Here is a 72089-nt window from a genome sequence, read left to right as displayed (position 1 = left end):
AGAGCTTGGGAATGCTATATATCTGGACAACAACTCCCTGAATTTCTCAATCATTATGGCCAAAGGGGAATTTGGGTAGCTATAGTCCAATTGAATAATCTTTCCAAGCTCTGCTCTTGATGCTGTGAGATGCCTTTATACTCTAATATGCCCTCATTTTTGACTGGGACTGAGAAACCCCAGATTCAAATCCTTGGATACAAAGCTCACTAGATAAATTTGGGTGAATCACTGTTTCTCAGCTCAGCCTACCTTTGAAGAATAAAATGTAAAGTTAAAATGAAGTAAGGGAGAACTATGCAAGTTGCTCTGAGCCCGAAAGAGGATGGGTGGGATACAAATGCAATACGTAATTGGTGGGAATAAACGTAATTGGTGATATCAATGTCTAAATGGTGGCTCTATTTTACAATGCAGGCATTTACTTTTCAGAATTCCTGTATTTTGATTCTGTTTCACTGCAACAGGAATGGAAAAGAAAAGATTAAAGATTCACAATTCCTTCTAAAGAAAACAGAAGTTTGTTTGTTAATGTGTAGTTTCTTGTTGTTCTTAACTGCCATTAAGTGGGCCTTGATTTATGGCAACCTTAGGATTCAGAGATGTCCAAGTCACCTTGGCATCAAGAGTCCCGCTCAGGTCTTGCAAACTCAGGGCTGTGGTTTCCTTGATTTAGTCAATCCATCTGAAATACAGCCTTATTCTTGTTCTGCTGTCTTCTACCTTGCCAAGTATTATTGTCTTTTTTAGGAAGTCATGTCTTCTCATGACCAAATTACAACAGTCCGAATTTAGGCCTGAATTGCACTAGGGCCTATTGGCCTTTTTGGCAATCCACAGTATCTGCAAAATTCTCTCAGCACCACATTGCAAATGAGATATTCTTTTATCAGGTTTTTTTTCATTATCCAGCTTTCACAACTGTACTTAGAAATCATAAATACAACATTATGAACAATCCAAATTTCAGTATTCAATGACGTATCTTTATATTTGAGGATCTTGTCTAGCTCCTTAATAGCTGCCCTTCCAAGTCCTAGTCTTCTTCTGATTTCTTGACAGTAGACTCCATTCTGATTGAAGACTGAGGCAAGGTATAGGAAATCTTTGACTATTTCAATGTCTTCATTGTCTGCCTTAAAGTTACATAAATAATCTGCGGTTATTATTTTTGTTTTCTCAGTGTTTATCTGTAACTCTGCCTTTGCACTTTATTCCTTGACTTTCTTCAATAGTCATTCTAAGTCTTTGCTGTTTTATGTTCATAACTTGCACTTTTCACTTTTAAAAATGCCTTTATTAAATCTTTGGCGACAGGCCCATTGATTTAAATTTAACAGATTTAATCAGAGAAAAGGCAGCAAGTAAACAAACAATCACTTTTCAATCATCATCAATAAGCTTCTCAACAGTTTCCTTTATCAGCTGAACAAACAGTTTACATTGTTAATTGTCTCGGAAAAGAAAAGAGAAACCAGACTATTTTGCCTTCTGCAAAAGAGAAAATAAACCCATCCCTCCATAAGACCCAGGCAGCTGGCTTTCTTTAGCAGGAACATAATGAAACCATCAAGAGTTTTCATTCAATTAGACTTCTTTTCCCTCTGGCTAAGGATGATGACACATTTGTTGTGTAATGGGCCAATTAGTTGATACTCCTTGTCTACTGGCATCCTATTAAATCTACATTTCCCAGCTTTAAAAACAAAATTTAGATAATTAGGAACTGTGACAAGTGTATCTTTCTCTTGCTCCAGATTAAGGTGAAAGACAATAAATGCGAGGATCTTTTTAAATTTATTCTTTATTGTAGGGAGCACATTATTGCAAAAGTATTCTATCCTCTTAGTGTTTGTCTGCCAAAAGTTGAGATTTCTACACTACTGTCACCTGTAAAGCTTTATTACTCAAGGGAGAGTAATATCTTCTGAAAATAGTGTGGAATCTCACATCTCCGTTCCCACTTCTCCCTCACTGCATGTTGGCCATAGGTTTGTTCTTGTGCAGCAGTACAGGTTGAAAATGGGCACTAAATAGACAGTAGGATCCACTGATGTAGCAGAACCAGAGTTGGGGCTTTTTTATTAGATTGGGGCTTCTCTACATTACTAACAAACCCTCAATTCTCTCCAAGCTCACTACATGCTGTTGTTTCCGACTGAGGGTGACCCTAAGGCAAACCGATCATGGGGTTTTCTTGGCAAGTTTCTTCGGAGGGGGTTTGCCATTGCCATCCTCTGAGGCTGAGAGAGTGCAATTTGCCTAAGGTCACCCAGTAGGTTTACATGACCAAGCTGGGCCTTGTCATGTTGTTTCCATTATGCAGGCCCCAAACACCAAATCAGATCTGGGCTCTTTTCAGAACTCAAGAAAACAGGACTTGATGGAATAGACAATGATGCTGACTGGGGTGTAATGGTTTGAGTGTTGGACTGTGATTCTGGAGACTAGGGTTCGATTCCCAACTCAACCATGAAACCCACTGGGTGACCTTAGGCAATTCACATGCTCTCAGTCTCAGGGGAAGGCAATGGCAAACTTCCTCTGAACAAATCTTGGCAACAAAACCCCATGATAGGGTTGCCTTAGGGTCACCATAGGTCGAAAATGACTTGAAGGCACACAACGCACACAACACAAAGCAGAACACAGTAGAATGAGAGGAAGATCACATTACAGGTGGATTCATAGAATCATAGAAGTTGGAAGAGACCACAAGGGCCATCCAGTCCAACTCCCCCTGCCATGCAGGAACTCTCAGCCAAAGCATCCCCGACAGATGGTCATCCAGCCTCTGTTTAAAGACCTCCAAAGAAGGAGACTCCACCACACTCCGATTGACTCAGCCAAGGAAGCGACAGGCCTGAGTTTGCAAGAGCTGAGTAGGTTGGGTAGTCACAGGATCATTTGGAGATCTCTCATTCATAAGTTGAAGTCAACTTGACAAGACATGCAAATAGCACCAGCAGCAACAACAACAGCAACAATCCTGGGTTCTATTGAACTCAGTGATGCCAGTAGCAGTGCAAACTCTTCAGTCCTCTACTCCATGCTTGCTTTCACTTAGTGCTCTCTCTCCCATCCTTCTTTGGAGGACCACTCAGGGCAACACAGTGGGAACCTAGTTCGCTCTAAAGAGCAAAGCATCAGCAATTTCTTTGTTCAGAAAAGTGACTGATGTAACTGCTCCTCACCACAATGTTCTGCTCTAGAAAGCCAGCCCAACATTTTTGAAGGAGGATGTGGCATTAGCTTCAGCTGCAGCATGGCCAGAGGATCTCTGGAGTTGCTTGCAGCTGCCAGCAATATGGGGGTGCATTCTTTGAAGCAGGTGCATCACACTGCCTAATGGAAAACCCAACCCATCTTGGCCTGAACCAACACTTGTTGGGTTAACATTTGAGTAGACATACATAGCAATAGCAATAGGATTTGCATTTCTATACTGCTCATCAGTGAACTCAGCACTCTCTAAGTAGTTTATAATCTGTAAGCCAATTGCCCCCAACAAGCTGGGTATTCATTTCGACATGTAATTGTTAATAGATTGTTGTTTTGGTGCTAGGAGAGAGTTGGGGGTTGTTGTTTAGATTATTACGCTATATTATGCTTGATTATTACGCTATATCATGTATTTTGGATTTTTTGGTACTTTGTACTTTTCTATGTATTTTTGACTTCTTGTATAATTAGGGTTGCCATAAGTCAGGACCTCCAAACCAGGAGAAATGTAGGACAAATGTAGGACAAAATTTTCAAATGTAGGACACATTTTTTTTGAAGGGAGGACACACAAAAAATTGATGATTTTTAATTTTTTCCCCCATATAAATGCATGTTTCTTAGGCATGATAAAAATGGAGGACATTTGGCATTATTCCTAGACAGATGGCAGAAATGTGCTTCCCTTACTGGCCAAAAACCAGAAGAAGAGGAGGAAGAGTGGAAGAAGCAGAGAAGGAGGAAGAGCAGAAGAAGAAAAGGAGGAAGAAGAGGAGGAGGAAGAGGGAAAAAGGAGGAGGAGGAAGAAGAGGAAGTAGAGAGGAAGAAAAAGGGGAGGAAGATTGGAAGAAGAGGATGAGGTGGAGAAGAAGAGGTGAAGAAGAAGAGGAGGAGGAAGAAGATGAAGAAGAAGGGGAGGAAGAGGAGGAGGAAGAGGAGAGGAGGAAGAAGAAAAGGAGAAGGAAGAAGAGGAGGAGGAGGAGGAGAGTAAGAAGAAGAGGAAGAGGAAGAAGATGAAGAAGAAGAGGAAGAAGAGGAGGAGGAGAGGAGGCAGAAGAAGAGGAGGAGGAGAAAGAAGATGAAAGGCTCTTTCCCCTGTCAGGCCGCCTCCGTCGCCGGCGGAGGAAGCGGCAAGGCAGGAGAAAGGGGCCTCGCTGAGGCGAGGCCTTTTGGCCCTGCCTGGGCACCTCCATCGCCAGCGGAGGAGGCCAAGCAGGGAACGGGCCTCGCTGAGGTGAGGCTCCTTTCCCTGCCTGGCGTCCGTCGCTGGGGGGAGGGAATCCAGGGGGCGGGGCAAACCAGGGCGGGACCATGCGGACCCGCCCCAAACCGGGAAAGTCCTGCCTCCCAGGCGGGATATGGCAACCCTATGTATAATTAATCTATTGTATTATGTTTGCTGTGATGTAATTGGTGGGGGATGTACTTTGTATTTTGTATTTTGCTCCCTTTGCTTTGTAATCTGCCTTGATTCCGCTAGGAAAAGGTGAAATATAAATAAATCATATTACTACTACTACTACTACTACTACTATTTTACCAACCCAGAAAAGGATGGAAGGCTGAGTCAAACTAGGAGCCCAGGGATCAAACTCACAACCTTGTGGCTGCAGTAACCACTGCACCACCAGGATTCCTAAGCTTGCATTGTTAAAAGTATATACATTTACAAGACGCCAGCCACAGATGCTGGCAAAACGTCAGGAATAAAGTCTTCTAGAATATGGCCACATAGCCCAAAAAACCACAAAAAACTATGGATGCCGGCCATGAAAGCCTTAGACTTCACATAAACTTACATTGTTAAAAGTTCCATAGCCATTGAAAACTAAAATGCCTGGATGTGTATTCTACCTACAGGATTGTGGGAGAAGTCTTGTTAACTGGGAGGAAGGTCCTGCAGCTATATGTGGAGAGGTGTGTTGCTGTTGTTGTTGTTGTGTGCCTTTGAACTGATTTTGACTAGAGTTGCTCACAATTGCCTTTCTCTAAACGTATGAGAGAACTGTACTTGTGCTATACCAAACATGCTATAACTTGTGTATATTTTTTTGTGATTTTATAGTATATTTTATATTGTGTATATTTTATGTGATTTTTATATATAGGCACTTTAATTGTTTGAATGTTATAACGATTTTAAAGGTTTTATCCGTGAGCTGCCTTGGATCCCTCCAGGGAGAAAGGTGGGATATAAATGAAATAAATAAATAAATAAAATCATTTTTTGTCAAGCAAAATTATGCAATTGGATCATATTATACAGACATGATACAATATATATTCCTAAAGAAACAGATCTGTAAAGGATGCTAGTGTTGCATTTTCCCTCAATTTTTCAAAAAATGTTCTATTTTTTCTGGGGGGGGGGGGGGAGAACAAAAGAAAAAACTCAACATAACTTCAAAATTTCTGAAAACTGTATATTTCTTGTAGCAATCGCCCAATGTCTTCTACTATCACACCTCCTCTCCCACAGCAAGTGTCAAATGACTCAGATATCCCACTCTTACTTATGTAGGTACTGGTAAGATGATTTGTTCCATTTCCCTTTTGAGACCACAGGTCAAATCTGTTGTTTCTTCTAGGTTCCTTGGATCCAAATCCATGGTGACTACAGCAGTCCACCCATTCTGGAACAAAAACTCATTGCCTGAGCCATTTCAGATGATCTTCTTGAGACCAAAGTCCCTTTGTAGACTTTGAGCTGCAGGTGCTACTGAAGGGTCAACTTACTGTGGAACAATATATGGCCCATGGACTAAATGGAGCAGAAGATACTTTTAGTTTGTCAAAAAGTTATTTGCTGGTACTGCATACTCTCTTAACATTTCATAAATGAAAACCGGGACACATGTGGCCAAGTAACATCAGAGTATGGCCAAGATGGCAAAAGGTATTAATGAGGAAGAACACACAAGCTAAAAGTTTGCTTTTGGCTAGGCATACTGGGAAGGGCAAGATCTCACTCCTTCCCCTCCTTCCTTCCTGCTGTGTTCATTGGGCTTAAGGTACTTTTTGCATTTTGAAGACAGTTTACAGCAACCGAAGTAAGCCAAAAACAAAGGGCAACAATGGGAGGATGAGAGAGAAACTGGGATGTTTAAAAAGCAACTGAAAAAGTGGGACAACACAAGATAAATTGCAATATTCAATGCCAAATCAGTACAGTTGGAGGGTATTCTACTATTATTTCTGTACCAGCAGCAAGAATCAAGCATAACACCATGGCAAAGGGGAGTCTTCAAAATTTCTGGAATTTTATGCCTCTGCTCCTGATGTACCCAAATCAGACTGGTGCAGCTTCTTATTCAGTTATGTGTTCGGCATCAGTGGCTGCATCTGCACTGCAGAAATAATCTGTTTCGACACTACTTTAACTGCCATGGCTCAGTGCTGTGGAATTCTGGGAATGGTAGTCTGTTGCAGCACCAGAGTGGAGATCACTAGCAGGTCAGAGAGAAAAGGCCTACTGTAACTTTCTCTCTGACATGACTCTAAGACTTAGAATGTATGGTCTTAGGTTCTGCCTTCTGAATCAAGCAAGTATGGACTCAGCAAAGGCCCTCAGGAGGAGATCAAGTCCCAGGAAGTCCATGAATGGAGTGCTAACATAAAGATGTACAAATGCCTCCAGTTTTCAAACTGCAATAAAAGAGAAATGTATAGCTCCCACTCAAGTGGCAAATACCACGGGTGGTTTAGTGACCGACTGCTAACCTTCCACCCTAGTTTTCTTTGTAATCTTTATTTTTCTTCATCAGAGTAATTATTGATTAGCTTTAGGCAAAGCTGGTGAGCAACCATATGGGGATGTCTGTTATCCGAGTGGATTAGCATTTGAAACTAACTGCCTTCCATCTGAGGAGTCTTTGAGATCAATAGAAGATGAAGAGGAGATCAGAGTGATTAGCCTTGTAGCCTTGCCCTTTGCAAATCCTGCAGTGTGTCTTTGGGGAAGGAGAGGTGGAGGGGAGGTGATGATCTAATGAGAACGCTTTGTTAAACATGAGAGATTTTCAATACGTCCTTCCCCTTCCCCACCCTTTATTTCCCCAAAAGAAAGATGAAGGGTTCCAGCAGCAAGAAAAGTGGAAAAGAACAGATCTAGTTGTTTATTCTGTTAGCATATTGAAGGTGAAAATGTTCAAATGTGGCAATGGCTGCAGAGGCCTAAATTGGCTACAGCTGGAGTCCAGAGCAGCAGCCGGATGCTCAAGGTCAACTGAACAGGACTAAATGTAACCATGCTATGTCTTCAGTCTCAAGATGGATTGGTGTCTGTGATGCACAGCAACTTGTATAGAAAGAAACTGGGCTTAGTGGTCGCCTCATGGTAATATTGTATATAAAGAAAACGCTGTTCTGGTGAATTTTGGGAGTTTGAGATAGTGTGGTGTGTCGGTAAGAGTTTTTGTATAGTAGTGACTAGCTCATGTTTATTTGAAACAAAGTAATAAAGCCCTCTAAGGAGTGAACTACTGGAGAGTGATTCTTTGATTTAGCAGCTGTTTCTCCAGGCATTGTTCCAAGCAAGCCGAAAGCCTGTTTTGGAGTTTCGCTCTGTTCCTGTGTTGGAGAGATAGCCGGCATCTTCATCCATTTGGCACCGGACCGGAATCACGGGCAAGATTCATCACCTACTCTCCCTTCTAAATATAAGCTGTCTTAAGTTGAGCAGTGATGTATACAAGTATTTTACTACAAGTCTCAAGTCTCTACCTTCAAGTCAATTCTCAAGGCCTTGCAAAATACTTTCAAGTCAAGTCAAGTTTCAAGTCTGGGAGCCAACTTTAACAGAAAAAAGAGAGATGGTGGTAGCATCTCTCTCTTTCTGTGTGTGTGTGTGTGTGTGGGGATGCTTTCAAAGAATCCTCCTGCTTCAAGCTTGTTGCCTAATGCATTTGCTGTTCCCTTGCAAAAGAACATATTACTGAACCAAGGCCAACAAGTCAGTTGGTAAAAATATCCAAGTTGTGAGTTGAGTTAGTGCATCATTTATTGCTGAGTCAAGTCCAAGCAGTCACTGAAGTGACTTGAGTCCAAGTCAATCGACTTGAGTCTACATTACTGAAGTTGACATAAAAACCAGAATGTTGACTTCATAAACTTCATTGCATCCAAAAATGAGTCTTGTGGAACTTGAAAGGCTAACAAATTTGTCAGAGCATGTGCTTTTGTGGACTACAACCCACTTCAACAAAGGCAGAGTGTGATCCAAATTTTCAGGCAGGGGTGCACACGCAGTCAGTTAAATGTTTGGGACTGGTTTTGTAGACATTGAGCTCAGTGGGAAATTAAATGTTAAAAGAACTGGCGGTGGAAATAACCCTATTGATGCTGGCCATTCATAGAACTGTCACTGATATAACAAAAACATATCAGTACTAGGTATGCCAATTAATGTATGGAGGACAGGGATGATGGGAGTTGTTGCTCTTCACCTCTGGCTCGAACTCACCACCTTGTTACGCACCGGCGCTGACCAGTTTTGGTCAGTGGTTAAAGCTTTGCTCTAAAGCAGCAGAGTTACAGAGAATAGGCTGAAGACCCTGACAAACTCTCCAAGCCTTCTCACTCTTGCTTCCACAGAAGTCTTCCCACTTCTTCAGGATCCAGCTGGCTCTTGTATCTTCACCCAAGACACCAGACAACTCAGTAGTCTTATATAAAAGATCTACTTTATTCTACTATATACAGCTCCAACACAACTCCAGTAATACTCCTCACTACTACTACCCACAAAATACATTGGGATTCATAGCCATTATTATAGTCATTGCAAAATACCACCCACTCTTGTCAGTATCCACCCAGTGGGCGTGTACATCCACTCTCATTGGTTCTCTTGGTTCAACCCACAATTAATGATTTCATCATCTCAGCCTTGACCACTTAACAATTCTCAGGTGTGTTCAATTATCCACTTTGCATTTCTGTCCTTGGCATTTAGGACTTGTTAATTACATTACCTTATACACCTGTGTGGCTTCTAATTGCTTTTGCTGAGTCATCCTGACTCTCACATACATGTTTTATTTCATTCACTGTATATCCCATGTTGCTTTTTCCTTAACATCCTTAGTCATATCTTAGAGTCAACATACTCATATAGGTGGATAGACTCAAGCCATACACATACCTGCTCAGGTCCAGCCTATGTAAGGACTATGGCTCCCTATATGAGCCTATCCACTTATGACAACCCCATGAATTTCAAAGGGTTTTCTTAGGCAAGGAATATTCAGAGGTGGTTTGGCCAATTCCTTCCGCTGAAATATAGCATACAACACCTGATATTCACTGATACTCTCCCATCCAAGTACTAACTAGGGCTGACCCTGCTTAGATCAGACAGGATCTGGTCCCTTTTGGATATTTAAACATTGTGAAGAAGCAACCAAACCAACTTTATATAGAATTCTTACAAAAATATGCAATGGCACTAAGTGAGAACGAAAAGCTATGAGAGTTACACAGACTCACCAATAATAAGCAATCACTATTTCCAAACTACGTACTTGTTCTTTGTATCTTATTTCAATGTTCTAGGTGCTGTCATGTTAGCAGAACATGCCTAGATCTTTTGGAACATGGCTGAGAGTGTTTGGTAATATTTAACTTGAAGTGACTAGGAACTTAAAACAATTTCAGCGTCTAAACAAACTTGGGACTCAACTACGTAGATGCTTAGCAGAGCTGGATCTACGAGTCTAGCTTGGTGATGGCTGATGGCTTCCACGCTAATAGCATGGTGATTCTGTTATCATTTTTAGGTTGAAATTAAAAGGAGCTGTCCAAGATGATGAATGCTAACCTGGATAGCTCCTTGTAGGACTTTTGGAGTTTCCAGAAGAATTGGAGAGGAGTGATAACTTGGAATCAAAGGATCATAGAGTTGGAAGAGACCCCAAGGGTGATTCAGTCCAACTCCCTGCCATACAAGAATACACAATCAAAGCATTCTTAACAGATGGCCATCCAGTTTCTGTTTAGAAACCTCCACAAAAAGAGACTTCACCAAGCTCTGAGGCAGCATATTCCAGTGCTGAAAGCTCTCATCATAAGAAGGTTCTTCCTAATGTTTAGGCGGAATCCCTTTTCCTGTACTTTGAATCCATTTCTCTGTGTCTTAGTCTCTGGAGCAGCAGAAAACAAGCTCTCTTCATTATCAATATGTTGTTGCTGTGTGCCTTCAAATTGTTTCTGACTTATGACAACCCTAAGCTACTCTGAGAGCATTTCAGAAGAACAGGGTATAAATATAACAAACAAACAAACAGGGCTTCCTTGGCAAGATTTGTTCAGAGGAGAGTTTGCCCTTGCCTTTCTCTGAGGCCGAGTGCGTGTGACTTGTCCAAGGTCACCCAGAGGGTTTCCATGAATAAGCAGGGTCTCTAGTCTCAAACCACTGCACCACGCTGGCTCCCAATATGACATCCCTTCAAATATTTAAACATGGTCATTATGTCACCTCTTATCCTTCTCTTACCCAGGCTAAACATACCCAGTTTCCTAAGCCGCTGTTCATAGGGCATGTCTTTCAGATCTTTCACCATTTTGGTCACCCTCCTGTGGAGACATTCATCCTTAAGGGATGTGTTATATGTTTAAGGGATGGCAGAATGGAATAAAAGGCATAAAATATAGGAACAGCTACTGGGCTGCAGCAGTAGTGGTGGGTGACAGTGGCCGGTTACAAACCGGCACTTGGGACGTCCGTAGGACGTCCCATTTTAAAAAAGGGGTGTCTCTTCTAGACGCCCCTGGGTCTAATACAGACTCTGTCCGTACAATATGGTGCCGGCCATTCCACACGGCCGGCGCCATCTTTACGTATCGGACGCTGTGCGTCCAAACGTGTCGCGACGCCTGTGATGTCGTCACAGAGGCGCCGCAGAAAGAAGCTCCATTTTGGAGCTTCTTTTTTGTTCCGTAAGGGAGCCGCGCGGTGTGGCTGCAACGGCTCCCTTACGGAGCAAATGGCGGCGGTGGCAGACCGCCTCAAAGCGGCGGTCTATAACCCGCCAGTGAAGTCAACTCTCACAGGGAGAATAGTAATGTCGCCATAGCTGACACTTCTCAGCACTGCGCAAAAGAGGGCAAAAGGCGTCCCTCCTTGTGAGACCATTTCACCAAGAAAACCCTTTAGCTGAGACAGCTCAAAAACTAGAGAGGGGGAGGCCAGACGGAAAACATGTCTAATATAGACTCAATCAGGGGGGTTATGGCCATGGGCTTGCAGGATCTGGGCAAGGCAGTGCAGGATAGGGATTCTTGGAGATGTCTCATCCACAGGGTTGCCATGAGTCGGAACTGACTAGGGCAGCTACCAACAACAACAACATAGCAACTGGGCATTTGTACATTCATTATTTATTTATTTTTTTTAAATTTACTTCATTTGTATGCTGCCTTTCTCCCGGAAAGAACCCAATTAATTATGGAAGTCTGTAACAAAAAATAATAATAATGCAGCTTTTAGTACCTGCAGCTTCTCTAGCAGGTTGAGCAAGGTAAGTTTACGCTGAAGGGATACAGAAGAATGCTTCCATCTTGCCTGTGAAACTGTTCCTTTATTAGTTAGGATGGGGTGGTCTTCTCTCCCCACTGATGTATTATTCCCTTCTAGAACAGTGGTTCCCAACCTTTCTAATGCCGCTACCCTTTAATACAGTTCCCCATGTTGTGGCGACCCCCAACTATACAATTATTTTCATTGTTACATGCAAATATGTGTTTTCCGATGGTCTTAGGCGACCCCTGTGAAAGGGTAATTCAACCCCCAAAGGGGTTCTGACCCACAGCTTGGGAACAATTGTTCTAGAACAGGGGGGGTAATGGTATTTAAAGACCAGGGAAGATCATATTCCAGATAAACACAATTTGGCCATGATCTAAGGTGCAACTTGGTCATTATCTAGCATGGAAAGCCAGTCCTTTGAGGTGATTTACGTTCATTGTGGGGATCTCAGTGGACAGCAGCTTTGAACAGATAAGAGATGTGAACTAACTTTGCTTTGCCCTCCTTCCTTCCCCCCCTCTCTCTCAGACATGCACACACACAAAATCCCCTTGAATTATTTTTCAGCAATGTAATTTTAGGGAAGTTTTGCTATTGTTAGGCAACTGGGAGGCAAAAATCTTTCAGGTGTGTGTCTATGTGCCTTCAAGCCACCAGTCGCCTAATGCTGACCTCGTGAATTTCATAAGGTTTTCTTAGGCAAAGAATACTCAGAGGAGTTTTCATCATTTTCTTCCTCTGAAATATAGCTTACAGAACCTGGTATTCATTCGTGGTCTCCCATCTAAATACTAACCAAGAGGTTTTCTTGGAAGCTTTTGGAAATTTTCCCAATTTTCTATGTCTTAATTTTCTAATTGGTTGAGCCCTGGTGGTGCAGTGGGTAAATGCCTGTACTGCAGCCATTCACTCAAAACCACAAGGTTGCGAGTTCAAGACCAGCAAAAGGGCCCAAGCTCGACTCAGGCTTGCATCCTTCCGAGGAGGGAGCTAAAATGAGTACCCAGACTGTTGGGGGCAAATTAGCTTACTTGCTAATTAGCTTACTTGCTGTTCACCGCTATGATCTTTGGAATAGCGGTATATAAATAAAACAAATTATTATTATTATTATTAATCTGGAGATGGTGCATGGAAAGATTCTGAGAAGCCTTTCCAGTTCCTTGTCTCACCGTATATTTAAGAAGCTTTTCTGTTATTATTTGCCATCAAGTCACTTTCAACCTAGGGCAATCTATGGGCCCAAACAGAAAAGCCAAAATATAGCTGCTTCGAGTCACTTTGAAAGTATGCTGTTTAAATGGTGCATGCATCCTAAGAGACCGGAAGCCACGCCAAAGCCATGCTCCAGTCCTAAGGACCAGAGCGCAGCTTTGGCGCAGCTTCCAGCCTCTTAGGACACATGCATAATTTAAATAGCATACCTCCAAAGTGATCTGAAGCAGCTTTATTTTGGCCTGTCTGTTTGGGCCCTAAGCGAGACAACTGCTCAGGTCTTGTACACTCAAGGCCCAGGCTTCTATGACTGAATCAATTACCTGTCTTCTTCTTTGTCTTCATATTCAATCTACCTACTACCTTCTACTTTCCTCAGCATTAGAATCTTTTTCAATGAATAATCTCATCTCATGATATGTCCAAAGTATAACCAGTTTGAAGTCGAAGGCTTTCATGGCCAGCATCCATAGATTTTTGGTGGGTTTTTCGGGCTATGTAGCCATGTTCTAGAAGAGTTTATTCCTGTTGTTTCTCTAGCATCTGTGGCATCTTCTCTGAAGATGCCCACAACAGATGCTGGAGAAATGCCAGGAATAAACTCTTCTAGAACATGGCTACATAGCCGGAAAAACCGACAAAAATCTCCATAACCAGTTTCATCATATTGACAACAGAAAATCTGCCTTTTCCAATTAGTGATGAGACTGCATTGAACAAATCCTTCCATCAAATAAAAACAATCAAAAGTAAGGAGAGGTCTTGAGGTTACTAATCCTTTGTTTCGGGAGCAGATGTTGAGTGTCTTGTTAAGCAAAGCAGATAGGCAGGCAGGCGTTAATTACGCTTAGTAGCAGAATAATTGCTTGGCTTACCTAAACTGTTATAGGATAATACGAATGAAGTATGTGTGGTGGGGTGTCCTTTTTCTTTCCTGAGCAGGATAAGATTGTTTAAATTAGGTTGTGTATATGGATTGAAAACTTGAGAGCAATCCATCAACACCCAAGCAAATCTCATTCCAATTAACTCAGGGCTTCCTTTTCATGCTGTTTTTTCACCCCTTGTACTGAACGCTAGATACAATCTGATCGCACAGGTTTCTCCATTCACTTTAGTGGCAGAGGCAGCTCTACACACATGCACATTCCCTGATATATACTGAGTTTCACAGGTGACAAGGAGCTGAATAGGGAAGACCTCGTGCTCAGGGAGATTCTGGAGATCCTTCTTAGAAACATATTGGCCTCCACTCACTTTGAGTAAACCCACTGAATCCATTAGATGTATCGATGTGTTGACACACCATTCTACAAATGTTGGAGCGATTCTGCTCTAGTTGGGATTAAGAAACATAATGAGAAGTCTGAAAACAGGATGACATGGACATGCTTGCTGACTGGTGGAGTTCGACTGTATGGTCTTTGACAGGATAAATGACTTCCAGTGAACACTTGACTACAAAACAAACAGAGGAGTCAGTAGCTAGGATCAAGGTTGAGGTGGACTTAGACTTATGTAATGCTCTCCGTTTTGAAAGATGCACTGCACAGCTACAGAATATCCCATGCGTGTGAGACACAGAGACCACAAAGAATATACAGATTAATATATGGATGAATTCATTTGTTAACCAATTAACATATATACTTGACTATAATTTGACCTCCTGTATAAGTTAAGGGCAAGTTTTGGGGCCAAAATTATGGATTTTGATACGACTCATGGATAGTTGAGGGTAAAATTTAGGGGCATGTAGGAAAGGATCTAAAGGATGAAGCAAAGCAAAACAATGTCAAAGAACTTGCAAAATTCCAGCAGACATAGCTCAATCCTAAGGCTGGATAGATGAAAGAGTAGAGGGGATCAGTGCTTTCAGAACAGATTATACTCTTCCCTTTCACCAGGGGATGGTTCCTTCTTTTAAATAAGAGTTAATATACAATACTTACATTGACCCATGGATAAGTAAACTCAGGTCTTTTGGGTCAATTGTTTGTCCTAAATTTCTAGACTTATACATGAGTATACACAGTAATTGTTTGCAGTCTGTGCCATTTTGGTGCTGGTAAGAAAGAGGTGGATTTTGGTAGTTTTGATGATTTCGGGTGGAGAAGTTGCCAAACAGAGAAAACCTGAGAAGGGAAAGCATGGATTGGGTCAACTGACACAGCCAACAAGACCCTCCAAGTGTACCACTTGTGCAATTCTGATTCCACAACCTTGAACTGAATGTGGACATTCTGCATTAGAGGACCTTATGCTGGTATAAATACCAACAGGATTCCAGTCTCTGTTTCTGAAATACTTAGTAAATCCAACTTACAGTGACCCAGATATTAAGAGGTTAATGAATAGGGACCAGCAAGTAATCAATATTTTTGCAGATGGCACTGCTTTGATCTTTTCTACTCCTTTTTCATTCGCCTCAAATAGAAAATACAGTGAATGAAGACAGCAAAGTAGCTGTCTTCCAAACTGATTATTCCAAATAAATATAACACCAAACAGTTAAGAGTTCTGGTTCTCTGCAAATTAAGCAGCTTATAGAAAATTGATTTATTCCTGGTAATTAAAAAACTCAAAAGAGATCTTCTTGTAGCAGATTATTACTTTAATGGTGCCAAGGGACATCTAAATGAACATTACTAACCAGGGCCCGATAGAGAAGGGCAGAAAGGAGCGCTAAGACCTTTGTGCCCCACAGGGAGGCTGCAGCAACCAAACACTGCATCCTCCGGGAGCCCTAAAAAGAATCTGTTCCCAGTGGGTTCTTATTAGGGTGCGCACATGGTGTCATTAGTGCCCTCTCACGTCTGCATGGCATGGCACCATTTGGCTGCTGTGCCATGTGTACGTCATCATGGCAGCCCCCGTGTAGATGGGGGTGCACCATTATGGTGCGGTAAGGCTCTGGAGTGTGCAGTCGCTCCATGCTCCTGTACCCTAATTTTGACCCCAGGACGGCGCTTGTTGCTCATTTGTATCAGGGTTAAGTTTCACTTCCACATCTTTCCATTCACATGACTTACCAACATATCAATAGTAGGATATGGCCAAGAGCTAACTTCATTCTTGTGTTTTGTATATCTACACTCATGTAGTTACATAGTGGTTGCTCTGAACCAGTCTTCTGCTGAACACTGATACTATTCAACCCACTGTGTGTCTGTCAGTGTGCTTGCTTGTTGTCCCTTTGTGCAATGGGGAATGTGCAGTGGCTGTTTCCTCAGCCCCTGTGAAGCAAGGAATGTGTTGAAGGCAATAATGAATAGTTAATGCACCAGCCAAGAATGAGAAATTGCATGTGAAATACCGTAGTTATACTGGTGTAATTCCACTTACACAGCTGTGAACTAAATATGTCTGTTGCATTGTAGTCCCCAAAATACAACTGCATGTGTAAGGAAACGTACACAAGTGTATGTCATCAGCAGAAATCCAGTGTAGATATTCACATTTGATATCAAATGTGAAGGCGTATTATGAAGTTTTCCAATTAAGGCAATTAATTGCCATTATTTAGAGTCCAAAGGACAAATAGTGGGCATTTATGCTGCCCACTGTATTTGCTAATGTACACACCCTACATTTTCTTCCAACAGAGCTTTTTAAAATGCATCCAATTAAATGTTATTTCATAAGACCAATGCTGCTGGTTTGGGATGGAGGGTAGGACTGGCTCTGGCTCTGGCTCTGCAAATTGGATCCTTAAGTTTCTCTCTCAGTCCCTGGCCCAAAACATTCATCATTCTATGAACTCAGTAAGATTTTGGAGTTTAAACGCTGGGTGGCAAGCAATGATGCATTCAAACCTATTAAGATATTTGTAAAGGTAACCCAAAAGGTATGCAGGTCTGTGAGAAGCTTCAGGAATCCCTGGCTACAAATTAACCAAATAGCTCATTTTCTATCAGCTGCAGGACTCAGCAACTGTCCGATAAGCAGTCAACCAAAATGTTAACAAAGCTCCAACTATTTTTTAAAAGCAACTCTTCAGCTCCAACACCCACCTTCAACCATTTATGCTATTTTAATCTCAAAAATGTACAGCTCTACTACATTTGTGGTACTACAAAATGTTCAGAGGAAGATCTGTACTGTGTTTACAACAACAACAACAACAACAATCTTTAATGGCTGCATAGAAGATTGCTATTCCCACTTCTACACAACTGTTAAAGGTACAGGAGCCCTGTCCCTTATTTTATCTGGCAGCTCTAGTTACAAATATGATGCAGCTTGAATTATGATACAGTACTAACAAAAAACTTAATCACCATTATTTTGGATGATCTTGATTGTCTTGAAAAGGTACCTATGTATTATAAAACTGATTGTAACAATACTAGAGGGCCTCCAAGGCACAACAGATAAAAACACTCATTAAAAAATAAGCCATCAAAATAAATAAATAAATACAGGCCAAGATTCTAAATCACAGTCTATGTTGTGTAACTTTATGAATCCATAGCTGTAAAACAGAAACAGAACTAAGCTGTCATTGTGAATTGTGAAAATGTGTTTTAGAATGCCAGCAAGAGTGCTTCGATGTGTATTGTGTACTTCTGATGCACACTGGGCTGTTTTGATGCGCTTTGGGATTTTCTGATGTGCATCAGGTACTTCCAGTACCAACTAGGCACTTCCAATGGGCATTGGGTACTTCTGATGTGCATCAGGCACACCTATTGTGCTCCAGCAGTTCCTAGCTGGTGTCTGGATGCACATTGGGGAGCACCCTGGGGTCCACTGGGGCCCATTGTTCATTGAGCCATGATGTATCAGTCTCTGTGTCATTGTGCAACAGATGACCATATATAATAAAGTTGCAGCAGCCCTAGATGAATACAGACATTGCCAAACTGCTCAGTTCTAAGTCTTAAGTCCCATGAAGAGTTAAGTCCCATGCTGCATCACAGCACCAGTTTTCAAAATCTCTGAGACCTTGAATCAGGAAATGTGTTGTAAATTTCTACACAGGCAGAACGAATAGCATCTCCTGTCACACACACCCCAACCCACCTTTTAGCTGTTTCAGCCCTTCCTCTAATGCCAATTTTCTGGCTGCTGAAATGGCAGAGAAACATCCAGCCATACTCCTATAGCATAGCAACACGGCATCTTCTGGGATCTCCAGGGCATCCTTTAGGTCTTCCTGACATCTGTGCTGTGCCACCAGCTATAGAGCATAGTTGAACACTTTTCTGCCTCTTGCCAGCTATTCACCAGCCAGAAAGTTGGGTTTTGTTGGAAGAGTTTTATTATTGCACAAGGCTGGTAGAAAATTTTAACCTCAATGGGGGCGGGGGGAAATGCTTTCACAAGTTTAGGTTAGACTTATGCTTATAGGATGTTAGCCATGCACAATTAAAATAATTCCTAATACATGATGAAACACCGACAATACGCTGCCTGCCTAACATATATACTGCATAAAGTTTGATGGCTTCTGCATTTGAGTGGAATCAGAACCCACTGGCTTCCTTCTTTTCCGTACTGTTATGTATATATTTATCCATTGATCATTTAGCTACTTCACTATGATTTTGTGTGTTGTTGTCTTTTTCTGCCTACCGTGATGATGTGGTATTGGTGGGATTCTCTGTATTTTGTGGAGATGCCAATAAAGTATAATTATTCAGAAAGAAAAGAAAAACAATGGGCATCATCTGTCACTCTCAATGTGAGACTCATAACAGAAACCGTAGCATTTCTGAAGCCTTGAAAAGAATCATGAAGCTGGAAGCAGTTCCTTGTCAAAAACATCACTACATCCAGAAATGCAAGCCACAAAAGATAGAAAACAGGAAGACAAACAGTAAGTTACCTTACTTTCTGCCAATATTTGCAAATGATCCAAGCGTTTGGCCCAGGCTTCAAACCAATCCACTTGATTCCAATGGTGTCATCTCTGATAAGCCTGGACATGAGGAATTAACATGACTTTAATGCCCTAAACAGCTTTCTTATGTGCCTTAAAAAGGAAAGAAAAAGAAGATGAAGAGATGCATCATAATTGAACATATTGATGCTGTAAGATCTGTCAATTGTTTTAAATCATGCTGAATTCCAAATACAGGCTGAAATCTTCTTGGTGTCTTATGAATGCATACGTTGTGTTCTCAACAGAAGCAGTTGGACATTTTTGTCAAGTGTGGAAAAAATGCATTCAGGCCAAGGCTGCAGAAACAGAGTTGCACTTGTGGCACTAGTAAACATAGATAAGCATTATGCATGCGGTTGAATATGGACATGCATTGTGCAGCCACATTGAGGATCTAAGCATGATGCAAGGGCCAGCATCTTATTGGTGGCATATGTATATGTAAGTTGCATTATGAAGGCAGGGTGAATTATTTCCCACTTGTATAATGGACATATTGTGTTAACTGTAGTGGAAACAGAGTTGTGAAGACTGACACAGCCATTGACAATGAATTGGACAATGGTATTATTCTGCACCATCTCCACAAGTGGATATGTATGCTACACTGAGGAAATGTTGGATTGTGGTCATTGTTGTACAGCATCTCAGTTCACTAACACCATTGCGTTGCACAACTGACACATATCTCCATGAGTATACAGTTATGCTCCATCTTCTCAGTGTAGGATCTTACCAGGCTAAACCCAATAAACCAAAAGCATGATCCATTCCCTCCCATGCTGTGTGCATGTACACAATGTGTACTGAGTCTTTGAACATTTGCTTCCTCTCCCGTATCCTCCAGCCAATGTGCTAAATGCTCTGTAATGAACAATAAGTATCTATTGACTCTGCTTGTCTCCTAGCCCTAATGCACAGTGCAGCTAATGCTCTCAATGACAGAGGCTTGTACCTTGGAGCCACAGACAGAAGTATGGCTCATGCATACATCTAAATAAACTAAGTGTTAGTGTGAATCTTTTCCCTTCCTTTGTGCTACAAGATCTTTACCCTCATTCACCAACAATTATAGATTTCCTTAGGAGTCTCAAATTGTCATTTTGCAATGCATTACAAATCAATTAAAATGGAGAACAGTGAATTAAATTGTGAAGTCGAAGGCTTTCATGGCCAGCATCCATAGATTTTTGTGGGTTTTTCGGGCTTTGTGGCAATGTTCTATAAGAGTTTATTCCTGACGTTTTGCCAGTATCTGTGTCTGGCATCTTCAGAGAATGCAGGCACAGAAGTGAGTGGGGTATATATATATACTGTGTAACCTTTGGTTACAACTTGTTTCGATTACTGTTAAGATGCTCTATGTGGGGCTTCCTTTGAAGAGTGTTTGGAAACTTCGACAAGTCCAAAGAGCTGCAGCCAGATTATTGCAATAGTTCCACTGGCTGCTGGTCTGCTTCTGGGCAGAATTCAAAGTGATGTTGTTGACCTAGAAAGCCCTATGTAGTTCAGGTCCAGGTTATTTGAAGGACCATACTCTCCTGTATGAATCTGACCATGTTCTGAGATCTTCTGGGGAGGCCCATCTCTCTGTCTTGCCACCTTGACAGGTACTGTACATCTGGTGTGAACATGGGCAAGGGCCTTCTCCATGGCTGCCCCCAGGCTTGGGACTCCTTTCCCAGAGAGGATAGACTGGCAGCCTCCTTACTCTTTCTGCAAGCAAGTAAAAATCAGCAGGTATAATATTTGAGAATAGATTTTTTTTTTCAGAGGAAACAGGCCTTGTATGATGTGCTGGACTTTTATTTATTGTTGTTGTAATTTATTTTAACTGGTTTCAAATTTTATGATGCTTCTAAAGTTTTGTACACTGTTAATTTGTGACATGTTGTTGTTGTGTGCCTTCAAGTTGTTTCCAACTTTTGGCGACCCTAAGGCAAACCTATCATGGGGGTTTCTTGGCATGATTTGTTCAACAGAGGTTTGCCATTCCCTTCATTTTCACTGTTGTAACCCAAACCGAGGAACAGGCAGAATAATAAGGAGAACAATTCCACATTTCCCAATTGCTCTTCCCCAGTTCACTAGGCAACAATGGCAGAAAAAAAACCTTTCCTCCAGTTTTTGGAAGCATCTGAAAAGCCAAGCATAGCCCCCATCTCCCATTTTTGTTTCCTGGAAATGGCTCTGGGGAGACAAGGTGGAAGTTTGAGAGCTGACATTTGGCTTTGCAGTAAATTACTTTGCAGTGCACAGATTTTTTTTTTAAAAAAATCATTATAGGTTTTAAAGAAAATTAGGGAGAGGTAGGGGGCTTTGTGGTCACCCCAACATCCCAGAATGTCACTTTTGAGGAGCTTAAGGAAGGTGCACTTAGTTTGTCTCTATAAGGCAAATTACTAAGTGCTGTAAGTCCTGTTATGAAAGAGAAGGTAGAGTGGAGGGAGAAAGAAAAGAACCATATGAAGTTACCTTTCCAAAGGTGAACTGTTGCAAGTGCTCAGAAAAAGAGCATCATCTTCACATCAAATCAAGCAAAGGTAAGAAGAACGGCATGCCAAAAGGCAATTTCCCGGCAAGATGTTAACATGAGAACACAAAGTGATGTGTCTGGAAGCAGAACTGCTGAGCTGCAGACAACCTGGGTGTGAGTCAGAGAACATTAGGACAGGGCCTGTCCACCAGGAAGGGAGACTTGATTGCATGTGACTTGTGTCAACTCTGGAGATGTCAAGAGCTACAACATTAAAAAAAAAAAAGCACCGCAACGGAGAGTTTTCTAAATGAGCCATTCAGCCTTGAAGGCAAGGAAGCTGGCAGCAGTTCAGTTTCTGAGGAAAACAGTCAACAATCCAGGTGTGTTCTCTGAAGTTTGAGAATCCATTCCTTCCCTTTATTTTTTATCCCCCCCCCCCCTTTTTTTTTCAGGGATAGTTATTGCAAGAGTTTTAAACAAAAGCTCACTACTGATTTGAATACTGGTAGGAAGAGAATCAACTCTGTTGAAAGGTGGTGCTGGAGGACAGTTCTACAGATACTATGGAATGCCAAAAAGGCAAATAAATGGGTCTGAACTCTCTCAAAAAGCCAAAATGATCAAACTGAGGCTATTGTACTTTTGAGATATTGTGAATTATGATAACGTTTGCTGAAGTGGAAGGCAGTAGCAGAAGAGGGAGACTTCACACTACAGGTGGATTGATTAAGTCAAGGAAGGCATGGCCTTCAGTTTGCAAGACCTGAGTTAATAACAGGGGGTCTTGGGAGTCTCTCATTCCTGGGATCTCCCTAAATTCAGTCTGACAGCAATTAACAACCATATCTGATCTAAGAATAAATAGAAAGATGCTTAGATGCATACATAGCATCTGACTTGCACTTCTTGTACTCTGTCTGTCCTTCCAAGAAAGACTAGAACCACTGTAAAACAGTACCCCAGGTCCATCCCAGAGAAGCATGTCTGGGAGAGGCGGAGGGGGGTGCATTGATGGTGCACCAAAAATGTTTTAAAAATTGGGAAAGATTTTCTCCAGATATCTTGGAAAATCCTGGGGCAGGGCCATCTGTATGCTAGAACTCAGCTGAATGTTTGTGGTTCCTTGTCTTGCATTGTGCCACTTGGAAAGGTGGCACAAAGTCTGGGTCTTCAAAATCTTTTTCACTGGGAATTTTGTCAATGTTTTTGAATGATGCCTCCCATCAGCCCTATGCAGCATGATGAATGCTAATGGCAGTCCTTGCAGTCCAAGGAGATCTGAAGGGCCCTACATCACCCATTCCTCCATTAAAGTCTTCATAACGAGGGCTAGAAACATCTTCTGAAAGAGGGAGTTTTTAACGTTTTCTCTGAAGAGAAAGCTACTGCTGTGTGATTATGCTCCTTGTGTTGTGAACTGCAAATCTAGAGCCATTTCTCATAGCCTCAATGGGAAGGGGAAACAAGGTCCTTGTTGACATTACCAGAGCTCAGTCAATCCCTGAAGCTCCTGCTGCCTCCACAATTATCCAACTTTTGGGTCTTTGTGACATTAGACAAAGCCCCAGAATGCACACTCCAGACAGTTTTTATTTAGAAATAAAGAAATCGTCATTCATGCAGGAACACTCACTTATGCACACGTTCAAGAACTAATGGTATAAAGGTGGTAGCTGATAGTGACTTAGGGGTTTGACAGAGGGTAAAACTGTACCAGTGTCAGGCATGGAGCTCCATTTGGGGGACACTGTGAAGTGAGCCTGGCTCAGCATGCTGCATTAGGATCTCAGGTGGCCTGCATGTACCGAGGAGTCGAGAGAGATACAGGCAGAATGTCTGACCTCAACAGAGACTGAATAGGGACTGCGCAAGTGAGCACATATATAGGGCAATGCCTATCCCAGGGCAATTTCGGCACATTTTCAGGTGAGAAAATGAGCAAGGAAGTTAAGAACAGCAATAACATTTACATTTCTATACCACTTAATAGTGAACACAGCACTCTCTAACATTGTGTAAGACAATTGCCCCCAACAAGCTGGGGACTCATTTTATTGACCTACAAAAGAAGGGAAGACTGAGACAACCTTGGAGCCCTGGGATCGAACTCACAACTTTGTGGCTTCCGTAGCAGCATTTAACCACTGCGCCACCAGGCCAGGATGGGCCACAGCCCCCCATTCTTCTTGTTGACAATGAAGTACTGGGAGAATAAGTTTCAGTGGTATTGAGTAGTGGGGCTGGGTTTGATGAGCCCTTTTTGGGAACTATAGGCGCTCTACAGATGGACGCTATAGAGCGCCCTCATCAGGTGCGAGGGGCGGCGCTTCCAGACACCCCTCACCCCTCACACATGACGAGGACGTCGCAGCTGCGCAGCGCCATCTACAAGGCATGAACAGCTATGATGTCGCAGCTGCGCAGCGTCCACACAGCGCTGTGCAGCTACGACGCCATCCGGACGCCTCTGGAGGTTTGCAGCGTCACAAATGAGCCGCAAAAAGGAGCCGCTTCTAAGCGCTCCTTTCTTGCTGCACAGCAGCGTTGCACAGTTTGGTTGCTGCGACACTGTTGCGGAGCAAGGAGAGGCACCTCCCTGGCGCCTCTTTCTGACGGTCTGTACCCTGCCATAGTTTTGTGAGACATTTAGCTTTCTCTGTCAGAGAGCTCTGGTGCCATAACAAACTACAATTCCCAGGACTCCCTAGCCCCCAGCCAGGGCAGTTAAAGTGGTCTCAAACTGGATTATTTCTGCAGTGTGTTTTGGACCTGAGTCAATCACTAAAGAAACTAAGGAAGGATTAACTTCTGCCAGTGAACAATGAACAATGGTTGTGCTCTCAGAAGTGATGCAACAGAAGAGATGCAACCCTGCTTCTTCTCTTCCCATTCTGGCTTACTGATGGGAGAGATGATCATGTTATCCTACAGTACCCCACTTGTTGCCAGTGCCATAGAACTCCATCATTTGGGATAGATTATTGACTTTTAAGGTGAGTTACAGGGACATTTACAACCACGGCAAAGGTGCCACATTCGTAAATGTAAATAGGAAACATCTACACAGGTGTAAGTCTAACAACACAATAATGGATTAACAGGACAGCATTCAATAAATCATTTTGGTCCTATGAAAAAAATAGGAATAGTTTAATAAAGTTAAATATTTATTTAAAATTGCTTTACAGGAAACTATTCGCAAACATTGAAAACAACTATTTAAAATGACAGACATTCTGTTGCCATAATACACTGCAACAAATTTATGAGAACTGCTCCCCTTCTAAGAGGGCTACAGAGACTGACGATTGAATTCTTAACAAGTTGTACCAAACTTTTGGAAGAGGACATTTTCAAATTAAGCTTTGCAGATTATTCTATATATGTCTCTCAAATAAAGAATTTATTAAACATTTAAATAAATGGGACCCATGGCATTTATACTCTAAAATTAAGCCATATAAAATTGATGAAACCAGATGTAAAAACTTCACCACTTGGAACTTTTATCCATTCTTTTTCTTCGGTTCTTTCCTTTTAATTTATATAGTAAACTAAACTCATTTGATAAGGACAAGCTGCACTAGAACTCTAAATCCAATGAAGGAATCTATTCAAAAAAATGAAAATGGCTTTTTGCTTTGTGGGGAAGATTGAAAGCTTTTTAGAGATGAGGGCTCAGATGATTCAAACACAAAGGGAAAACTGAAGTCGTCTTTTCCATCTTGAAAAGCTTGAGCAGAAGAGCAGGGTGGAAAGGAAAATGCAAATGAATCTTCATTGCCCATTTTCCCAAACAAATCTCCTTGAAGGGAATAATGTTTTAAATTAACTTTTGGCTTTATATCAAAAACAATCCAGAGTGACTAAGCATGAGTTGCATTAAAAAAAAAAAAAGAAATAGCATTGTTTGAGCTAAATATAACATTGGTCTTGAGATTGCCTCACTGCTCTTTTATGCTTAATGAACATTTTTAAAAATAAATAAATGATTGGCGATGTTCAAAGGAAGTTTGCAACTTCAAAGGCCCATATAATTGCTGAAGGGGGGATAAAGGGGGAACGAAATAATGTATATATTTATTTATGATAGGTATATAATATAATACTTAAACCTTAACTAAAATATAATTTTCAAGGGGTGGGAGAAACTTGTATAAATAAGTAAAATTTTAAAAGACATATAAAACTTCCATATCTTATTCCTCCCAAAGTCCACATGGGAGGATATTCCAGAAAGCAGGTCAGATGTCACTACTGAGAAGATCGATTTTATTATGTTACATGACAACATTCTATAGGCTGTGAAATCGCAAAGGCGGGCTAGATGTTTATAAGGCTAGCCCATCTGTTAGGTATTGTGGTGCCAAATTCTTTATTGTTATGTATTTAGGGCAGCTGAACTTTGAACATAGCTCAGTAGTTAATATAGGCTATCAATGCAGTTCTTGTAACATAGGAATACCTGAGCTGCAAATTCAAGCACCTAATAGTTATCTTCTGTACCAGCTGTAACTATTACACTAGACAAAAAAGGCAGCTCACGTAGTACATTACAGTGTTGCAGTGATGAGGTTATGGATGCATTAATCACAGAGACTATGCTATTGCTATCTCTAGCCAGGAATAGCTGGAGTTTTTGCATCAACTGAGGCAAGCAATGAGCACTCTCCAGGCCACTAAGGTCAGTGACAAAGACTGGATCCAGACACACCCCAACTATGAGCATTTTTGTTTGGAGGGAGTCTGTTCTTGGGATGGCAGGTGGAGCAATCCACCACATTTGGGTTTATCATCATGTATCAATCCGATCAAGCAGGAGTCAACATTCTTTTTCTATTACAGTCAGACCTCCATATTCACGGGGGATCCGTTCTGGATCCACCTCTCTTTTAATTTTTGCTGTTAGTACCAAACTAGGGAGTGGATTACTTCTCCTGACATTCCAGAATGAATTTTCTCAATAAATACAATTTCTCAGTCTGAGGATGGCAGGTGGAGCAATCCACCATATTTGGGTTGGCACATGGGGATAAACCCAAACATGATAGATTGCTCTTCCTAGCATCCCAGAATGAACCTTCTCAGAAAGTACAACTTTTCAATCCCATCCAGAACAAATAAACAGCCCAATTTCTAGACCTGACAATTATCCTTCTATAAGATATTTGTGTATCATTAGCTTCTAATCCAGCCCATAATGGCACAGAAGCACAAGTTCAAAATATACATGGCCTTGGCTGATGCAAATGTTTAGACTAGGTCACACAGATGCAGGCATCTTTCCCACATTCTCATCTGTCAAAAACTGAAACTGATTCCACTAAACAAGACAATACACTGGACACTTTAGCAGACACTGTATTAATAATGGTGTTAAAGTCACATGAAAGTGACATTGTGGTGTATGGATTTTTTAGAACTGCTGAAGCTTCAAAACCACTACAGCTGCTGCCACACTACAGAATTAATGCAGTTTGACACTGCTTTAACTGCCATGGCTACATCTTATGGAATCCTGGAGCTTGTAATTTGTTGTGGTACCAAACATCTGACTAAACATCTCACAAAACTACAGATCCCATGATCCCATAGCACTGAGCCATGTAAATTAAAGCAGGGTCAAACTGTATTAACTCTGCAGTGCTGATGCAGACTAAGCTTTAAAACACTTAGAACTGACATGGGGACAGATGGGACCCATTTTAAACATTTGTTACATTTCTGAATTTATAGAAATTATTGGTAAAACAACTTATTTACTGTAAAAGCTTACCAATGTTTTTGCATGGGTAAGTAGGATTTATAGGTCCAGCAGAACAGCTCTCACCTACCTGAAACATAATAGTCATTATAGCAAATGAATTAATCAAGAAACTAAGCAGCAACTCAGGAAATGGATCACTTTAAAACAGCAATTTTTCAGTTATCAGTTTCCAATATTTGAGCATTTGTGCTAGAAAAAGCAGCAGATTAGTAGAGGGGTTGGGGGTCAGATGGTAAAACTGAGATTTCAAAATTGATACCAGATGAAAAAACTTGTGATTTTGGCTATTAGTGCTGTCTGGCTCTCTATATATTTCCCTCTCCTTTCTACCAGTAAGGCATTAATTAAATCAAGTGTTATCTAGTGTTTGTGATGCATTTTTCATGATTTTTGTTAATGAGAATGTATCCAAACAAAAGCTTTTTCTATCTTATTTCTCTTAATGCTTTACTACTTAAAATCAGCCAGGAGTAGCCATGAGAATGAGAGAGACTCTTTCTTGGCTCTGGTGAGAGGTTGGTCTCATTCTATTGCTTGAAGATTGTCTATCTGAAGTGCCATATGGATTTGTTTTTAAAGTTTCCTCTTTTTCTATGAGCTTGATGTGAGAGGGTTTTTTAGGTCTCTTAATAAGAACTTAATAAGTGAATTATGTAGTACAATTAATATTGCTATCATTGGTATTTGGTATTGTTCACTGACCTATTGGTATGTGTTGTTTGGATTTAATTTCTGAAATACTTTAAAGCAAATTGTAACTGAGTTAATATTAAGTTGTGTTACAACTGCAGTTATAGTGGCCAGAATCCTCTATCAGGGTCTATGTTATTTAACTTTATGTGTACTTAGCTACATGATATTGGTACTAAGAAACATGCAGAATTATAGTGTTAGAAGAGACAACATCCAGTCCACCCCCTGCTCTGCTCTCTTAGTGGATTATGAAGATGCTTAATGAGACACCAGCAAAAGTGTCTTGAAGCACATCAGGACTTCTTAGCAGGCATCCCAATGCACAATAGGACCAATGCACATCATTCCTAATGTTAATTGGTCACTTTGCTGGCTCCCCTACATAGTAACATAACAGCGATCCTTGATTGCTTATGGATATTATGGAACTGCCCAGTTTTAATTCCTGTAGATGTAAGTTTACTCAGAAAGACATAAGTCCCTAACAGGATTCTAGCCCTCCCCTCCCTCCTTCCAACTGTCACCTTCTGGCCTGGAGGGGAGCAAAAGGACAGGCCCAACGCCATTGGGCCTGAAGAGGAAGAGCCCTCCCCTCCCTCCTTCCAACATACAAAATAAACTGCAACATAGGGGTGATCCCCACAAGAAAAATAAAGCAACCTTCAGCCACTTTGAAGGTGGGGTGTTTAGACGACGCACAAGGCAAAAGTGGGAAGAAAGCAGAATGAAGCCATGCTCCTGAGCTAAAAACTGGAGCAAAAAGAAGCTGGGGTACTCTGACTTAATGCAGAAAATGTGCATCTTCGTGCCTGTATGTAAACACCCAGTGCAGGGCTGTGGCAAAGCAAAAAAGTGAAAGTGCAACAACTCCAATGGGATGTAATTACAACATGCATAAACCAGACAGTCCAACAGGGGGACATGGGGTGAAGCAGTATGAAGGGGGCATGTATTGTACTTTGTACTCCATGATTGTACTTTGCCTTTGCCAATGTATCACTCTGCACACAGATGCATTGATGCTGTGTACCAGTGGTGCATTGCATGTGCAACTGTATGGCCGATCAAAGAGGTTGCCATCTAATGGGATGGCCTCTGGGTGGGATGTGGGAGGAATTGGAGGTCACAGGCAGTGTGTGTGTGTGATGGTGAACATGCATGGCAGGGAGGCGACAAAAAACAACAACCATGTGGTGTGGCTTGATGGCATGTTGTGTAGACTGCCCATGGGTGTTTAAACTGCCTTGGGCATGGGCTGTACAACAGCAGGGGTTTGACCTGCTTTCGGAAAATGCAGGATTGACTCGCTTTTTCCTGCCCATCTGCTCTGACCCTTAGCTCTTGTACTTGACTTGATTTTGCAGCCTGAGGAACTGAAATTACCCTACTGGTCCTACATGCACACTAATTGACTTCAGATTTTTGTGAGTGGCTTTTTTCCTGCCTAGATTCCATTGTGCTTTTTATGCATAGTTTATCTGAATTGTTCATGATAAGCAGAAACTGCAATTTTAGCATAAGTCTTTGCAGTGCTGGGCAAATCTAAAATTGATACTTGTGATAAACATGTCAGTCAAACCACATTTATATGAGAATGATGCAACTTAAACAGAAATCTCTGATCACAGACAGATTTGTCATATCAAAAATATAAAAGAATGACTACAGCACATGGATTTTAGATTAGTTGTAGGAGTGATCATATTAAATATGACGGAGAATGTAATTTGTCCTAAGTTTGCTACGTGACATATCCCTATTTCAGATTCCAAATCAGATGTGACATGGGAATCTATTCCTCTTATGTGAAGTAGATTTTGCAGATCATTTTTAGACAAATCAACCTACATGGGGAAGTGTTCTGCACCCTTTGCAAACTCAACCTCCATTTCCAGGACTACCTTTAACTGAAAGGACCCCAAAACCATCAGATGAAAGAGGCATACAATTACATGTCAAGTCTATCTTGGTCTTAATAAATAAAATAATAATAATAAAGATTTTATTTGTATACCGCCCTTCCAACGATCAGGGCGGTGAACAACATATTAATAACAATACAAAGCTGATCTCAGATATATTCTTGTTTATGGGAGACACTTTGGAAAGGAAATAAGTGGAAAGTAATAATCTGTTTCCAAGTGGAACAAGTATTTATAGAGGTTGTTGAGTAAACACAAGTGCTAGATCCATAACTATTGCAGGATTAAAACAGTGGACTTTGTGTTATAAAGTCCTTTGGTGGATGTAGCTTCTAGAGACAGGCCATTAATGTCAGACACTTTATAAATAAGTGGACATCCAAAATGGTTGTGACAATTGTGTTTCATCTCCCTTCCCATGAATCATGTTTTATTACCATCTACAAAGCTTACATCAGTACCCAGAAAGAGATTTTCCACTTTGCATTTCAGAATTCACTACTAAAGTATGATCACCTGAATGATATACCTATCAGGTCAGTTTTAAGTGCAAAATTAGCTTTGTAGCATATGCAAAGCACATGTTCCTATTTTATTATATCTATATTCTGTTTGTCTTCCAAATGGCTCAGACTGATGTACATAGTTCTCTTTTATTTTCAACATCACTGAGGTTTATGGTTATTTAAGTGGAGATCTGAAACCACATCTTACCAACTGTAGTCTGGTTCTCTTAATCACTGCACTGTGTTTCATTGCTGGTCAGCCTCACCATATATTCTTTCACACAACTCTGAATATTGATAATTTAATATTAATTACCTGGTGTTCGGGTAAAATTTCAGTTCCAAATGTAGAAGAATCAAAGAAATTAAATCCAGGCAACTTTCCAGTAAAACCAGTAAGAAAAGAAAAATCAGGAGACTTGGATGTTGATCCTTCGCTTTCTGTCTCAAGTCTGGTATATGAAATGAAGAGATTAAGAAGCAATGGGGGGGAAAAGAAAACATTTTAGTTACAACAAAAATAGCACAAGTCTGAGCTTGGTACTGTAGAGTGCTAATCATGAGAATGCTGGAGAAGGGCAAAATTATTTAACATTATCTGAACTAAAAAGTCTTACAAGTCAAATGTAGTTTCTACTCCAGGACTATTAAGAGTATTTGAAGTTCCACTTGGCTCGGGTGTCCTTGGAAAGTTTTCAGCATTTTCTTGTCCTTCTGTAGAAGGATGTCCAGTTGCATTAATACAACCTGTTCCCAACCCATCCTGCCAAAAAAGGAAATGTTAAATATAAGTCCATGTCTATATTGTCTTTACAGCTGTAGTAGCATGAGCTAAACATGTGGTTTTCTCAAATGTAAGCAGTTTTTATCTTCAGCAGGTATGATAGCTATTTAGCTAATATTATGATTAAATATGCATCTATACTAGGAGTGCTCATTCAGTAAGACTCCATTACTCTGCCTTTAGGCACATGCACATGCACATAGGCATTGTGAATCTGCCTAATACTGAGTTAGACCAATAGACCATTGTGCTCATTTTGGTCTACACAGAGAGGGAAACTAGACAAGAGCAATTTTATGCTGCAGAAGATTGTTTGCTTCTTACATACTCCTTCTCCCTATTTCTTCAGCCTGATTTTCCAACATTAATCACAGGTTTCTTTAATATCACAATAAACCCCCCAAATTAAAATATAACATGTTTACTCAATGCCATTTGTTGATGTGTTTTTGCAGTCATAAAGTATTGCTTTCAGGTAGGAGGGTGTTTCCAATGAATGTAGTGATGAGGTGACAGTTGTCTCCCTCCTTTACTGACCTCTCTTATCCTTGTTCCCATTTGGCATTATGATTTCTGATGGCTTCATAAGAGCAGTTTACTCCCATGGGCAACAACATGGTGGCATTCATATCATTCACAGCTCACTGGATCTGTGCCCACACTACTACAGATATATAACACACTTAACGCAGGCAAAGCAACAGAATGTCAAAGAAGAAACAATTTTGAAAAGGATAAATCCAATGTTGAAATTAGGGCATTTTTACAGATGGAAGTGCTGAATATAACACTAAAGCTGTCCCCAAATATTAGCTAAATGCACACCACATGGTAATGACAGGATAAGAAGTCAATACCATGTACTCATATAAGAGAACTTAAAATTTGTATTATCAATCAACACAGCATTTATAGAGTGTATTATAATGGAACATTGGGTATAAATCTCACTGCTGACCAATAAAGGCAGAGATCACATGATCTAAAAACTCTGCCTTTATAAGTTGGACCCCTTGGCTCCTCTTTTCATAATAAATCTAGTCCCTTGAGGCAGCACCAGATGGTTCCTGCTGAATAGGTTTCATTTCTGCATAAATATATTTCCATGTGTGCTGCATTGTGCATGGATGCTCACTCTGCATGTGCACTGCATACTGTTACACACAGATGGGCATGCACATCATACATTGACACATATTGTGTATTAATATACATGCACATTTGATTGTGCAGTGTCACAACTTACTAATGAAATAGCACTGCCTGCACAACTGCTGTGTTACTCTGTGAGTGCAAAAATACCCTGTCTCCTTGATGTAGGATTTGGAGTACTGACTAAAACATGAAGATCAGTATGTTTAGCTATCTTGCTTTCAGAACTTTTTTTGTTTTGTTTTTGTTTCCCCGCCTCTCCCAAAGGATTGAAGCGGGGTTACAGACTACTAAAATCAATACATACAATGCAATACAATACACTATAAAAACACAAAATGGTTCATCTATACAAACATCAGTAAAATACAACAATCCAACAGCATCCAACATCCAGGGGTAAGACAGAATATCATTATCGGCAGGCATATTGGTCATGTAGACATCACTCCTCGGGGGGGAACGCTTGGCGAAAGAGTACGGGTTTCAGTCTCTTTTTAAATGTTTCCAAAGAGGTCATGAGATGGAGCTCCACCGGAAGGCTGTTCCAGATCCATGGGGCCATTGTTGTAAAGGCCCTTTGGGAAGAGGAGATGTATCTGGAAGATGGAGTTTCCGATAAGTTCTTACCGGATGTTCTGAGTGTGCGGGGCAGCTCATAGGGGGAGATGCGGTCCCACAAATAATAATAATAATAATAATAATAATAATAATAATAATAACAACTTTATTTGTATACCGCCCTTCCAACGATCAGGGCGGTGAACAACGTGTTAATAACACAGTACAATTTCATCATAAAACACAATAGAAATACAACACAGCATATTAAAATCAAATTAAAACCCTGTCAGCCAGCTACCACTGCCGTCGAAGGGGGAAGACTAGTTGGAACTTGCTTCGGGGAATGCTGATCGAAATAAGGTTTTTAACTCCCTTCTAAACTGAGCCAGGGAGGTAGCCGAGCAGAGCTCTATGGGCAGCGTATTCCAGAGGGCCGGGGCGACGATGGAATACGACCTCCTCATAGTGGAGGGTAGTCTGGCCCCTGGGGCCCTCAGTAGTTGCTGCCCAGATGTTCTGAGGGTGCGGGGCGGAATGTATGGAGAGAGGCGGTCCTTCAGGTATCCTGGGCCCAAGCCATATAGGGCTTTATAGGTTATCACCAACACCTTGTACTGTGCCCGGAAGCGGATGGGCAGCCAATGCAACTCTTTTAGTATAGGTGTAATATGACTGGCCCTGGAGGTACCAGTAACCAGTCTGGCTGCCATATTCTGTACCATCTGTAGCTTCCGGGTGTGGTATAAGGGTTGCCCCATGTAGAGCGCATTGCAGAAATCCAATCGAGAGGTTACCAGAGCATGTACCACCGTTTCAAGGTCTCTCTGGGCCAGGTATGGGCGCAGCTGGCGAATAAGCCGAAGCTGATAACATGTGCTCTTGACCGTCGCATTCACCTGAGCTGTAAGGTGAAGCGACGAGTCAAGAAGCACCCCCAGACTGCACACGGAGTCCTTCACAGGAAGCGTGATCCCGTTCAGGACAGGTGGAACCACCGCCATTCCTGGACCAGGGGAACCTATCACAAGTACCTCCGTTTTCACTGGATTCAGACTGAGTCGGTTTTCCCTCATCCAGCCCATTACCGACTCCAGACAGGCCACGAGAGGAGAGACGCCATCCTCAGTCACTGCATCAGTCGGAGACATAGAGAAGACTATTTGGGTGTCATCAGCGTACTGATAACCCCACACCCCATGTCTCCGGATGATCTCTCCCAGCGGTTTCATGTAAATGTTGAAAAGCATGGGAGACAGAATGGCTCCTTAAGGGACCCCAGTTGTGAGGGCCCTCTTATCGGAGCACACGTCTCCCAGCTGCACCATCTGGAACCTCCCAGAGAGGTAGGACCGGAACCACTGGAGCGCAGTGCCCCCGATTCCCACCTCTACCAGGCGCTCCAGAAGGATACCATGGTCTATGGTATCGAAAGCCGCTGAGATGTCCAAGAGCACCAACAGGGACACGCTTCCCCTGTCGATGCCCAGACGGAGATCATCGACCAAGGCGACCATGGCCATCTCAACCCCGTAACCCGCCCGAAAGCCAGTTTGAAATGGGTCCAAATAACTAGGGCCCAAGCCATGTAGGGCTTTATAGGTGATAACCAACACCTTGTATTGTGCCCGGAAGCAAACAGGCAGCCAGTGCAGAGCTTTCAGCTTAGGTGTTATATGGTCAAACCTAAATGCACCGGTGACCAGTCTGGCTGCCATATTTTGTACTAACTGTAGCTTCCGGACTTGGTACAAGGGTAGAATCATAGAATCATAGAATCATAGAGTTGGAAGAGACCGCAAGGGCCATCCAGTCCAACCTCCTGCCATGCAGGAAATCCAGATCAAAGCATCGCCGACAGATGGCCATCCAGCCTCAGTTTGAAGACCTCCAAGGAGGGAGACTCCACTACACTCCGAGGGAGTGTGTTCCACTGTCGAACAGCCCTTACTGTCAGGAAATTCCTCCTAATGTTGAGGTGGAATCTCTTTTCCTGCAGCTTGCATCCATTGCTCCGGGTCCTAGTCTCTGGAGCAGCAGAAAACAAGCTTGCTCCCTCCTCAATATGACATCCCTTCAAGTATTTAAATAGGGCTATCATATCACCTCTTAACCTTCTCTTCTCCAGGCTAAACATCCCCAGCTCCCTGAATCATTCCTCATAGGGCAAGGTTTCCAGACCTTTCACCATTTTAGTCGCCCTCCTTTGGACACGCTCCAGTTTCTCAATGTCCTTTTTGAATTGTTGCGCCCAGAACTGGACACAATATTCCAGGTGGGGCCTGACCAGAGCAGAGTATAGTGGCACTATTACTTCCTTAGATCTAGATACGATACTTCTATTGATGCAGCCTAAAATCGCATTGGCCTTGTTAGCTGCCGCATCGCACTGTTGACTCATGTTCAGCTTGTGGTCTACTTGGACTCCTAGATCCCTTTCACATGTTGTCTCCTTAAGCCAGGTGTCCCCCATCCTATATCTGTGCATTTCATTTTTTCGCCCTAAGTGCAGTACCTTACATTTCTCCCTGTTGAAGTTCATTCTGTTAGCTCTGGCCCAACTTTCTAGTCTATTCAGGTCATTTTGAATTTTGATCCTGTCCTCTGGAGTATTAGCTATTCCTCCTAATTTGGTGTCATCTGCAAATTTGATAAGTATTCCCCCAATTTTTTCCTCCAAGTCATTGATAAAGATGTTGAACAGTACTGGGCCAAGGACAGAGCCCTGTGGGACCCCACTGGTTACTTCTCTCCAGGATGAAAAGGAGCCATTGTTGAGCACCCTTTGGGTTCGGCCGGTCAACCAATTACAAATCCACTTAACAGTTGCCTTGTCCAGCCCACATTTTACCCATGTAGAGCGCATTACAGAAATCTAGGTGAGAGGTTACCAGAGCGTGTACCACTGTTTCAAAGTCCCTTTGGCCCAGGTAGGGTCGCAGTTGGCGTATCAACCGAAGCTGATAGCAAGCACTTCTGGCCGTCACATCTACTCGAGATGTCAACTGCAGGGACGAATCCTACTCAGTGGTCCTCAAACTGTGCTCTTTAAAGGGTTTTGGACTTCAGTGCCCAGAATCCCAGACTATTGGCCAACATGGCTGAGGCTTCTATAAAGCCCTACATGGCTTGGGCCTGAGTTACTTATGGGACTGCATCTCCCTATATAATCTGCCCCGCACTCTTAGAACATCGGGTAAGAACCTATTGGAAATAGCAACCTCTAAGTATGTTGCTACTTCGCAAAGAGCATTGTCAACAACGGCTCCGAGACTTTGGAATAGTCTTCCTGAGGATATCCGCTCGGCGGCCTCGTTAGAAACATTTAGAAAAGCAGTTAAAACCAAGCTTTTTAGCTGAGCATACCCCACCTGATATGAATACCCCCTTGATATGAATGATATGCCCCTATCTGTGTATGATCCCTGCCTTGCTTATTGATGCTATTGTTATTGTCTGATGTTGGATATTTTATTGTTTTTAGCTGCTTTTAACTGAATTTTGAGGTAAACACTTTGTGCCTTTATTTAGTCTGTAACCCTGCTTCGATCCACCGGGAGAGGCAGGGAAACATAAATAAATATTATTATTATTATTATTATTATTATTATTATTCTGGGAGCTGAAGTCCAAAATCTATAAAGGGCACCATTTAGGGATCACTGTATGGAACAGAAAGCTGAGTTTTATTTTGTTTTCTCACATCCTGCCCTGGAGAAAGAGGAAAATAAAGAGAGATGGGGGGGGAAATGGTCCTTTTAAATGAGATTCTGAATTGGATTTGGTTGGCTTATTCTGCTGAGAGCAGTCAATAAGTTTACAACCCAGCTTTCCCACTAGCATATTCTTTATTTTTGGAATGAATGGCTGGAGGCTGGCCTGACCACTTGGCCCTGCCTTGCTCAGAGAGGCCTGTCCTGATTTTCTGGGTTTGCTCTGAGGGGATACGTGGATGCTGGGAAGCAAAGAAGATGCCCCCAGCAGGCATACCCTCATTGCCTTTGATTGGTCAGACAAGGGACTCCTTATTTTTCTGGATGCCTTTCATATAAAACAGACATTTATTAGAGAGCCAACACCATTTGAGAGTTGGACTACACTTCTGGAAATCCAGAGTTTGATTCCTAGCTTGGCCACAAAGCTCATTGGCTGACCTTGGGCAGGTCACATGCTCTCAGCCTCAGGGTAAGGCAATGGCAGACCTCATCTGAATAAATTTTCCCAAGAAAACCCCATGATAGTTTTGCGTTAGGGTCACCATAAGTTGGAAATAATTTGAAAGCACACAGCAACAACAATTTAAAATCATTGCTGTTCTTGGTGGTAAAGGCATCAAGTGAGGCACTACAGCTCATTACAGCAAGGGAGCAAAGATCATTGTATAATCTGGTGGGGAAATGTCTGATGGAAGCTCAATATGGTCATCTGCTGACTAAAAATGGATAAAATAGCTGCCATGCATTATCTGGGATGCCATCTGCAGTCTTCTAAAGGTACTGGAGGACTGTAAATTGGAGCAAACATTTTGAAGCAGGTTTTAAGGTTCACCGACCCCCTGTCTCATTTCCTCCAGATACTTTGATTAGTGAAAGGTCCAAAGGGCAGCTTGACAATACAAACAGGATAGAATTAAGAATATAAAAATTGAATTCCCCTCTAAAGAAGACCTATGCACTTTTGCTTGTCTCCTCTAGCTGCTGCCAGTGGATACAAGAGGACATACAATCCTCAGCTGGAATCCCTATTGAGGACTTAAGTCTTGGTAAGTGGACTAACATCTGTTGGAATTAGAATTGAACAGTTCTGCAGTGTTTGTAAAACGAAAATGCTGCTATTATGTTGTTACGTAAGAGAGACAGCAATGTGACTGATGCATAATGGGACAGTTAAGGATCTTCACTAACAGCATATCTTAGTGCCTCTGATATGTAGCTAAGTATATGTACATTTATGTAACATGCACGGTGAAAGAAGATTCTGGCCACCTCTTTTATTTTATTTTTAAATCAAGAACATAATATTACAGTCTGTCCTGGGCTGAAGCAGAAAAACAAACTGAGGTAGGAACCAAGGGGTCTGTAATAGACAGTTTCTAAATAATCTTACATCTGCCTTGCCTTGATGGCAATGAGGGTTGGATGGCTCCTTCCTTTCAGACAGAGACCTGAAGAATCTTGGGATTTATCATAAAGAAAATAGTTAGATAGAATAGAAAGAAAGTTAAACTGACTTGAGATAGATATGTAGAATCTTTTGACTTATTTTCTCCTTCCTTTTCTGTCCAGTCAGTATTATTTTCTGTTGTAGAAAATTATGTATATAAAAAAGAAGAAATAAGGTTATAACACGTGAAAAGGATATTTGAAAACTGAACTGTTATATAATATTTCTGGTGCTTCTACTAAAATGGTTTGGGGCTGAGCAGAGCATAATGGTGTGTGTTCTACAATCAAGGCATTATGGTAACTATTACATAAATTTATACAAGCCATCATCCTTAATTATTCCACTATCCAAACTTCTCTTTAATGGGACATCTAATTGGACATCATGGTAACTCTTGCATAAATTTATTCCCAACTGAAAAAATAATAGAATCATAGAGGTGGAGGGGGTCTCATGGGCCATAGAGTCCAACCCCTTGCTCAGTGCAGTATCTCCAGCTAAATCATCCCCTGCAAGAAATTCTACTAGGTTCTCTCTGAAGTTGCCAAGAGAAGGAGACCCCAACACTGTTCTAGGCGATTGGTTCAATTTCCAAACTGCTCTTATTGTCAAGATAATACACAAGAGTGGGATGCAATGACGTAATGAACAGAAAGGGACAATTCATTGTCTGATGTAGTGTTTTGAAGGCTTTCTTTTGCATCCACTAGAAACATGTTTAAATTAAATGGCCTGTTTGAGAAGCCTAGAGAGCTGATGTGGTCTGCATGTGGCATAATGAGGATCCACACTGTAGGGGTAACCTTTGTGGGGATGGGTGGTCTTGGGAAATTACTTGAATTCAAAGTAAATGCATTAATTAGATAGCCTTTAGGAGCCATAAGAATGCCATACCTAATCCCATTCTTGTCATAGTCTACTGTTACCCACTTGTAATGGTTAGCTCTCCCGATTAGGCAGGGATAAAACACTACTGAACTGACTTCACATGCTGCATATCATTTTGAGAGTGGTGCAACACTACAGATTCAGTACTGGATCAGAAGTAATGGCTATAGTATATTCTGAAAATGTTTTTAAAGAAGACCTGTGATTTTCTGCCCGTTTCCTCCAGTGTCTTGTGGTGGAGACAACAGGGCATACATTTACATTGTTGAAGAGAAGAAGAAGAAATATAAAATTCACTCCTGATATTGACTTCTTGTGTGAAATACAAGAACAATAATATTATATTCTTAAATTTTTAATAAATAAATAAAATTCAAGACTATAATATTATTGTAATTCACACAAGAAGTCAATACAGTGGACCCTTGTTAAACGCTGGGGTTTGGTTCCAAGATCTGTGGATGCTCAAGTCCCATTAATTAAATATAATGACATAGCAAAATGGTGTCCCTTATAAAAAATGGAAAATCAAGGTTTGATATTTGAAATTTATACTTTTTTTTTAACATTTTGAAACCATGGGTGCTTGAATCTGTCCATTAAAAAAATCCATGTATAAGATGGGCTGACTGTATAAGGATTGAATTTTCTATTTCTTCTTCTCTTCAACTATGTTATTATTTAGTGAGCATGAAATCCAGCATTGCAAAAATGGACTTCCCCTTTCACTGCAGTTAATGGTGCCTCCCATCCAAATCTGCTCCAGAGGGTTCCTAACTTTGCAGGACAGCAGATACTGAGGTGGGGAATAACCACATTATCTGTTCTGCAAACAAAAGCTGTTCCAAGTAAAGGCTTTTTCATTTGTGTCACTCTAATGGTAGCTATGTGAGAATACTGAGTGTAGTTACCACTTCTCTTTTTCTTCTCCAAGCTATGCTCTACTAATTGCAGGTCTTTTTGCCTCATTCTCCACTTTTTTTCTGAATCCTTTTGTTCCATTTTGAAACTGACTTTTTTAAAAAAAATTCTGTACACAGTTCAAATACGTGCTCCATAAAGGTGGCTCATTTCCATTTATCTGTGGGCATTTGCTTGTGATTTGTATTTTGATTGGTGGTTGTATACAATCTCCTCACTTCCCTCCCGATTTTCCTTCTGTTGTTGTAGTTCTATTTCTCTCATTTTGTTGAACACCTAACAACAAGCTGAACTTCTACATTCATAACATAAGTGCAGTTGGCATTTGACTCATATTGCAACCACTTCAGCCTGTCCCCTCGCTGCCCTTGCTCATATAATTATCTTAGAGTTTCTCCTTCCCTGTATTGGTTCCTTCCATTTTCTAAAAACCTCTCCATATACAATGACCACCAGATCATCATTCTGCCAGGATGACCAAGCCAGGAGGAAAGAGACAGAGGAAGAGGAGAACAGAGACTTGAAAAATGCTTGTTTTGGAATACAGCTCTCACTGAACTGAACTCACTGTTTGACTCTTTATATCGGAAGTAGGGATAATCAAACTAGTGCTGGTGTTTTTATGCTTTCCTTCACATCAGGAAATGGTAACATTCACAATTGTAAAAGGAGAAACTGAGAATCTAGGATGAACAGAGAACTAAAAGCTTCACATTAGCTGTCCCATCAAAGAGAAGTTTAGATAGTGGAATAATTAAGGATGATGGCTTGTAATTATGAATTATGTAATGGGTGCAAGAATTTCAGCTTGGTGACATGACAAGAGGTTTTAAAAGAAATGTGGGGAGGGGAAAGAGAAGAATTCTAGAGTAGTTAAATGAGCAGCAGGAGGAGAAGGGAAAGGCTGAAGGGGTGGTACCCTAAGCCTAGTAATTACTGCAGCGACTGCCAAGACCAAATTTTAGCTTCCTGTTTTATTGTTCACATTTTACAGAATGCTTTTTTGGTTTTTTTTAATGCTAAAAAGTAAAGAGAAAAGAGCCTGAGGAGGAGGAGGAGAACATGAAGTCTTGAGGGGCTGGAGTAGACATGCAGGAAAAAGCAGCTAGATCCTGCTTTTTCCAAATGCAGGTCAAAACCCCACTATCTGCACAACCCACTCCCAAGGCAGGCCAAATATCTATGGCCTGACCACATAGCATAGCATCAAGCCATGCCACTGGATAATTTTTTTTGTTGCCTCCCCACGCACATGTGCACCATCACACAAACACACCATCTGCGGCCTCCAAGTACCTCCCATGTCCACCCAGATGCCATCCCATTGGATGGCTTCTCTTTTGATCAACCACACAGTTGCACGTGTGATGCTCCACATATACAGGACATTGGTGCCTAGGTATGTGAGTAATACATTGGTAAAACACAATCATGGAGGCCCCACATACATGTCCCCTTCACCCTCCTTCACTCCATATCCCCCTATTGGAATGTCTGGTTTGTGCATATTGTAATTACATCCATTGGGGTTGTCAAACTTTCATTTCTTTGCTTTGCCACAGCCCCACACTGGTACCAGGCTGTTTGTATGCAGGCACGAAGATGCATATTTTCTCTGCTAAGCCAGAGTATCCCAGCTTCTTTTTGCTCTGGTTTTTAGCCCCAGAGTGAGTCTTTATTTCAATTTCCACCCACTTTGGAGGCGTTTGTTTTATAAACGTCTCACCTTCAAAGCAGCTGGAAGCTGTTTTATTTTGTCCATGTGTTTCACTGCTAAATCAGAAGTACAGCAGGAAAGAGAAGCAACATTGAGAGGAAGGTGAGGATTGGATCTAACAACATGAACCCGAATGAGTTACCTTTACAAACCATGTAGGATTGCCAGACTGAAAACTTGAGATAGCTCCCATATCTTTAATGGCTATGCAGAAGAGGAAATTTCAGCAGATGTTGCTTGTCACACAACCACAGAACAAGCAACACCTGCCAAAAATCATAGAATCATAGAGTTGGAAGAGACCGCAAGGGCCATCCAGTCCAACCCCCTGTCATGCAGGAAATCCAGATCAAAGCATCCCCGACAGATGGCCATCCAGCCTCCATTTGAAGACCTCCAAGGAGGGAGACTCCACTACACTCCGAGGAAGTGTGTTCCACTGTCGAACTGCCCTTACTGTCAGGAAGTTCCTCCTAACGTTGAGGTGGAATCTCTTTTCAACATCCCTCTTCTGTGTAAACCATTAAAGGTACAGAAGCTATGTCAGCATTCAGTCTACCAACTCTACATGACATTACTGAGGTCCGGAACAGACCGCCTCCAAAGGGTGGCCTGCCGGCAGCCTATTTCCCTCCAGAGGGACTCCCCATCTACCAAACCGTGCGGAGTCCCTCCAGAGTAAAAAGAACCCGGGAAAACCATTGGGTGCACTTGTGACATAAGCGATGCACAGTTACGTGTATATGCTGTGCATCACTTATGTCAAAATGGTGGAACCTGTGTATACCATGGCGCTGTGCTAGGGTTAGGGACCGTGCGGTTGGTGCGCGGTCCCTAACCCTAAAATTGGTGCCAGCACGGTTCATTTGGCCTGTCTGTTCCAGGTCAGATAATCCTTTTTAAAGTCAGGAGAAAAATGCAGCAGCAAAGGAAACCTCAACAAACAACACTGAGCAGCAGAGAATGGTGTGACACTAATTAATCAAAATGGCACCATTTGGGAGAGCCTTTATCTGGATACTACCCAATGTAAATGTTTACAATAATTTTACTCTAATATTTCAGTAGTATTTACCTTTTTCTGTAGCCTCATTCTCAAACCACTGCTTGCTGTTTGGTTTCTTCTGATAAGATAGCAACCTGACAATTGACAGAATGACTCATTTGTATTAGCAGCATTTTTTGTATACAAGATTCATAACCTATGCTTTCAGTAATAAAAATGGAGTTTGTTTAAAAGGTACCTGAATGGTGTTTGGTTTTGAAAGCTTGTGATGGATGAAGCTTGGACAGTTTTTGCAATGTTGGTTCCTTCTATGTCACTACATTTCTAAAACAAAGGACATATTCCAGCTGAAGTAAAATATAAAATGATAAGTGAAGACATGCTGACTTTTCCTTAGGCTGTACAAATACAGCTCTCTTGACCTCTATTTACAGGTCATAATTCTCAAACATTATTTTTGCTGCCATCAGATTGTCTCCAATTTCCCCTTTCTGTCTTCCTTTTTAAAAAATGGTGTAAAAAGTTTATATTGTCATGTAGTGGCCACTTGCTTGAAGAGTTGTGGAAGGTAGTGTTTTGTTTTTGCTGCATGCCAAACAAACAATAAAATATATAAATAAGGTGTGTGCATTATTGCCCCACTGTTAGTGAATTGTAGCATTCTGATTTTTAAAAAGGTAACCAGAATATTATTATTTTATATTACCCTGTTAATGTAATTTATTGCATTTCCCTTTTTATTGGGAAAGAGAATTAATTAAAGTAACTGTTTGTAATTAATCACTTCCAGGTTACAAAAAAGATAATTATTTTAGTTCTTGGTAAAGGGAATATAAAGAGTTAATTTTACATTGAGCCTATAACTATTTTCAGGGGCCTTGAAACTATTAATGGCAACTCCTTTTTTGAATGGAATTTTCCAAGTTCCAGGAAGAGGAAAAGTTGTTCAGTGGGTAGACCATGTTCCTACATAAACATGTACAATGCAATGGATCCCTTAATGAGGTTTTGATTAGTATTTGCAATCCTTTCTGAATAAATATATGGGGCTGTACAGATGGAGAGGGAAAAAATGGGCCATTCATGGGATTTCCTGATTCAGCTGGAACCCCCATTGTCCACACAGCCTGCTCCCAAGGTGAGCCAAACACCCAGAAGCAGTCCGCACCACATGGCATCAGTCTGTGCCGCTCAATTTTCCCCCATCTCTCCCCCATGCCTGTGCACCATCACACAAAAACACCACCTGTGACTGCCAATTACCTCACTTGTCCCACCCAGCTGCCATCCCACTGGACACCCCATGTGACTGGCCACACAACTGCACAGGTGATACACTGCCCATACAGTGCATCTGTGTGCCCAGTAACACATTGGAAAAGCACCATCATGGAGGGCCCCCATACATGCCCCCTTTCCTCCTTTCACCTCATGTCCCCCTGCTGGACTGGCCAGCTTGTATATGTTTTTATTACATCAATTGCATTGTTTGTCGTAATTTTGCTTCATGGGTGTGTGATGACTGGCTAATGTGATGGGTCAGTTGTGCATCTGGACACTCATGTGTCTGTATGCTCAACATAAGAAAAACACTGTATGATGAGCAATGGTGCCAGTGGCCCAGAGTTCATGTTCCAGACTGCTTCAATAAGCCACCTTCCTGCATTCCTGGACTCACATTGTGCTGTTTATACACTGCTACAATAATTCATACTTTCTGTGTTAGTGGAGCAAAAGGGCTTTATTTTGTTCTTCATTCCGGTTTCACCTTGGTTTGGCCTCATTTGACATATAAACAGCTGAGATGCAAAACAAGGAGAAATTGCTTCTTTTTTTTGCCAGTGTGGACAGGCATATATGAAATTGTACTTTTTGTATGTAACACTAAAATAAGAGGTTGTATAATGCAAACCATGGACATGTGCAGCCCTATCACTTTTTCTGCAGCCCCCCATGTCCACCTGGCCTCCCAAATCCTCCAGATGCCCTCATATAATTGAGCAGACCATGAACCACAGTTACTTGGAACAGCAGTATAACCTTAAACATTCCTAGTCTCTTAAAACTCTCTAAGGGATTATATGCATGGATAAAAAGTGGTTTCTTCCCTTTTTGAGCCTCATTTGTTTAAATGACGTAGGAGACCAAAACAGGTAGAAATGAGGATGAAGCCAGGCTCTAAGGCTAAACACCAGAGCAAGAAATTCAGAAAAACAGGATATAAGTACAATAAACAAACAAACAATAAATACCTGTTTTTCACTTTCCATATGGTTGAAGTACATACTGGTCACTATTGAATTTCCTGCAGGATTTTCTTTCTCTTCCACACCTATGTTTTTGTCAAAGCAAATGAAGATTATTAGCCCTGCATTGTTAAGCTGCATTGTTGAACAGAACAACGGAAAACTTACATTAAATGTATATAAACAATATGAAGATAATCAAAAGGTTTTGTCAGCATGCAACTACCAAACTTCAGATCAAATGTATCCATTTCTAAAGACATATAGATGATTGCTTAAAACAAATAGTGTTAAATGCATAGCAGGGGGTTGGACTGAATGCCCCATAGGGTCTCTTGCAACTCTATGATTCCATGATTCTATGAAATCACTTTGAAAACTCTTACTATATTCTTCAGTTGATTTTCCTAGTGTATCTTGAACATGGTGTGATATGCTGTGTCTGTGCTATACTTGCTGTCAAGGATTCTGATATTTCTATAGTCCTACTCCCTCATTCTAAAACCTGAATAAAGTGAACATCTGAGGATAAAGAATATACTGTACCTGCTCTTTTCATTGTTATTTCCATCCTCCACCAAATGTGGGAGGGCTTCTGAAGAGGAGAGACATGTAGGTAGGAGCCGTGAATCCCTCATCATTTTCATGACACAGCCAGTCTAATGCAAGCATACCAATGTGGCTAAGGACATATGGTACCAACAAATCAATGTTTCCCTTGTCCCCACAAAATCCAAATACATCCATTACCTGTCTCTGTTTCTCTCTGTTGAAACAATGGCTTTAGAGTTGGTATACTTTTGACTACTTTCTGGGTAATGCCAGGGAGATGCAATGGTGTACGTGCCTGCTGTTTCATAGTTAACAGAGTATGATTCTTTATGAATAAGCTGAATGAAAGAAAGCAGTCAAATGAAAGCAAGAAATAAACAAGTGATCAGTGAGAGGGAGGGAGAGAGATGGAAATATGAGAAGTTTTTAAATCAGGAAATGAGGTCTAGCACAGTATCTTTCTTATTAACCAGATTTTATTCTACTCCACTGTTGCATGTTGGACAGCTTTATTGGGAGGTGATTACCACTTTGTCTCAGAAAACAAGGTGAGCAGATTTCCCCCCACAGGATTATTACATAGGATACAGAAGGACTGGATATGCTGGAAATAGAATTCAGCACCATGGATAGCTTCTAAGAAATTCAGAATAATATGCTGACTGGATTCACCATCCCACTGACGTGAGACCCACTCACAACAGCTGCCACGTATCAAAGGATGCCCTCATTCATTATAGGAAGAATGCTGCAGAGTTTGAGAAGTCAAAGTAAATTAGGCTAGAAATATTGCTTTAACAAGAAATATTTCCTAATGAATGCAGATGAATAAAAGCAGTAACTGTTGGAAATGGAAAAAATACAGCTACCTGTTTCCTCTGCTATGCTTAGGCTGATTAGAAGTGCTGTATTAGCACCAAAATAAGGGAGGAGCCACTTCTGCCTGTAGATTAACATTTGCTATAATTATAACATAGCCATTTCCCCCCTACTCATGTTTTGTGAGCAGGAACTTGGCAAGAGCACAGTTACCAAACTACCTGCATTTTGGTGGGAAAGTCTTGGCAGTTAAATGGATATGCAATTACCATAGATTTGCAGTGTATGTTTACATTTTGTTCATAGCATTATGCTATGTGACATAAAATTAACTTTAAAAATGCTACCTTTCATTAAGTTCCTGCCTTGCTTCTAGATTTTTTTCATTTTTCTCTACTGCCACTTCATGGAGATTTTGATCTTCGGGATGCTTTAGATCATCTTTAATCTTTTCTGGTTGCTAAAAATGATACAAGGAAATTCAATAATTTTATCAAAATATTTTTTTATTATTTTACTTATGTATTTACGTATTTATACTTTATAGCTTACAGACTACAAGGCCTTCTTTGATGGTCCCTTCAAAACTTTGTTGAAAATGTATTCTAAGCAGAGGAGACAATTTCATCTTTCCATAGTATGCTTCCACTAACTAATACTTTACAGTGACTTAATGCACCACCGTGGATTCAGTCCAGAGTTTCCATGAACAATGCATTGCTCACAGAAAGGGACACAATTTTCACTGATTTCTTCTTTCCCTTAAAAGCCCACAGAATATCTGGGCAGGAGGGTTCCTGCCACCATCACCTCAAGTATCATAGGAGAGACTATAGGGAGAAAACAGTTTTTTCAGGGGGGGGGGGGTTGGGGGGGTACCAGATATTTTCAGAAAAGTTTTTGAAATATGATTATTAAAACTTAATCTCTTTGTTACCTTAGGAGGATAGATTGTTTTACATGTAATTTGATTGAATTTATTTTTAAAGCATTTATTATTTTTTATAAACAGAGCTACATGGTCCTAAATGATAAAGAAAACTTTTTGAACTGTAAGAACCTTTCCTATATATGCCTGCCTAAGAACTGAGATCTGCCAGAGATTCCTCTATGTCCTACCAATGTGGGCAATATGAAGTGACATGGCATGGGACAGGGCATTCTCAGTTGTGGTTCCAGGATTAAGAAATGCTATCCCCATGGAAGTCCAGCTAGCACCAACATTGCTTTGTTTCTGGAGCCAAACAAAAATATTAAAGACTTGGGGGATTAATTTTCTTCAACATGTATGTGTACATGGTTTTAATTTGCAGCATTTAAAGTTGTTTCAACTATCACCTTGTTTAATAGGTTTTCATGTTGTTTAAATTGTTTATGGTTTTAATCCAGATATGTTTTTACTTGTTTCTAGTATGAAGAAATTGAAATAGTTAGATTTCTCATATCTTGGATCAAACATTGATCAGAACAGAGACTGCAGTCAAGAAACAAGAAAAAAGACTAGCAATGGGAAGGGCAGCCATGAAAAAACTAGGCAAGATACTAAAGAATAAAGATATACAACTGAGCACTAAAGTTACACACTTCATTGTATTCCCCATCACCATGTATGGATGTGAGATTTGGACAGTGAAGTAAGTGGATAAAAAGAAAATAAATTCATTCAAGATGTGGTGCTGGAGAAAAGTGATGAGGATACAGTGGGCAGCGAAAAAGACAAGCAAATAGGTCGTTGAACAGATGAAGCCTAAACTCTCCCTGGACGTCAATTGAGGCTGCTGTACTTTGAGCACATAATGCAAAGGCATGACTCATTAGAAAAGACAATAATGCTAGGAAAGGTAGAAGGCAGTAGAAAGAGAGGAAGAGCACACACCAGATGGATAGACTCAATTAGGGAGGTCATAAGCCTGAATCTACTAGACCTGAGCAGAGCAATGTAGGATAGAGGATCTTGGAGATGTCTTGTGTACAAGTCAGCAGGGGTCAAAGTTGATTCGAGGGCAGCTAACAACAAACAACAAATGTACACCATTTTGTGATCTCATAATAAAGGATGAGATATTTTTGTAAATAGCAAATTAATTAATTAATAAAATGGCTATATAGGATTGAGGCCCAAGTTTTAATTTATTAATAATGCTAGCCAGAATGTCACATGCCTGATGTACTTGGCTTCTCTGTAGAATCAGTATACAGAGAGATCTTATAGCACCTTTGAGACAAACTGAAAGAAAGAAGTCGGCAGCAAGAGCTATGTTAGACTCAAGTAAACTTCCTCAGATGCATTTGGACTACAGCTTCAAAAGTATCTGAGGAAGTAGACTTAAGTCTACTGATGCTCATGCTGCCAACTTTCTTCTTTCAGTTAGTCTAAAAGGTGCTACAAGCTCTCTCTACTCTTTTTACAAGTGTTACTGTGTGGCATAACACAGAAACAGCTCCTCTCAAGAAATAATAATGCATGAGTCGGGACACAATGGAAAGAGAATGCAGAATTTGAAGGGTGGGTGGATGCTTATAGTTTTTGTAGGAACAATAATTTACTACAGGTGTGCAATTGAAATAATTATGTGAGTGTGGGTTTTATGTGATTGTACACTTCAATTAGTCTTCCTTTCAAAGTTTCCAAGTATACAAAAATATTTGAATAAGGCTAATCTGCAAACCTTTCTTTAATATTTTAAGGAACATAAAACACTGCATAATCATTGCAGCATCAGTCCTTCTGAGAATTAGTGGAGCACGGGAGCCAGAAGACTGGCTTAAAATCTTAGCTCAGCCATGAATGCACTGGGGAGCCTTAGGCAAGCTCTGAGCCACTGTCTCAATTGTGCAATGTAGGACAATAGTAATGACCTAATAGTGAGCTAGAGGGTTATTGCAAGATTTACTGAGCTAAACAGCTTTAACGACTACAAAAAATACCATATAAATATTAGGCATATAGAATCATAGAATATAGTCTTGGCTTTGTTATGAAACACTGGCAGATGTTGATTTCTCCTAACTCCGACACACACACACACACACACATGTATATATAACTGGATCACTTACATACTGAATAGGTGGAGAGACAAGGATCATCCCTGTAAATATTAGTTTTCATGAAAATGTCCTTTAAAATCTATCCATATACCACACATTTAGATAACATGATTATGATATCACTATTCAGTTCCATCTATTTAATTACTGATCTCTCTAAAGCTGTTTATCTGGGTTGGACTATGAATCTGGACAACAGAGAACGTGTATTCCTGTCACTGCTTCTTTTTCTCAATAGTATTTTGTCACATCTCAAAATCCCAACTGACCTCTATGATTAGCAAGTTAAGGTATTTTAGATGGAGTGAAGATGGGATTTTGATCCTTTTAAGTGGGATGGGCAGAGACACTAAAAATCACCTTTTCCCACTTCTCTGTCTTGCAGCCCAGTGGGACGTGGGCTTGTGGAGAGTAGAACACAAGGAGACAGCATGGGGAGCAGATTGCTCGATATGAGTGCATTGAGAGGCCATGGATAGTATGTAGACTTATTTTTATGTGTTTAGAAACCATCCTCAATGCATGATCAATTGAAGTTGAAATCACACTTCCACTTCTTAAAATAAAACAATGTAATATTCAAGCAGTAAAATAACTATAGTACTACAAAAGTGAGAACATAGAAAAAATAATGCAACCCTTACAAAGAACACTACAAAATTTACCTTTGTATATTCTCCAAAAAGTATTATATACCATTCATAATTGTGGTGTTATATACTAGCATTTTAGCACAGATTGTAACATAACATAGAATTTAATAACAGGCTTTTACCTGCTTAGTATAATTCATTTTCTTTTCTAGCTCTTCTGTTATTTTGTCTAGGTGAAGTGATTGTTGCCTGAGATCCACTGCATGCTTAAGAGTTTCTTTTGTGTTCTGCCTCAAAGAAGCACTTTTTTATATTAAGGAATCAATAAAACATGAACAAGAAGCAGTCAAGAAAAAAACTGAAAGGAATCACAGTTACACTCACAACTGTCAATTGCTTACTTTGATTTAACCCACTGAAATCAATGAGTTGATTCACATGATAGTGCTGCTCAGTCTGTACACCCAGATTCAGTTATGTTTGCAGTGAATGGTGCTGCCTGAATCATTTGCTATCAGTCCCAAAACTAATACATATGAAATGCTGGAAGCATATGGCATGCTGGAACTTATATTTGGAAGATATTAATGTTCCTGTTCTAAACAGTACATATTGCTTGAGTATTCATGTTGTAGTCTGCTCAGTGTGTGTAGAAGGAGAAGAGCCATACCACATACATGCTGATTGTATGAATTCCACATCCAGACAACTCAGGTCCTAGTACTTCACCTGAGCTGAAGCGCTGAACACAGATATAATCCAAATTGTTGGTTATATTAAAGTTTTTGGCAAGATGAGGCTCTGTCCTGCTTCCATAAATCTGAAATAAAGGTAACAATGGTACTGAGAGAATAACATTTATATCAAATAACAAATGGCACAAAAGGGGCTTTTTCTTTGCAATCTACATATATGATATTTTTTTCTAATTTTATTGCATGCCAAATGTTCAGCATGAACATCATCTATTTTAAAAAGTAAGAAAAGTAACAATAACAAACCCCTGCTTTAACATTACTGTGTACGGTTGGTCCTCCGTTTTCACAGGGATCTGTTCTGGACCCCCCTGTGTGAAAATGGATGCTCATGCATATTCAAGCCCCATGGGCTTGAATGGGGTGCCCCCTGTGTGTTTGGCCCAGGTGTGCGTGCCAGGGGCATGCACTATAAAAAATAGCAGAGGTTGCCCTCCGTGGACATTCAAGGTCGTGGATCTCAGATCTGAGAGTTAGGAGGGGCGACTGTATATTTGTTATTCATCATCATCATCATCACAGTATTATTATTATTTCTTACCTAGAGTACAACATAGATTAAAATACTTAAAAACTATACAAACTATAAAAATAACAGTTTAAAACAAGTATTTACTTAGTTTATTCAACTAAAGAGAGTCAATTTTGAACTAGTATTTCTCACTTGCTCATGGCATGTTTTGATTACATTAGTTAGATGCACCAGAGTTCAGTGTTTTTCTGAGAGATGATGTAGCTCTCTGTGCATACTTCAACTGTCTACTTCAGCTTTAAACTGTTATATCAACAAAGCCAACAACAAAAAAGTCTATATATCAGTTTCGGCTGAAGATGCAATGTGTAAATTGATGAATGGATACATCTGTAAAGCCCAGGAGGAAAGTGATTGAAACTGACCAGGATCTGGAAAAGACAATGTTCATAAATTAATATCATGTATACATTTGGGATAAAATCTAATCCCAAGGCATGGCATGCATATTCACAAAAAGTCAACAGACAATAGAGGCAATGTATCTCTATGCACATGCCCTCCCTTGCCCTCATCAGTGGTGACTAGAGGTGGGCTGGATCATGTAAGGGTATTTTAAAAAAGGCCCTCTTTGACTTGATTCATTCCATTTCTTACATATTATATTACCTCCATTTTTGTGCCATCTTTTGCTTGTAACAAATGTTGAAATTTTGCTTTTCTTTCAAACATGGAAGATTTTTTATTAATTTTCCATATTCCTTTTCCCTATTGTATTCATATTTATCTATTTGCATTTTTAAAAATGTACTTTATGCTTCTTTTATAGGCTTAGAATATATGTATAACTTTCCAAAGCAAAGTGCACTTTGTTGCAAATGATCTTGGGTGGAGTAAAGTGGATTATTCTGTCAAGAATTTTAGCTTCAACAGACTTATTTTCCAACCCTGCCTAAGAGAACCACCTGTGCCTCAAATCCTGAAGGTAGTAAGAATGCCTCAAATTCTTACTGGGATGTGTACTATTTTGTTTTTGTTTTTTAAACTTTCATCTCTTCCAAAAATAATTTTCTACTGTTTTAAATGAGATTATTTTAATTTTTAAAATTTGTGTTGTTATGATTTCCTCTGTGAGCCATCTTGTGTCTCACTCTGGGAGAAAGGAGGTATACTTAAATGTAAATATTTGGAGCGCTGCCACCAGAACCTGCAACTTCCTGTCATATCTAGTGCTACCATCCAATGGATGAACTGCCAAGGTTACCTACCAACCCCCCGAATTAGTACAGTAGTCACTATACAATAAACTTTAATGTCTTCATGTTTAAGAGCTCACTTCTATTTCTACAGAACACGTCTAGATAAAAACATAGCAAGTACAGAATATATGCAAAAATCCCATAGTCAAAAAAGAGTCTATCTTGTATTCACACAGCGGAATAAGATGACCATTTATTTTCTAGCTTCCAGATTTTTTGTGACTGGCCTTTTACTGTCCCTATAAACAGAACACACATCTTGTTTGCTTTAAATTAGTACAAGTGTTGTTTTTTTTTTATCTATTTGGTGTCCTGATGACACCTCAGTTGTAGCTGCTTGTGACACAGTACCATAAGGGTAAAACAGGATAATCTCTTATGCTGTGTCTGTCTCAGAGATCATTGTCACATTCAATTTCAATTTGCCCCTTGCTCTTGTATTATCTTGATGTGTGTGCCCTATACATAACAGCTTTTTCTGTGCAGCTTATGGGCTTGGCCTTTGTCCCTTAAAATAATTTTGTATCTTTGATATTGTGCCTGCACACCCATTCCAATAGCATTGATATAGTGTGATTTTTATTTATAATGGAGAGTGGATTTGGAAATGGGATCTGGAAGGAGTCCAGAGAGGTGTCAATGAAGCAATCCAGAGAAGTTAATAAAATGTTTACACAAGATCACATTTTAAAAAAAAATCTACCACATTGAATAAAGTAGAAGAAAGGTTGGGGGGGAGAGATATCTCAGTAATGAGATCCTAAAGGTGAAATGCAGTTAGTAATTTTCTATGGTGCATCCTACAAATTATCACATAAGTCTATATCATAATCTGTTGAGGTCTGTACAGTCCTTCGGAGCTATACTGTGATCTCCTTATTTATTAATTCAATTTATATCCAATTGTTCTATTAAAAATGACACACAAGTGGCTACTAACAGTAAAATCTGAATAAAAATTAAATTAAAACATAAAAGCAAACCTATCAATTGCAGTGGCACCACATGTATTTATGGGTACATCTACATTGCAGAAATAATGCCGTTTGACACCATTGTAAGTGCTGTAACTTTACAAGATCTTTAGCTTTCACTGCCAAAGAGTACTGGTGCCTCACAAAACTACAAAACCCAGGATTCTATAGGATGGAGGCATGGCAGTTAAAGTGGTGTCAAACTGCATTGTTTCTGCAGGGTAGATGCATCCCCAATGCACTATCTGGTTGTAATAATCTGAATGATCTGGAATTTCCAAACACTTTTCAAAGTTATCACCATGCAAAGTATTAGTAGTCGAAAGCATTATAACAGTAATCCAGATATGATGTAATGAAGGCATGTGTTCACCATCAGACATGGGTTCAACTGGCTCACTATTTATACTAGAATATAAATGTCATTCAGGTTCAGGACGTATCCTAAGTTTATTTGAAAAAAGCAGGAAGTGGAGTGCAAAGGATCAAGAAATCTGGCAGATCACAGGATCAGCTGTTGACAACTTCAGTGCTTTTTACTATTGCTAGAAAGACTGCAGGGGAAACCTCTGGCCTGAGCATTAAAGGAAGTATATCCAGATCTGTTGAATTAACATTTGCATCTGATATAGATTCACATATTTTATTTAATTTAAACCAGCAGATAGGACTGGCAGTTATGCTGTCACCTTGAAGATCTTTCAGTTGAGCTTCTTTCTGTTGAAATAGTTCAGACTGTTTCAGAACTCGGCTTTGGATTTCTTCATATTCCCTTTTTTCCTGGTAATGTTCCTGAGCAATTGTAGTTTGTGCATATTTTGCTTGGTGCTGCTTGAATGTCTCTTGATACTGATGCATATAATCTTGGTACATTTTCCTTTTAAAACAAGGAAATGCAGTCACCTTTAGATGTTAATTAACTGTCTTTTCAAAACAGTCATGTCATTTGAGCTTATATCCAGGGGAAATGTAGAAGAATATTAACACAAGTCACACTCTCAGCCTCAGAGGACAGCAATGGCAAACCCCCTAAAGAAACTTGCCAAGAAAACCCCATTATAAGGCCGCCTGGCTGCCATTAAAATCAGAAATGGCTTAAAGGCAACAACAAATTAAATGTTTAGCATCCCAGCTTTGCATCTCCAAAGTTATATATACATATTTTCTGAAACATAGTATTCTTGTGTTTATAGGTAATAGGTGGGATCATTATAAATTGCCATATTTTGTGCAATTATTCTAGATAAATTATAAAGGTTCTTTCATACCTGTCTTTTTCTGTTGTTTCTTGATAATTCTGAAGTTCCTTCTGCAAATATTCTTCATGTTTACTAAGAATCATGTATGATGGTTTCCAGCTAGGACAAGAAGGTTAAAGCTACAATAAATATGTTTTTTCTAAAACAGTACATTTTAAAAAAATAACCAAGACTTTAAAATAATAGATAATTCCCGTCCTATGAAAGTTCGGTTTGTCCCTAATCTCTCTTCATCATGATGCTGAAGTTTTGAAGACAGAAACCTTGGTTACAGCTTTGGCTAATTTTAGCATCTGTGAGCCTTAACTGCAAGCCTTAATTATTTTTTTCATTTATTTCAGTGGGATGAATCTTAGAATTGGTATAAATTTAGTGCTAACATACGCTGTGGAAGTGTTGTTATTTATTTACAGAAACAAGGATTTTATGAATATGAAAATACTTCATGAGAAATAATGCTATAACACTCCTTGGGAGAGTTAGGCGTGTTAAAGACTGCCCCTTTGGGGCAGCCTGTAACTGGCCCTTTTCCCGCTGTGTCGGGGCCTCAGCTGCCACAACGGCAGCCTCTGAGGCCCCGATCCGCTGCTTTCCAGGCCGCGGGGAAGCGGCAAAAGGCCGCTTCCCCATGGCCTGGAAAGGGGTGTCCTTGGGGCTTCATGCCCCAAGGACACCCGATGGCAGCGGGGAGGAGGAGAAAGGGGCTGCTCGGCCCCTTTCTCCCTTGTGTCCCTGGTGCAGCTGTCTAAAGGCTGCACCAGCGACGCAAACCGCAGAAGGAGCTCCTTTCGGAGCTCCTTCTCACACCACGGAAAGGGCGCTCTAGGCACCCTCGTGTGGCGCGACGACATCACTACCACGCCACCTCGTTTGGAGGCGGCGCAGTGGTGATGTAGTCATGGCGGCGCCCATCTGTATAGGGCGCCGCCATTTTGTACGGACTAGGTCCATACTAGGGTTAGGGGCGTCAAGAAGTGACGCCCCTTTCTAATCCTAGTACGCGCTCGTCGTGTACTAGGGTGCCCGTTTGTAATGGGCCTTACACAACTAATATAGTAGCTCTTTCAAATATCGGGTGTACTACAACTATTCCAGATGTTTTAGACAACTCACTGTTTCACTCTTCCCTGCCTCCTGTAATACAGAGAATATTAATACAAGTCCTTTATCCAGAATTCCAAAATCCAAAATACACAGAAATCCAAAACTGCCCACATGGATGGCTGAAATAGTGCTTTAGAATGCGTTTGGGGCGTGCTTCATGTAAAGGGCACATCCCTAACACAGCCTGAAGCTACGTCATTTTGCCTGTCTGTTTTGTCCCATAGTGAAATTGTTTAAACTCTCAGAAAATGTCAAATATATATATTCTATATTCTGTCTATAGTAAAAGATAGGTCACAGTGAAGGAGAGCAGAAAAACAGGGCCAATTTAGAAAGCAAAGTCATCTGGCTTATTCCTCCTTCAACTGTCACCTGACAACAATAGTCTATCAGGCCGCAGCAAAAAGAAAAGACCAATCCATAAGCTCAGCTGTGAGACCAGAGACTTTTGGCATCTCCCCTTTCCTTTCAACTGTTTCCATTCCAAAGTAATCAATATAAAAACTCTGTTAATAAAGAACTAATGCCAGAGATGTCTGCCTGGAAGAAGACAAGCACTCCCTTCAGCCTCCATCTTGAGGGAGAGGGAGGCAGGCTAGCTCCATCAGGCCTGGTTGGAAGAAGACAAGCACTCCCTTCAGCCTCCATCTTGAGGGAGAGAGAGGCAGGCTAGGTCCATCTGTCTGCCTGGAAGAAGGCAAGCCCTCCCTTCAGCCTCCATCTTGAGGGAGAGAGAGGCAGGCTAGGTCCATCTGTCTGCCTGGAAGAAGACAAGCCCTCCCTTCAGCCTCCATCTTGAGGGAGAGAGAGGCAGGCTTGGTCCATCTGTCTGCCTGGAAGAAGACAAGCCCTCCCTTCAGCCTCCATCTTGAGGGAGAGAGAGGCAGGCTTGGTCCATCTGTCTGCCTGGAAGAAGACAAGCCCTCCCTTCAGCCTCCATCTTGAGGGAGAGAGAGGCAGGCTAGGTCCATCTGTCTGCCTGGAAGAAGGCAAGCCCTCCCTTCAGCCTCCATCTTGAGGGAGAGAGAGGCAGGCTAGGTCCATCTGTCTGCCTGGAAGAAGACAAGCCCTCCCTTCAGCCTCCATCTTGAGGGAGAGAGAGGCAGGCTTGGTCCATCTGTCTGCCTGGAAGAAGACAAGCCCTCCCTTCAGCCTCCATCTTGAGGGAGAGAGAGGCAGGCTTGGTCCATCTGTCTGCCTGGAAGAAGACAAGCCCTCCCTTCAGCCTCCATCTTGAGGGAGAGAGAGGCAGGCTAGGTCCATCTGTCTGCCTGGAAGAAGGCAAGCCCTCCCTTCAGCCTCCATCTTGAGGGAGAGGGAGGCAGGCTAGCTCCAACAGGGCTAGCCTGAAGTTAGAGCGCCCCCCCTCTAGTCCATCTGCCTTGGTCCAGGCCTCAGAGGGAGAGAATAACTACTGGACCTGATTCCCTCCCCCCCCCTCACCATTCCCTTCTCCTTTTGTGTCATGTCTTTTAGATTGTAAGCCTGAGGGCAGGGAACCGTCTATTATCCCCTCTGTTGTAAACCGCTCGGATTCCCAGTGATTGGGCAGCATATAAATAAATCCTATTATTATTATTATTATTATTATTATTATTATTATTATGTCTCTCTCTTTGCCTTTCTATTCCAGTCCCTTTTACTTTTGTTTCATGTCTCAGTTTGTAAGCTTGAGTGCTGGGATTGATAATTGTAAATCATTCTGGGAGACTTTATGTCTAAAGAGTGAAATAAGCATGTTTTATTTAAACAAGAACAAATAATATTTCTTTTTAAATGACTACAACAACCATTAATCTTAATGCTTAATTACACAGTTTCAGAAATACAGGAATGTCTATGCTGTACTTACATGCCACAGTTCTTCTTATTGTTATTGTGTTGTTTCTGAAGACTAACAATCACCTCATTATTTTTGTGAATATCTTCCTGCAGCTGACAGATTTCTCCTTTCTTCCCCACAATATTTGCTGAATATACTGAAAAGATTTTTGAAAATTTCATGTAGTAAAGAATTTATGATCAGAACAGCCCACTATAGCATATATTACAGAACTGGATCTGTGATATTTCAGAGATAAAGCTAGGATGTCCACCCAATAACTTTACATGGGAGCTCTACTAGGCACATGGAGCTCTCCTGCCTTCTAGGGTTGATACCTTCACAATTTAGTTATAAGAAGCAGCTCGTATGTATGTGCTTGTTTATCAAGGCATTTCTATACCACTTTGAAATGAATGAAGGTTCTCAGAACAGTTTATGAGAGTATGAGCTTCAGAGTCTCATAATGTTTCTTTGGTTAGACAGACCACAGCTTGTGGATGAAATGCAATTCCCAGAGAGTTCAAGTGCACAGCATAAATCTAGACACTGAAGTCAGTGCAAGTTTCCTTTAGCAACCACTGGTGTTAAAAGGGAAAACGTATTGCAGACAACAGCAGTGGTCATGTAGATGTTTGGAAGAGCTTTTAATTATCTTAGCTCACCAGGAGAGTGGAATAGTGCATTGGACATAGCAATAGCAATAACAAACATTCTACCTCAAACAAACTACAGATCCCTTTGGTAGTAATCTCTCCTGGCCTGGTCCTTCTAAACCTGAGCAAAACATAATTCAGGTGCACTCCATTTGCCACTAAAAATACTCTCCTTCTTCCTTACACAACTGATGACTGGTAAAGTAGGTTGGGGAGATCATAGCAATAGTGTCACAATCATGACTAAGTTGAGGTCATAAATATGAAACAGTTATGAATGATTAAAGCTAAATAACAGTTTCTTATTCATTATTGCTACTTAGTATACTTAAGGGTCAGAGCAGACGAATTCCTGCTGTCCACATGGCCTGCTCCCAAGATGAGCTGAATACACACAGGCAGACCACTGTTTGTTTTTGTTTTGCCACAGTCAAATAGTTGTGCTAGACTGTTTATATGCAGGTGTGAAGATGTGCATTTTCTGTGCTAAGCTGGAGTATCCTGATTTATTTTTGCTCCAGTTTTTATCCCCACAGCATGGCTTCCTTTTGCTCACTGTCCACTTTGGAGGCGTGCATTATATAAACACCCCACCTTCAAAGTGGATGGAAGCTGTTTTATTTTGCCTGTCTGTTTCACCCCCTAGTAGCTGATATAGGGTTCCAGCCTATATGTGTGCACTGGGCCCAGGCAAACCTGCGCGCTAGGAATGGGATGGACCCATTCATTGCTGTCATACAGCAGGCTGTTTGGGGATAATGAACTATTGTGAAATGATTAAGCCCAAGCTAGGATGGAATAAACTCATGAGACATAGGGAGCCAAAATAAAAATGAACTGTTGTAGAGTATGGCTTTTAGCTATCATATTGGGTCCTTGGTGTACATTAATAAAGGCTACTCACTCTGGATCTGTTGTCTCTCATATTCCTTGGCATGAGATGCTTGCTCAAGCTGAAAAACTGAAGCAGAAATGTATATACTTTTGTGTTAGTATTACAGCATGCTGGATATTAAATATGGAAATAAATTTTCATTTTAAAATCCTAGTCCTTTGAATACTGATTTTATTGTTGTTGTTGTTGTTGTTATTATTATTATTATTGTGCTTTATTTATATAGCACTGTAGATTTGCACAGCACTGTACATACAAACAATAAAATAGATACAAGTAAACCTGTCCATGACGTGCAATCTAAGAAATAGTAGCATAATATATATAAATAATGCATAACAATACAGGAGAGGGATTTTATTCCACTCTTTGCTCTATTTAGGCAATTCATTTATACCTTGTCTGTACTGGAGAATTTCTAGAGGCATAGCTATGTTAGCTTACTGAAGAAATAAAATAAAATAAAATAAAAGTGTTAGTGCTTAGGATTCCACGGTTCTCTGCCGTTAGAGTATGCTATCTCTGTTCCCCTATTGTTTCCTTTCTCCATATCCCCAAACTGTATTAATTCTCAGGTAGAGAAATTTTTTGTCTACAAATAAACTTTATTCTTATATAAACTTTATTCTTATAGCCCGCCTTTCTGCTGCAGCAATTAAGGCAGCTTACATGACTATTTTTATTTATTTATTTATTTATTTAGGTATTTATATCCCGCTCTTCAGCCCTAATGGCTCTCAGGGCGGCTTACATTTATTATTTTTTAACCAGACAGTTCCCTGCCCACAGGCTTACAATCTAAAATATATTGGAATAACAGAGGTGTATTTTTAGCCAATGAGAAAAGAATTAAGCCAGCCCTGCCACTTGCTCCTTAAAAAATCCCCACTGCCGGGGCTCATTCACCTAAAGGTTACCTAGAAGTCACTGTCAGGATTTCACTGTATGAATTTGCATGTAACATGTAATTTCACTTTCAGTGACGGGCAAGAAGACTTCTCAGATATTCAGATACTGAAGGGAAAATCATTTGTGCGTGGATGAAAAATGTGTGGCCTTCCAGTTATTGTCAGGTTGCAACTTCCATATATTTCACCTTTCACTACACTGGCTAGGGTGATGGAAATTGCACTCCAACAGCATTTGGAAGGCTGCACTGTGCCCATCCCAGTGTTTGTACATACATAAAACTGGCAACCACATTTTCAGATAATGTATACTTCCTGTCACATAGGAGTACATGAGGCTCTTACAGTGAAGCTAACTGGCACCAGTGCTAGCTTCATTCAGGTACAAAGTGAAAACATGCCTACTTATTAAAGCTTTTCAGCCTAACTGATTTACAGTGGACCCTCCACATTTGCTGGGGATAGAGGCACAGTATCCCTGTGAAAGTTAAAAAAACAACCACAAATAAGAAAAACGTTATGAAGTCGAAGGCTTTCATGACTGGCATCCATAGTATTATTATTATTATTATTATTATTATTATTAGCTATGTGAATGTGTTCTAGAAGAGTTTTTTCCTAACATTTTGCAAGCATCTGTGGCTGGCATCTTCAGAGAATGCTGGCATGGAAGTGAATGGAGTGTATATACCGTATACAATGTGTAACATTTGGTTGGAAGGAAGTGATTTACATGTTAATCTGTGTGTGTTGGTCTGTGTTGAATGGCAAGCCCTCAGGGTGTCTATTTAATTAGTGGTCCATTATCTGCTGGGAACCCCCCCCCCCAACCCTTGTTGGTGTTCATTTGTATGTTTTGAGTTTTGATTTTGGTGTCTTTGGGGACTGGTAGCCAAACCTTGTTTACTTTAAGGGTTTCTACTTTCGTGTTGAAGTTGTCCAGGTGTTTGTGGATTTCAATGGCTTCCCTGTGCATCCTGACCCAATAAGTGTTGGTTTGGTCTAGAATTTTAGTGTTTTCAAACAGCATTTTATGCCCTGGATGGTTTACAATTTGTTCTGTTACTGCTGATTTTTCTGGCTGGCCCAGTCACACAGTGTATACTGTATATACCAGGGGTCAGCAACCCCTGGCCCTCGGGCTGTATGCGGCCTGCAGAGGCGGCAGGACCGGCCCCAGCCTGGTCCTGCTGCTGCCACTGCCGCCGCCGCCGCCGCCACAGCCTCCTCCTCCTCCTCCTCTGGGCCTCCAAGCTGCCCTTGGCCCTTTAAGGGTGGCGGCAAGGAGGAAGATGAGGCCTGGCTTCATCCACCTCCTCGCCACTGCTGCTGCGGAAGAAAGGCCAAGGGCAGCTTGGAGGCCCAGAGGCCTCTAGGCTCTAGGCAAGCCTCGTCCTCCTCACCCCCGCTGCTCTTAAAGGGCCAGGGGCAGCCTGGAGGCCTCTTGGCTTCCAAGCTGCCCCTGGCCCTTTAAGAGCAGTGGGGGTGTGGAGGACCAGCCTGGTCCTGCCGCCGCTGGAGCCCAAGAGGGAAAGGAAGCCTTCCCACGGGGTGGCTTCCCTCCCCTCTTGGGCTCCGAGGGCAGCCCGGGCCCCTGGCTGGAGCCCAAGGGGGAAAGGAAGCCTTCCCACGGGGCGGCTTCCCTCCGTTCTTGGGCTCCGAGGGCTCCTCCTTTCCCTCTTCCTCCTCCTCTTCTTCCTCTCTTCCTCCTCTTCTTCCCCTCTTGTCTTCCTGCTCTTCTTTCTCCTCTTCTTCTTCTTCCTCTTCCTTTCCTTCTTCCTCTTCCTCTCTTCTTCTTCTTCCTCCTTCCCCTCTTCCTCCTCTTCTTCCCCTCTTCCTCCTCTTCTTCTTCCTCCTTTCCCCCCCTTCCTCCTCCTCTTCTTCCCCTCTTCCTCCTCTTCTTCTTCCTCTCTTCCTCCTCCTCTTCTTCTTCCCCTCTTCCTCCTCCTCTTCCTCTTCCCCTCTTGTCTTCTTCCTGCTCTTCTTCTTCTCTTCCTCCTCCTCTTCTTTTCCTCCTTCTTTTCCTCTTCCTCTCTTCCTCCTCTTCTTTTTCCGGAGGGAGGCCTGGGGCCGCACGGGCCGAAATGGAGCACGCGGAAGCGGCCTGCCGCCTCCACGGGCTCCCCCACGGCCCTTGCGGCCCCAGGCCTCTCTCTCTGGAGGGAGGCCTGGGGCCGCACGGGCTGAGAAGGGGCCCACGGAAGGGGCCTGCCACCTCCTGGGCTCCTCCACGGCCCTTGGAGCCCTTTCGGCTGAAGGGAAGGGCCTGGGATGGGTGCCCAAGCCCTTCCCTTCAGCCTCCCTCCCCTTTGGCCGAAAGAGCCCCTTGGAGCCCATTCAGCCGAGGGAAGGGACCGAGGAGGAGAGGGCGGGCACACGCCTCCTCCTCCCCGTGGGGCTTTGGTGGAAGCTCCACCCCCAGCGTGCAGCTCCGCCCCCAGAGGGTGGAAGCTCCACCCCTGGCATGCAGCCCCACCCCCGGAGGGTGGAAGCTCCACCCCCCAGCTTCAGCCCCCAGTTGTCTCAGGGACAGCAACCCGGCCCCCGGCTCAAAAAGGTTGCCTACCCCTGGTATATACCCTACTCACTTCCATGTCAGCATTCTCTGAAGATGCCAGCCATAGATGCTGGCAAAACCAGGAAAAACTCTAACACTGCCACATAGCCCGAAATACCCACAAAAACCTTTTTAAAAACCCATTATTTTTTTTTACTTTAGAGAACAACACTCTAGGAATCGCTAGGTCTTCCAAGGCAATTCTGTGGTCAAGATCTGCCAGAAGTTGGCCATGAAATTGCATTCGAGGACCTTCAAATGCCTAGATAGGAATCTCTAGGTCCTCCAGGGTGACATTTGGCAGCACTTGACAATAGAGTCATGCTGGAAGACCTAGAGATTCCTAGCAAGAACATATTAATCAAAGGCATGAATAATCAAATCTGCAAAAGTCAAAGCCGCAAATGTGAAGGGCCAGCTGTATTGCAAAATGTTGTGCATGTGTTTTTGAACCTGATTTTAAACCTGATTTAACTTCTCCATGTGTTTAATACGGTTTTTGTCTATATAAATTACTTTTCTTATTTTAACCTCTTTTAACCTGTTTGATTTTACCTGTACACCACCCTGAGATCTTGTTATGTAGGACAGGATAGAAATATTTTGATCAACCAATAAAATAGATTATCAGAACATTCAGGAAACTGTAAGCATAAAAAAAATATAATGAGCTTTCAAAGTTTAAACATGGCAACATACCAAGCTTTAGCAGCAGCTTGTCCAAGTCATTTAAGATAAGGTCATTCATTTTGTAACCTAGATTAAGAAAAAATGTTAAAATATTAGGAGATTAATAAACTCACAATCATATATCTAATAATCCAGTGAAAGAAAATGCAATCTGAGTGTAAGCATGAAGAAATCCCATCTCTCTGAAAAGGCCCTGCACACATAATCCAGGATATGCTAACAAAATATTTATGCTATAGTATGTTGGTGAAACATATATGCAAAGGAGGGACCTAATCCTAATCCTACATTAGTTGAACAATGGTCCAAAACACACTGCAGAAATAATCCAGTTTGAGACCGCTTTAACTGCCCTGGCTCAATGCTAGGGAATCTTGGGAACTGTAGTTTATTGTGGCACCAGAGCTCTCTGGCAGAGAAGGCTAATGTCACAAAACTACAGTAGCATTGAGCCAGGGCAGTTAAAGCAGCCTCAAACTGGAATATTTCTGCAGTGTGTTTTGGACCAATGTTTTATTACAAGATTATCCGCTGTACCATAGGCAGATGTTTTAATTTAACTGTAAATAGCTGAATCCTTTCAATAGTCATTTACGGCTAATAACCAGCAATGCATCTGAGCAAATTTTCTAAATGAACTAAATAACATAATAACTCTGCATTTAACATAAGTTAGTTGTACTCTGATCTTCAGTGCCTCCATGCACGAATATTTAAGCATTTCATCAATGCGATCCTTGATAATTAATCAAAATGATGATGACTGCTTGGAATGACACATTTTGCCTGGATACAAAATAAACGTGAGGCAAAGTTTCCAGGACTGAAAATAGAGAGTTCCTCACTGAAACCTAAATTCCTACAAAATGCATGTGTCAGTGAGTGTGCAAACTTTAAAACCTGACGTTGAGATCCTTACTGAACCAACTATGCCCACAAAATGGCAAAATGTGTTTGAAATTGAAATTAGAAAGTGTAAATGTTGCAGGTAACTCAAGACATCAATGGAGGTGTGTCTCAACTACCAATATCCACCTGCAGCATTATCTTGAATTAGTATGATATAGGTCCAAAACACACTGCAGAAATAATCCAGTTTGAGACTGCTTGAACTGCCCTGGCTCAGTCCTAGGGAATCCTGGGAATTGTAGTTTATTGTGGCACCAGAGTTCTCTGACAGAGAAGGCTCAATCTCTCACGAAACTACAGTTCCCAGAATTCCCTAGCATTGAACCAGGGCAGTTCAAGCAGTTTCAGGCTGGATTGTTTCTGCAGTGTGTTCTGACCCCAACAGAAATAATCCAGGTTGACAACACTTTAACTGCCCTGGCTCAGTCTTAGGGAATCCTGGGGATTGTAGTTTGTTGTGGCACCAGAGCTCTCTGACAGAGAAGGCTCAATGTTTCGCAAAACTACAATTCCCAGAATTCCACAGCATTGAGCCAGGGCAGTTAAAGAAGTGTCAACTTGGATTATTTCTGCAGTGTGCATGCAGCCAAAAACAACAGACGAAAGTCTTGGGCGCACCCAAATGCTTGGGATGTCTCTCAATACTGAGAAGAAACAATAATGGTGTGAGAAAGGCAACTCCTCCTTTGCCTCAGTTGTTGGAGCGAGGGGTTTTGTTGTTGTCTCTCACACAACACTAATGTCTTAAAAGGAAAGGCGAGAAATGCTTGTAGGGAGGAAACTTGGCCTCGTCTGAGGCATCTCTGGAGGCTGCCCTCAGTTGTGAAATGTCCACCACTCTTCCTCCATTTTGTTAACGCTTTGCCTCAGCCCCTCAGCAATGGTTTTCTTGAGGCCTAGTTCCTGAGTGAGGAAAAAAAGATGTCAAGTGAAGGAATTCCAAGCGATATTAGGCCTTATGAATGTTCACTGCACTGTAGAAATAATCCAGTTTGACACCACTTTGGTCTAAAACACACCGCAGACGTAACCCAGTTTGAGACCGTTTTAACTGCCCTGGCTCAGGGCTAGGGAATTCTGGGAACTGTAGTTTTTATTTATTTATTTATTCTTTATACAAGTTTATGTCATTCTGTATTACATAAGTTTGTGAGGCTTCTCATCAAGACCACTTAATTTATGCATTAATAAATAAACCTGAAATTTGAACTACTAGGAACTGTAGTAGTTTTGTGAGACATTTAGCTTTCTCTGTCAGAGAGAGGCTCTGGTGCTGCTATAAACTACAATTCCCAGGATTCCCTAGCACTGATCCAAGGCAGTTAAAGCAGTCCCAAACTGGATTATTTCTGTGGTGTGTTTTGGACCCATGTTGAAGGTGTGTGTGAAGGAATCCGAGCAACTCAGACCTATGAATGTTCACTGAAGCTGTATCCAAACTGGAGAACTAATCCAGTTTGACACCACTTTAGCTCTGAAACACACTGCAGAAATAATCCAGTTTTAGACTGCTTTGACAGCCATGGCTCAGTGCTGGGGAATCCTGGAAACCATAGTTTATTGTGGCAGCAGAGCTGTCTCTGACAGAGAAGGCTAAATGTCTCACAAAACTACAATTCCCAGAATTCCCTAGCGCACAGCCAGGGCAGTTAAAGCAGTCTCAAACTGGATTATTTCTGTGGTGTGTTTTGGACCCATGTTGAAGGTGTGTGTGAAGGAATCCGAGCAACTCAGACCTATGAATGTTCACTGAAGCTGTATCCAAACTGGAGAACTAATCCAGTTTGACACCACTTTAGCTCTGAAACACACTGCAGAAATAATCCAGTTTTAGACTGCTTTGACAGCCATGGCTCAGTGCTGGGGAATCCTGGAAACCATAGTTTATTGTGGCAGCAGAGCTGTCTCTGACAGAGAAGGCTAAATGTCTCACAAAACTACAATTCCCAGAATTCCCTAGCGCACAGCCAGGGCAGTTAAAGCAGTCTCAAACTGGATTATTTCTGTAGTGTGTTTTTGGACCTTTAACTTCCATGGCTCCATGCTATAGAATTCTGGGAATTGTAGCGCCACAACAAACTACAGTTCCTAGAATTCCATAGCATGGAGTCATGGCAGTTAAAGTGGCATGAAACTGGATCATTTCTGCAGTAGTGATGCAGCCCCAGATCTTGAATTAAATCAACTTAGATCAAGAGAAGTAATAGTGCCACTGTATTCTGCTCTGGTCAGGCCCCACCTGGAATATTGTGTCCAGTTCTGGGCACCACAATTCAAAAAGGACATTGAGAAACTGGAGCGTGTCCAGAGGAGGGCGACTAAAATGGTGAAAGGTCTGGAAACCTTGCCCTATGAGGAACGACTCAGGGAGCTGGGGATGTTTAGCCTGGAGAAGAGAAGGTTAAGAGGTGATATGATAGCCCTGTTTAAATATTTGAAAGGATGTCACATTGAGGAGGGAGCAAGCTTGTTTTCTGCTGCTCCAGAGAACAGGACCCGGAACAATGGATGCAAGCTACAGGAAAAGAGATTCCACCTCAACATTAGGAAGAACTTCCTGACAGTAAGGGCTGTTCGACAGTGGAACACACTCCTTCCTCAGAGTGTAGTGGAGTCTCCTTCCTTGGAGGTCTTTAAGCAGAGGCTGGATGGCCATCTGTTGGGGATGCTTTGATTTGGATTTCCTGCATGGTAGGGCATTGGACTGGATGGCCCTTGTGGTCTCTTCCAACTCTATGATTCTATGATTCTAACTTGTGTCCTGTGGGGCATGCTTTTGGCTGGGTCCAAACAGCAGAAATAATCCAGTTTGACACCACTTTAACTGCCATGGTTCCATGCTATGGAATCCTGGGATTTGTGGTTTGTTGTGAAACCTGAGCTCCCTGACACAGAAATCTAAACAGCTCACAAAACTAAATTCCTGGAATTCCATGGCATGGAGCCGTGGCAGTTAAAATGGTGTCAAACTGGATTATTTCTGCTTTAGGAATACAGCCCCAGACCTTGAATTAAATTGAACTGTGCCCTGTAGGGCATGCTGTTGGTGGTGCCCACACTGCAGAAATAATCCAGTTTGACACTACTTATAACTGTCGTGCCTCAGTGCTATGGAATCCTGTGATTTGTAGTTTCATGAGATATTTAGCCTTCTCTTTCAGAGAGCTCAGGTGCCACATCAAATTACAGTTCCCAGGATACCATAGGATGGTGCCATGACAGATAAGGTGGTGTCAAACTGCATTAATTCTGCAGTCTGGTAGCAGCGCTGTTATAGGTGTGCCTCAGTTAACAAAATCATGTTCCTTGACATTACACTGGGCCTTCCACAGTCACTGGGATTAGGAGCACAGGAACTTCATGAAAGTGGGGGGAAATCACAAGCATAAAAACCCTTTTTTTTTTTTTTTACCCAAGTCAAGAGAACACCTCTCTAGGTATCTCTTGGTCCTCCAGGGCAATTCTATGGTCAAGATCTCCAGAAGTTGACCATGAAATTGTACTGGAGGACCTAGAAATGCCCAGAGGAGGGTTCTCTGGGTCCTCCAGCTTAACCTTTGGCAGGAGTTGACAACAGAGTCATGCTGGAGGACCTAGATATTCTTAGAGAGGACATATTAATCAAATCCATGAATAATCAAATCCGCAAAAATCAAATCTGTAAATGTGGAGGGCCAACTGTACCTCTTTAAAGAAAATTTGGTACCAGAGGCAGAAATAGCATGGAAATAATAGGCATACCATATATACTCGACTATAAGTTGATCTCATGTATAAGTCAAGGGCAGGTTTTGGGGCGAAAATTATGACCCATGAATAAGACGAGGGTAAAACCTGGAGGCTCATTCATTGTGTGTAAGTGTGTCTGCAGCAACAAGCTTTTTAACTGAGGCTTTTTGTTTCAGCTTTTGTTTCATCCTTCACTCCCCAAACAGCAACAGTATGGTCAGGAGAGGGGCTCGGTTTGTTTAAAAGCAATTAATCACCTAGGACTCTTTCTGCTTGGCTCAAAAGAGAAAGAAACTCAACTTACAGACGAGTTTATACAGTAGGTTCCTGTACATCCCAAAAGAGAAGAACACTTCATGTTTAAACAATTATTTTTAAAATTCAAAACTAACAATAAGAGCAGGTGAAAATTAAATGAAAGAACAAACTGCATCCAGGGATAATTTTCTTCTTTCCCTAGACTCCAATTTCCTTATGATTTCCACTTTGGTGGCCAAATTTACAGATCTGTGCTTTTTTAAAACATGTTGGGAATAGCTGGTGAGGCAAGCTTATCTGTTCTCCTCTTCCCTTTTCTATCAGTGTTGATGTTCACACATGCCCAGTGATTCTCACAGACCTATTGTTTACCTTGCCTGATTCGATCCCAAAACACACTGCAGAAATAATCCAGTTTGAGACCTCTTTAACTGCCCTGGCTCAATGCTAGGGAATCCTGAGAAATGTCGTTTTAAAAAAAATTATTAAGTTTTTCTGCTCTATATAAAAAAGTCAAACATTGTACAACACATAAAACATTTCATATTATAACATTCTGTCTAACATAAAAAGACTCACTACAAAAACATAACATACAAGATATAAACAATCAACATATATTTTCAGTCCTGATTCTTTTTGAATTCTTAATATTTTCTCTAGTTTATCTGACCTCGGTTTCATTCTTACATTTTGTCTTCATGTGTATATATACTTCTTCTTTATTTCTTAATTCAGTCATCTCTTTAATTCTGCCATTTTCCCTTATTCCAAACTAATGGTTATATAAACACCCCCCTCTTGATCAATGGCTCCTAATCTCTCTTTAATTTATCTATTGATTTATTTTTCAACAAATGTGTCAGTTTGTCTATCCCCATATAATAATATAATTTAAATGTCCATTATTTTATATTTGGGATATCTTACTTTTTCAAATTAGCTGCATATAATAATCTTGCTGCCATCATCATATATGCTTTTGTTCTAAATTTATATTTTCAACTATGTTCAATAAATACATTTTAGGATCTGTTGATTCTTTAATATAATAATAATTCTGGGATCTGTAGTTTTGTGGGAAATTTAGCCTTCTCTGTCAGAGAGCTCTGGTGCTACAACAAACTACAATCTCCAGGATTCCCTGGCACTGAGCCAGGGCAGTTAAAGCTGTCTCAAACTGCATTATTTCTGCAGTGTGTTTTGGACTGTGGACAGACACACACAGCTGGAGTAGAATCCCATTCTTTCCTAACTCAAACCCAATTGCATTGTTTACTGTACGCAGCAATCACTGAAAGTCTGTCTTTCTCCAGCCTTCCCTCATCATCCTCCCAATGTTGATATTGTTGTTGTTGTTAGCTGCCCTCGAGTCGACCTCAACTCATGGTGACCCTGTGGATAAGACATCTCCAAGACCCCCGTCCTCATCTGTTCTGCTTAGATCTAGCGGATTCAGGCCCATGACCTCCCTGACTGAGTCCAACCATCTGGCTTGCAGTCAACCTCTCTTTCTGCTGCCCTCTGTCTTTCTTAGCATTATTGTCCTTTCTAGTGAATCATCTCTTCTCATGTGGCCAAAGCATGACAACCTCAATTTAGTCATCTTGGGGCTCATTCACACTTATGTTAAATGCACCGAGAGATTCGCCTCTGTGAATCGATTCAAAATTGATTCATCGTTACCACTACGTTTTAGGCCAGCAAATCTCTCCATGGCATTTAAATTCACATTCGCCACCGTTCCAGATCAAAATGGAGGTGCCTCCATTGCTGGAATGGTGGCTGCATGATCCAAATTGATCCAGTTAGCTTACTCACACTATCAGACATTCAGATCACTGTGGTTCTTTAAAAAAGAACTGCTAAGGGATCCTGTGCCAAATGCACCAACTGTGGTCAGGGCGAGTGTGGACGTCACGGAAATAAACCAATTCCAAATTGGTTTATTTCTGTAGCGATAAACCAATTCCAAATTGGTTTATTTCCTGTAGGTTTCCAGGAAGAGTTCTGGCTTGATCTGTTTAAGGACCTATTTGTTGGTCCTTTTGACCCTCCGTAATACCCCTTCTCCAGCAACAAATGAGTTGATTTTCTTTTTATCTGATTTCTTCACTGTCCAGCACTCCCATACATACATGGCGATGGGGAATACAATGGCTGAATGACCCTAACTTTAGTATTCAGCTTGATATCTTTCCGCTTTGAGATCTTGTCTAGTTCTTTTATAGCTCCTTTCCCATTCCTAACCTTCTTCTAATTTCTTGACTGCAGTCTCCATTCTGATCATTATTTAATCCAAGGTATGGGAAATTGTTAAGGTGATAGGTTTGTCTTAGGGTTGCCATAAGTCAGAAACTACTTGAAGGCACACAACAACAACAACAACAACAACAACAACATCTAACAACTCCTAAAAGGTCTTTTGTTATTTGTTGTTGTTACCTGTCCTTGAGTTGACCTATTCTCATGGCAACCCTGTGGATGACATGTCTCCAAGCCCTCCTGTCCTCCGTTGCTCTGCTCAGGTCCTGCAGGATCAAGATGGAGACCTCCTTGATTGAGTATAGCCATCTGACTTGTGGTCTTCCTCTCTTTCTACCACCTTCTACCTTTCATTGCCTTTTCTATTAAGTCTTTTCTTCTCATGTGTGTCCAAAGTATGACAACCTCAATTTTGCCATCTTGGCTTCCAGGGAGTTAAAACTGTGTCACACTGGATTATTTCTGCAGTATGGATTAGACTGTTATGGAATTTCCTGTGAAAAAAAGGTCAGCTGTAACAGACCAGACACATGAGAATTCGTATAAACAATCTCCTTACAAAATAGATCATGATTTAATTTAAACCAATTATCAGTCTCAGAAGAAAAAAAATCTTTCAGCAGCATAGCCTTATCCTCTGTGTAGTAAATGTTAAAGGACAGTGCCTCTGGGAATGTGCAAGGTGATATTCTACCATCTCACTGAACACAGAGACCAGTAATAAATATCTTAAATTATGGTTAAGCTACAAAGCATGAGAACATCACCTGAAAACAATCTTGAGACACAAAGTAGTCAGGTTGTGTAAACCCTAAAGCCATTCATGTCAAGGTGCATAAATCCTGTCAAATTACTCTAAATTGTGGGATGATAATCCCACCAACTGTCCTCCCAGTACTTGATAGTAAAAATGCAAGAATGACAAATTAGCTCACCATTGTTGTTGTTGTTGTTGTTGTTGTGTGCCTTCAAGTTACTTCCAACTTATGGCGACTTTAAGGTGAACCTATCATGGAGTTTTCTTGACAAGTTTCTTCAGGGGGCTTTTTGTCATTGCCATCCTTGGAGGCTGAGAGAGTGTGACTTGCCCAAGGCCATCCATTGGGTTTACCTGACTGATCCGGGATTCAAACCCTGGTCTCCAGAGTCATAGGCCAATGCTCAAACCAGTATACCAAACTAATTAATTCACTAGCAGGAAGAAAAGAAAGAAGACAAAGGAACTAAGTTTTACAAATTAGAAAGAAATGCAAAATGTTCATAGGATCATAGAATCACACTGCTGTGATGTCTTCCATCCATAGTTGAAGGAAATGCTAAATTTCAGTTAGAGAGTGTAGTGAAAATAAAGATGTAATCCCTGCCCTGCGCATTGTTCACAGATTACCTGAAATCTCCCCACAGATCTTTTTAGGGTTTATAGACCCCAAGTTAAGACTTCTGGTCTAGTCAGTATAAAACCCAATATGAATAGTTCTATAAGGACTGATACTTATACAGTTAGCCTTCTGTATCCTTGAATTCTTTATCGACGTATTCAACCATTCACAACTTGAAAATATTTTTTAAGAACATAAGTTCCAAAAAGCAAACCTTGATTTTGCCATTTCATATCAAGGACACCGTTTTACTATGCCGTTGTATTTCATAGCACTTGAGCATCCATGGAGTTTGTTATTCCTGGCACCAAACCCCAGCAGATTCCAAGGGCCCATTGAATAGGGAATTATGGACAGATTTAGTTTTCTGTATGGCCACTATAGGAACACTCCCCCACTCCACAACCTTTTAATTTCTGATGTTGGTGTAGATCTTGACATAACCATCTCAAGCGGCCCCAAAATTGAGAAATTAAACATGTAGCACCATTCAGAATAGTCCCTGAGCCACCAACAATGAAGTTGCT

The 72089-nt window shown here is 41.2% G+C and overlaps 1 protein-coding gene across 1 annotated transcript; it reads right to left on the bottom strand.

The window, feature by feature from the left end:
* Positions 1-24516: 24516 nt before the first annotated feature.
* CUNH14orf39 (chromosome unknown C14orf39 homolog) lies at positions 24517-65217 on the bottom strand. Its single transcript, XM_089522777.1, has 18 exons — positions 64699-65217; positions 63032-63088; positions 58877-58933; positions 57347-57473; positions 54400-54489; positions 53821-54008; positions 51287-51329; positions 49854-49974; positions 46375-46487; positions 45407-45546; positions 44663-44742; positions 42649-42734; positions 42480-42544; positions 37943-38010; positions 30833-30978; positions 30532-30667; positions 27104-27161; positions 24517-25132 (listed from the first exon to the last, which is right to left on the bottom strand). The coding sequence occupies exons 1-18, from the start codon at positions 64730-64732 to the stop codon at positions 24942-24944; spliced, it is 1800 nt and encodes a 599-aa protein (XP_089378903.1). The 5' UTR covers positions 64733-65217; the 3' UTR covers positions 24517-24941.
* Positions 65218-72089: the final 6872 nt, after the last annotated feature.

Source organism: Sceloporus occidentalis, unplaced genomic scaffold (genome assembly GCF_023333645.1).
Source record: "Sceloporus occidentalis isolate IW3139 unplaced genomic scaffold, rSceOcc1.0.p SCAF_4, whole genome shotgun sequence".
Lineage (NCBI taxonomy): Eukaryota > Metazoa > Chordata > Lepidosauria > Squamata > Phrynosomatidae > Sceloporus > Sceloporus occidentalis.
The sequence above is the reverse complement of the archived record's forward strand: the minus strand, read 5'-3'. Positions and strand labels throughout refer to the sequence as shown.

What these genes read in the sequence shown, in the direction of transcription:
- CUNH14orf39 (XM_089522777.1), bottom strand. Translation starts at nt 64,732, where the DNA reads ATGCCTCAGACGAGGCCAAGTTTCCTCCCTACAA. An exon ending in TGAGAGACAACAGATCCAGA is followed by an intron (nt 57,474 to 58,876) that starts GTGAGTAGCCTT and finishes AAATCTTTTCAG; the next exon opens with TATATTCAGCAAATATTGTG. An exon ending in AATAAGAAGAACTGTGGCAT is followed by an intron (nt 54,490 to 57,346) that starts GTAAGTACAGCA and finishes TTCTTGTCCTAG; the next exon opens with CTGGAAACCATCATACATGA.